The following is a 64212-nucleotide window of genomic DNA, read 5'->3' as shown; positions in this document are numbered from 1 at the left end:
AAAATATTTAAATTCGAAGAATTACATTAAACTTAAAAAAGAAATTTAAGTTAAAAAAAAACTTAAAATTTTGAAAAAAAATTCGGGCGTAGCCGCGGTGTTTGTTAGCTAAAAGGGGAGCTCGAAAGAACGAATTAAAATTTCTGGTTTAATATTTAAAAGCTTGAGTCGGTTCTTTTTCATTTTTCTGCTGCAAGAAATATCATTAAGGCATTTTTTTCAGTAAAGTTACCGGTAAACGTCTGATAGTAAATAAAAAAAAAAATAATGGGAGGAAATTTCGTTTATGTTATTAAAAATATGTATTTGTCAATGAATTGCTTTTAAAATATGCTTCTTGACAGTATTTTGTGTACAATAACAACAATTTGGTTGCTGTTAATTATTTTGGTAATTCAAAATTCACTCTTTTTATGCACTCCTGCTGCTAGAGATCATTTTGTACGAAATTTAAAAGTCTCATTCCCACGACAGCCGAATGGACACGAATTTTTTACACGGTTAAGGACTGTCAACTCGGTTGAATTCTGCCGTTACAACAACAATAACAACATATCTAAAAGTCTTACTCAAAACCACCGATGTTTAAAGATTAAAATAACAAAAGTTTTTCTTTAGATTTAATTTTAGTTTTATATTTTATTAAATAGTTATTCAATGAGTTATAATTTAACTGCAGCTTCATGCTTTAAACAGTCTCAACTTTTCTTTTTTTTTTGTTTTTTTTACTTCTAATTACAATATAATAATAAGAATATCAGAAGAAATTAATACAAATGTTAAAATCATAAATAAACCAAAGTGAAATTAGTGCATTACACAGAATGCATAAACAGGTGCGAGATGTGTCACGTTATACAATTTGTGAGTTTACTAACAAAAAAAAAAAAAAACTTGTTTTAAGAAAACTTTACCTAAAACTTTGCAGAAAAAGTGTCAGTATATGTTTCTATACTAATTAGTTACTTATGTTACGAAGTAATGCTATAGCTAACAATAGTACGAAATATTGTGTTTCAAAATCTTCACATATAATAATATTCGCAGTGCAACTTTTTTCTCCAATGTTAATATTTTTTTTTTTTSTATATGTATTTGCTTTGATGTGTGAACCGCCGCCCAACTTGCATACGCTGCACAATTATACGTCAGTATGTAAAAAATGGCAGTTTCTGCAAGTGGTTGGCCGTCAACACACGCAGTCAATAATACTTCGCCGCGATGCTGCGCACCCCCCTTTCCTTAATTTAGCTTACGCTTGGAACAAAATCCCCCCCCCCAAAACTCGTTATCCTGTTACAGCTGCTAGACGACGAACCTCCTGCTCCTCCTTCTGCTTCTTACTCAAGCTGCTGCTATTCTTCTCAATAAACTCGACTCTAACGCTCAAAATTTTTTATTGTATTGGGTTTATTACGACGCCACGTAGCTCCAACTAAGCTCGCTTTCTTCTTAGGTTTCTGCTTTGTCTCCTTTTCGATTTTTATATATTTTTTAACTTTTTGCTCCTCACTAACGCGTTTGTACTTCTGCTTCTGTTTCTGCTGTTGCGGCTGCTGCACTACTTCTATCTCCTCACTTTGGACCAACACTCAATTCTTGGCGGCACACGTCTTTCGATTGTTATTGGTATTCATAAATTTAGTAACTAATTTGCGTGAATGTCCATTAGGATCAAAGTGATTAGTGTGCTCGCTGGCCTCCTTCTTGCTGCGTTGCTTGCCACTGCGGCCCGAGAAGATGTGCTTGTCGTGATCGAAGTTGTAGTGCTCGTATTCATCGAAATAAGCCTCAGACATTTTGTTTTGACTTTGGTTTTGCAGTAGATAAATTATAAATGAGATCTTGCGGTTGCTTTTTTACAGCTTTTGTTTTTAATTTGATTAACTTCCTTTCAGTTGCTGGTCTCTTTGCTTTAGGATAATACTTGAAACTTTATTTTTGCTTTCTTCTAAACAAGTTGCTTATTCAGCACCTTTGAACGGTATGTCTTCACTGCACGAATTGTGTTATTCAATTAAACTGGATTTTTGCTGCGCACTTTCCTTTATATACCCAGCGGAGAGCCGGTGGAAAAAGCGCCGTTTTCTGATTTGACTCTGCTTTTAGTTTTGTTTTCGTTGCCATTGCCATAGTCGACACGGTGTTTTTCGTATTGTTGTTTTTGCTTTTGCTTGGCGCTCGCTCTCTGCGTAGCTCTCGGTCGCGCAAAATGGGAGACCGGTTGGGGGCTTTATCAGACGTCTTGCCGTCTATTATAATATGTAGTTCCTTTGTTTTTGAAATTTTTTTTTTGAATACTGCGCAGTTTATTTTTATTTTATAACATTTTGCCGTTTACCTTACATTGCTGCCACTTGCTCTTCAAGCATTCATCCATATACATACATATGTAGAGTATATTTCAATGTGGCCTCAACAGCTGAAAGCGCACGTTAGGTAAAATCATAAATAAATAAATATATGTGTAGTTATATGTACAACCAAAACAAAAACAAAAACACATACAAAGTTACCGACATAAAACTATTCCATACTCACCACCACTCAATTCCAGCTGTTGTCGCTCAGCTATAATTTACTTTCCATGCACACAGGGTGCGCGCGTCTGAGTTTCTAGAAAGTTGGAGCACTATCCGGAGTTGTAGGCTATGCTAAGTAGATACATACATAAGTTAGATAAACCACTGTTCCGCATAGCTTCCTGATTACGTATCTGTTGGCACTTCTCGAAAAATTGAGAAATCTCTGGAGCTATTAATTTTGCAGTTTTGTGTATGTACATATGTACATATGTATGTATGACTAACACTTGTGTTCACATTTTCACAACGAAAATCTGACGCAATTTTAAAAAATTATTGTTAACGCGCACAATTTTTTAAATTGAAAACACTACGAACTCGAAAAAATACTAAATTTTTTTCATACATTTTTATGTTTTCTTAAAATATGTAAAAATATGTATGCCCTTAAAATTTTTAAACAATTTATGCAGGAGTTTTTTGTTTTCAAATCACAAAAATCGACTAGTTTTTACTGTTACACTAGGTATTAAGAATTAAAAATCATAATAAAAATCATAGAATTACAGCTACATACACATGTTCTGTATTTTTAAAGAAAAATATACTGGTAAGTACGAATTCGAATAGAAAATATGGCACTACGACTTAAAAACGTAAAAATTAATATATACGAGAGTTCCATATGTATGTATGTAGGTATGTGTTTTTTCGTTGTCAAAGTAATGTAAGTACAGAGTCACAAATTCGTAAAAATGAGAATGCCAGAGTTCAGCATTTACGCTTCGCATCGAGATGTTAGAATTTATCATTTCCGCTTCCCATGGATACGGCAGATTTGAATAAATTGTACATTAATATATACATACATACATATGTATGTATCTGTTCTAGGCTGGAAGCTTTAATCAACGCAAAAATAATCTAAGAAAACACAACTTGAGTACTTGTTAAGTCTTATTGCCCTCATATACATATTTTATATACAGCATTTTATAAACAATTGTGTAAACAGATACATTTCTGATGAAATATAATGGAACCAGCGCAGGCGAAAGAAAATTAATTTTTTATAAACTTTTTATATTCTGACCGTTACTGAGAAAATCAAGAGCCACTTAGCGTAAGTGCAGCACTCATATAAATAAAAATATGCATAAGAAAATACTATAAAAAAGCAATAAGTTAACAAAAACAATAAAATAGAATTTTTCTAAACATAATCCCACGCGCTAATGGACGTATAGACGTTTTGCTAAACAGGCCAACGTGATTGTATGCACACACACAGAAAAATATCCAATGCCAAATGCAGCCACGCAATAAAAAGCCGTGACCGATTTTTGTTTTTGTGTATCTTTGTTTTTATTATCATATTCGCCGGTTTGTTTACTTCTAATCGAATAAATTATATTTTTGTTGTACCAATAAGTGACAGTCTTGTTAACAAATAATCTAACAAGTTGTAGAAGTTTACCTTGTACGCCACTGCTGCTGCTCCGTACCCCTGCACATCAACATATTGTTCTGGAATTTTCTTATCAAAACACTTGTATACACTCTCTTTTTTGAAACACTTAATGATTCACAACACAAAACGCTATTTCATACAGCGTATCACACTAAACACACAAAAAAAGATATTGATGCGCACAACGCAATTGCCGGCTTTTTGCACATTTTTCTTTTAGCTATCACATACTTAACTACATGGCCCGCACATTGCACTTTATTTAATTACACTCAGTTTAGGTAGTTGTATTGATGTACAACTAATAAGAACCAAAAACATGACTTTAATACACTATATTTATTAAATTACGGCACTTCCACGAAATTCTTTTACACGAAACTTTAAAATGGCGGAATAACTGACCGGAGCTGGTTAAACGGTAAATGTTTGGCAGGTCAGTGACGTCAGAGAAAGAAAAGTGCAGGATGTAGCAAAGTTTTAGGTGTTATGTTATAAAAATTCTTATTGGAATGTTTAGTCCTTGTGAAAGCACCGAAATTTGGGGTGGCAATTCACTGATAATGCAAATATCAATAACTTAAGTAGTCCGAATTTAACATAACTTATCATAATAATCATTGTTATAATTAAGTAGATAAGTTACTTATGTTTCAACGCTTATTTTAATTATTAATTGATAAAAAATCATTGCAATCACCCTGTGTCAATTCATAAACTCCCATCTGTCATTCCAGTTGCTGCAAAATTGTCAAGCTACGCGCGCGGAAATGCTTATTGTGTATAAAACTCGTAGTCCGGTGAAAATCTAATTACTTCCGATTAATCCAATTTTAAATTAATAAAATAACAATTCCGTCTAAGCATTAGGCTCAGACGCATAAGCATAATAAATTATCTTCAGCATAAAGCAAAAGTTTGTGATAAATATGATATATTTTGCAAATGCCTATGCAGGGTCCTTTTGCCTGTGCCGCTACCCAGTGGAAGTGGAAGTTAAAATCTGTGATCAAAGTCTCACAATCAGTAATCATGAAAGAAGTGCAGCGATCTGTACACCATCTTTTTTGTAAAATATCATTCGGAGTTTGTATTAGTAAAGTCCTCTCGTCAGTGCTAGTCCTCCAAATGTAGATGTGTGGTTTAAGTGAAAAAAATCTATAATTATTACAAAAATGTAGTCGTATCAATTACAAAATGAGCAAAATTCCATTTATATTCCATATTATGAGTGCAAGTGTGCTTATATTAGCTATATCCTTTAGCCTGCGGGAGCAAGTATGTGGTCGAGTAAAAACTTTGTATAATTATTACAAAAGTGTATTTCATCCATGTCAAAGTGGGCAAAGCCCAATCTTTAAAGCTATTTTCTGCATATTTGCGGATAAGCTTATATTAGTTATGCCATTATCAATACCAATACTCCAAGTGCATGTGGAAATGTGTGATCAGTGTAAAATAGTTATAATTATTAGAAATTATCCCTGGCAAAGTGAGCAAAATTTAAATGCTATATTCTTTCCTTACACCAAACTTCCAAATAAAAAAATGATAGTGAATAGTGTGTTAAAAACATTGTAATAAACAAATTCAAAGCATAATTCCAACCAATATTTACACCAGAGCAGTTACCAGGTAAGTGTCCTTGCCACCATTATAATCAAACACAAAATTGCATTTAATGCGTAAAATTTATTCAACTATTAATATTATTACTTATTATATTTTTAACTGTCGCAACAACTGCATTTGGTTTAGGCGCAATGGATACTTGTCGTTTGTTCTGTGTTAAAATAGTGGCCTTCTTTTTCATGCGAGCTTTTTTTGTCAAATCTTTCGTCTTTACTTTTTCTTTCTTCACATTCAATATCTCGCCTTTATCGATGCCAGTCAACGGTGGCAAATCGAATTCATCACAGACATTATTTTCAAAAGCATTCTCAACTATCTCCGGCAATTCCAATTGCACTTCCCTCTCAGTATGCACACGTTGTACATGTTCCTTCACTTTATCCGAACGATGACTACTAAATGAACACAATTGACATTTATATTTGTGTATTTCATTCGTTGAATGCTTAAGCGCATGTCGTTTCAAATTCTTACTTTGACTAAATTTACAACCACAAACCTCGCATACGAATGGACGCTCTTGTTTATGCGTTTCCATGTGTATACGTAGATTTTCTTTGCGATTTGCATGGTGATTACAGTCAGGATATGGGCATTTAAAGTATTCGCCAGTGTGTTGTAGTTTATGTGATTTTAGTGCTTTCATATGTGTTGTACTATAACCGCAAACATCACAAAGCATTTGCTTCTCTTTATTGTGTATTAACATATGGCTGTTTAAGCCTTGCTTCCACTTGAAACCTTTTCCGCAGTGTTGGCATTGATGCGGTGTTTCGGTTGTGTGTTTGGGCAAATGTATGCTTAGCGCTGCGCGATTGACAAATCGAGCACCGCACTCTAGACAAAAGAACGGTTTCTTCAAATTGCTCAGATGGTGCTGAATATGCGCTTCATACTCGCGCCATGCCAGAAATCCCACTTCACACAGCGAGCAGGTGAGATGAGAGGGTTCACAGCTGCTCATATGTGTGATCATTTCCTGCACGCGATAGCATTTGAAATCACAACCGATGCAATAGTTGATTTTACTGCTGGAACTAGTGGCCCGCGGATTCTTAAGCTTTAAATTCAAAAATAGAAATATAAATCTATTTAATTATTCAGTCATAAATGACATGGTCTACTTACATTGAAAAAGTTGCGCTGATCTTTAAAGATATCTCTATTACCTAAATTAACATCACGCTTTTTCTCTGTGTCTGTTTCTCCCATCTCTTTCTTTACCAGAATCTCAGTCTCATTGACGGCATCACATTCTTGACTTATGACCGCCAGATTATTTCCACTCACTGTAGGCACCAATTCATCTGGCAATTCGAATAAATTCATTAACTCTGTCACTGCTAATATCTTTGCCAATTGCTTGAAATGCGGTTCATGTTCCTTAGATATGGAAACTATATCTTCGTAGAAGAAGTCCATCATGGTATGCAAACACTGCGTACAACTAAAATTATTGATGGTCACCTTTAATGGATTGTGTATGGAAAATTGCAATGATTTTTGTATGAATTGTGGTCCGCCAATGAAGCGACTTTGTGCGCCAACAACACAAAAGTGTCCGAATTCGGCATTTGCATCATCGCCAGCCACATCCAATTCCAATTCAATTATTAAATCACAGTATTGTCCAGAACGACGTTGATTGTTTAGGTAGTTGGAAACTTTGGAGTGCAGCGGTTTATGTAGAGTAGGCACTAATTCAAGAGCTGCATTCATTATCCATTAATTTATTTTCTTCTATACCTCTGAGCTGTTGCAATTTATTTGTTTACCTTAATTTGAAATAAAAAGCGAACAGCTGATTCTGCCACATGGTTGCATTAGATAAGTAAAAAGTGTGGAAGGTATTAGGGATGTAACAAAATTAATTTTTTTTAACTTTGGCAAAGATGAGTTTATATTTTATTATAATTAAGAAAATGTGACCGTAAAAAAATATTTATATATATATATAATAAAAGAATATTTCAATTTTTTTAATAAAATGTAATTATAGCATTTTAAGTATTGTATCTATAAATGTACTAATGTAATTTAAAAAAATGTTTTTTTATATATATTTATTATCATCATATTCCTAAAAGTTCTTATCATCCTCTTCTGTGGTCTTCAAAGACAATAAATTAAAAAACCAAATATTGTTTTTCTGTTTATTCAGAATTCCTAAAATCAGTTCAGTTTTCTAAAGTATGATATTTGGTGAAGTAAGTTATCTACGATATAACTTCAGTTTCGTCAAACTTTCTAATTCCTTAATTTATCAAGTGAATTACGATTTTAGAAAAAACTTCTTAATGGAATAACTATTAGGTCTATAACTATATCCAGGCTGTCCAAGAGATGACATAACTTGATTATTTTTCCAGTTTTCTAATATTCCGAAAACGCGTTGGAAAACAAGTTGAGTTGTGTGTCCTTTTATATATATTTCTTTTCACTCAAATAAGTCGAATTTTGTGCCTGGAAAGTGTTTTTGCAAGGAGTTCTTCCTTATTATTTTAATATGAAGAAAATTTCAACAGGAAATCATCGACTTTTGAGAGAAGTTTAGCTGAGCTGAGAGAAATTTTGGTTTCGAAGATGTTGAAGGTCCTAGGCGGTCAAAAAAATTTGAACATACGGTACTGGAGTCATTACTCGATGAAGAGTTACTCAATCAGCCATCAAAGCTTTTAAAAGCAATCGGATACAAAACAAGGAAATTTATCTCTTACAACAATCCTAAACCCAAAAAATCATATCGGCGGCAAAGCCGAATATATGTATATAATAAGATAATGCCTTGTATTTGGTTTGTTCAGAAGAGCGTCCTCTTCTGATACAATTAATGGAGAAGTTGGCCGATAAAAATTCAGCAAATTACTGCGAGCTTTTGTCGAAAAATGCCCGGAATTCGCGAATAAAAACCAGGCAATAATTTTCCATGATGGCAATATTCGACGTCTTGTTGCAGGACTGGTTAAAAACTATTTGGAAAATAGCGGCTCGGAAGCTTTTGCTCACCTGACTAGTCTAGAAGAGACCCTACGTCCTCACTGGAATACGGTTCACATCAGGGCAGGATATCAATAAAAAGAGCTGAATTCATTCTTGGGCACCAAGCAGGCGCACTTGTATTGGGTTGGAGTCCGAAAATTGGCAGAAAGATGGGAAAATGGTACAGCTTCAGATGCACAGTACTTTGAATACAACTATTATAATATTGTTATACATGTTTTTGTTAAATAAACCGAATATTATTGGTTTCTTATTTGTATTGAAAGTACATGCCTTTCCTTTGCTATTAAACTGGATACCTTCAGACTAAGCTGAACTGCTGTTGTTGATGCTGTAGAAGGATCATATTTCTTTTTTGTTTTGGGAGTTTAAGGCCACGTAAACAACAGGTAGCTTATACAAATGTCCCACTATATCCTCCAAGGCATGAACGATACAAACTTTCTTTAAAGCAACTACAACTCTCTTTATTGTACAGAAATCCACTCTGATCTTGAAACCAAAAAGTGCAAGTGGTTTGCTAAATAATTTTGTGTGGAGCGTATGTCGGTTTGAGTTTAAATTTGAACACAGATTAAATTATGCAAATTACGGCACTACTCTCTTAATAAAAAATACACATTGCGGTAAAATTGAGATAAAAAGTCATAATCAAAAATGGGAATAAAACATAGTAAATCTTATTTATAAGCAACAAAAGCATGAGAGCGCACGTAACTAAAATATTGTACACTTGTAGGTGCGGCGGCAAGTCAAAGATTCCCTGCAATGGTGAGCTTCAGTCGGCGCTTACGACCGCACGTGAAAGGTGGTACTTTAGGAACGATAGTTAGGTGGGTTGCTGGTTACGGGTTGGCCTTTTGTCGTGGAATAAATTTATTGTTTGATTACTGAAATCTGCAGCAGCGTGCAAGAGCACAGCTCGTGTAGCGTAAATATATACGTGGTCAAACATTTGCTTATGAAGAGAACATTAGTGCAGGTGTTATTAGTGTTTATTGAGAGTAAAAGTGCAAATAACGATAAGTAAATAAATAAAAAAGCAACATTATGCATTTAAATACAATTATAATGTGATTACATCAACATTGTAAACAAATCGAAAGAGCGTAAAAAAGTGAGCGCCAACGCGTGTGAAAGCGTATATTTTTTTTTTCATAAATGAAATTTAAATCAAAAGCGGAAATGGCGGAACAATGACTAAAACACTGTGCTTTAAGATGTGAAATTGTTCTAATGATAAAAATGTTAAGCAATAGTTTGATTGTAGGTGTATATCTGAACGTATGTGTTGTACATACAAAAATATCGCCAATTAGAATTTTTTGTACCTAGAAAACTTTTTTTTTGCTTCGTAGCAAAATCTCGTTAACATCTTACTTAAGTTAAGTTAATCGCGAATTTTAACAGACTCTGTGGCCACACTATCTATACCTCCCCAAGTGTATCATATTGTGGGCCCCAGATGATGGCAGCGTAGTCTTGCCAAAGCAGGACAACTGCACCAGAGATGCTCCATTAATTTCCTGCGGCTCTGCTCTAAACATTTCCTGCGGTCTTCTCGATGCGCCAGTCTCATTATGCGTGTGTCGCCACCAGACACTGACCAGTTTGTATTCCCTATATTCCGTACCGTTCTTGGCAACCTTGTCCCCTACATTGCCCTCGATGTTTTTGTGACCTGGCACCTAGTTTTTAAAAATATTTTGCAATGTAGGTTTAGAAAAGGAGACATGGGTTCAAAAGAAAAAGGTCTTTAAAGCTTAGAATTTATCTTGCGATCAGATGAGCACCTTTATTCTTTATAATTATCCCCTTGTAATTACCTTCTTCACCTAACATATTTTGGGTACACTATTTCTCTGAAGCTTCGTAGATAAATGTCTGTTTTTTGGTTTTTATTAAACTAGTTTTCAAACTTTTTATTAAGATTTTGTGATAAATTCTATTTTATAACAAGAATCTACTCAATTTACATTTAGCACCATATATGGCAATTCATCATTAGTATATGTATGTAATTACTTATGGCTAATTATTCTGTGAAACTAATTTAATTGATATTGTTGAGAACAATTCTTCGATATCAAATCGCATGCATCGATTGTTGAAGTAATTGCGATAAAAAAAGTAAGGAAGAGTTAAAAACGCTCAGAAGATTTCAGTTACAGTGCTTCTAGTAATATTAGTAGTAGGCCTAGCTTTATTCGGATTCCGTTATTCTGTGGAAGTGTTCACTTGATATAATATATATTATAACAAGAGCTTCAGTCATTTACCCTTCTTTAAAAATGTGACTGCATTCACCAATAATTTCGATGTTATAATACCCTACTTGCATTCATGCGTTGGGTATAAAATCGAAAAAAGTTCCCGACTTGCCATTTAGTTCTCGCTTAACCTTTTAAATATGTCTATATATGTAAATATGTATTTCTACCGCTACATAGCTCCGATGCAAGGCAGGTGTTGTTTACATACTGAGTCTGATGCTCCGCTATAGCAACATGCTCACTTGCAATTACATTTATGAAGCTCAGCGTAAATATAACTACTCATGTCAAGTTGATGCTTGCTTCAGCGACATCTAGCCAATTGGGGCTTGTAAACAGTATAAGCGTGAAGGTCTTCCGCGATCAGGTCGTGTACTCAATTTGGCGCAGTGTCAGAGTTATTTGCTTATATGGTGTATGATTGTGAAGATATGATATAGATATTTTTATGAATGAAGCCCCGCAGAGAGTTAGAGTAGATAAATATTACTAAAAAAAGAAAAAAGTAATATAGTGATCTGATCTGAACATTTTGTTCGGAGATCAGATTATTGCCTTGGATTATAACCCGTGCCAAATTTCGGCAAGATATCCCGTCAAATAAAAAATCTTTCCACACAAGACTGGGTTTAGATCGATCACTTCTGTATGGCAGATATATCATGGTTGTCCGGTGGATACAACAAATTATCAGTTTGTTGGGAATTTCTCCCCGTGATCGTTATCGAAAAACTAGAGGGACTAGTTTGCGTATATACATACAGACGGATGTAGATATATGAAGGGCCACCTTTCCTTCTGGGTCTTGCAAACTTAATATACTCTGTTCAGGTTATAAAAATGAGACGCAGGCTCGTTGTGGCCAATCTTTAGTGTTGAAAAGAGCACAAAATCTTAAAAGAGAGTTTGTGAAGTTGTGAAGAAACCAAGCACTGTTTTTACTGGATATTTTAAGCCGGTATTTTGGGCGATCCAATATTATCATTGTTTGGAATCATTGAAAACCCGTATACTACATATCTCTGAAACAGAAATGGTAGTAGATTTTTCAGTCTTATATGAAAACTATTTCTATAAACCACCCATTTATGCAGGAAATGACACTGTCAGAACAAAAAACTGGAAGAGTTTGTTATCTTACCACAACAAAAGTTTTGCCTCTGTTTGGTTTGTAAGACCAAATAATGACAAGCTGTTACAATTTTACATCACCAGAGGTAAGATACAATGAAACAGCTTTACATCGTTTGGTGTTACCAAGGAAAGAATGTCTAAATCTAAATGAAACAGTACATTTTTTTTTACCATATCGAGGAAGAGGAAATGATTCTGTCAAATGTCCAAATAAATGACTCTCCTCATTAGTGAATTTCTCAATTTGGGGCATTACCTCAATCCTATGTAATCATTTTAACTGTGTTTAGTTATTTTACAATACTACTGTATTATTTTTCCAACTATTGTCTTAAGTAGTAAGCGTAAATGATATTGTAAACAAATCTAGAACGATTCAAACACTCTAAGTGAACGGTTGAAATTGCACGCGCAGTCCGTTACCAGTCGCAAGTCAGCCAGTTTGAGAGCGATTTATACGAGAACAAAGTGCAAGCGGCCGCGTTGTCACTTAAGTGAATAACGAGCATGTAAAATAAAGCAAGTTTCACACACGACGTCAAGTATTGCAGTTGAAAAATTAAGTGAAAAGATAAACAAACTGAAAAAACGTGAAAAGTGTTTTCAATTAATTAAATTCAAGTGGTCGCGTCACCAGTAAGTGAAAGTGATAAACACAAATAACAGTACAATAGTTATATACATATTTGTATAACATACACAGAGGCGCTACACCCTGTACTGCAGCAGTTACGTTTTGAAAATGTCAGCAATAAAAGTGTGTGAAGCGCTCTTTGCGCTTTACGTTTATGCGCTGTTCAGCCTGAGCACGGTTTCCACGCTGCCTTACAACTACGATGACATACACGATTTGAGCGCCACGCGTCCGGACGCACAACCAAAACAATTGCGGCTTTGGCTGACAATAAGTGCGCGCCATCGTTTTGTGGAGGTCTCTTGGACCAACGCGCCTGCGCACAAGGATGATCACATATTGATTACCATGCAGGCGCCACATAAGTTTGAACGCGTCGAACGCACGACCGGCACGCCGCTAGCCGCATTTGATAACGCCGAAGGTAGCGGCTTTGTGCCAAACGATGGCGTTACCGAACGCAGCACTTCCTCGCCGACGCGCTATCTACTCCAACGTGAAAACAAACACAATTACGTTGCGCGTTCGAATGCGAGCGACACTTTTGAAGGTAGCGGCTTTGTGGACAGTTACAACGCGGCGCCGCCCATAGCATCCATGCCGCCGCGTCTTTATTGGATTTCAAACAATGGCAGCGATGATATAGTCGCTGCATTACAACCAAGCGCCGCCGCACAATGGTTCACCACGGGTGTATATTTTGATTACGCGCACTCACGCAATGTGACCGCCAAAACGGGCTGTTATGGCTTTTGGGCGAGTTATGTGAATGCCAGCGGCGATATATTGGCCACCAGCTGTTTGCGCGCCTATCCACGTTGGATGCGCGAAATGAGCGCACAGGTGGGTGGTATGCGTATGCGCGATCTCTTCATACCTGGCACACACGACTCCGGTTCGTACAGGCCCGATTTCGATCCACTACTACGCGAAACGATCGTCACAAAGTATGCGCTGACACAGGACGATGACGTACGCGGCCAGTTGTTGCACGGCGTGCGTTATTTGGATATACGCGTTGGTTATTATCGCAATACGCCCGAGCGTTTCTACATTAATCATGGCGTTACACGACAGCGTCCTCTAGCGGAAATTATTGAGCAAGTTAAAGAGTTCGTCTTGGAGACAAATGAGATTGTGATATTCGGTTTGAAAGAGTTTCCGGTTGGTAAGTAAATTTCGAAACGCTTGTTTCTAATTATACGCATATTTAAGGGCTTAGTAACTGTTTAACATACCTATATTTAACTGCAGGTTTCGGAAAAGGTCTTGGCGTTCATCGGCTGCTGGTCAGTTTCTTACAGCAGCAATTTGGCGATGTTATCGTGCATCCTTCAGCGTCATGGCGCGCAACATTAAACGATATTTGGTCAAGGCAACAGAACGTCATTTTGGCTTATGACAAGGGCCAAGTAGTGGCTGAATTTCCAAATACACTATTTCGTTCGGTGGAGCAACGTTGGGGCAATGTGCAAACATGGCCAAAGCTGGAGAAGTACTTACGTTCAATTAACAACTTTGATGTTTCGTAAGTGGATCGTATAATATTTGTTTAGGATTGAAGAAATTTAGGACTTAATTTAACATAATCTTAAGGGGTTATATCCGATTTTGAAAGTAAAAAATCTGTTTTGCTTATATATCAGATTGAAATATTCATATTTGACGCTATTATCCGAAAATTGTAAGTTGATCTAGCTGTTAGATTGGGAAATATGAGTGGATTTGTAAAAATTCTTTAACTTAGTGTAATCTGCTTAAAAAAACTTTAAACGCGTTTTTCTCGAAAAGATGTTTACAGAGTCGCTTAGCAAATGTTTTCGAAGCGGCTGCAACGATTGACTTAAAATTTTCACATAACTTTCTTTAATACATATATTTGTCAGGTATTGATCGAACGCATACAATTTTTTGAAAATAATTTTGATTTTTTTAGCCACTCTAAAGTGAAAATTTTTCACAAAAATTACTTTTTTAGGAAACTGCCATTTTGTCAAAAATCTACCATTTATACTCTTCTTTCGATCATTACCTGTGTTAATCTATTAGAATTATAATTCCTCTGAGGATGTTTTAACAATAATTATTCATTCCTTGCAGTCGCCTATCAAGCCGACCCATTGCTGATATGGCAGAACTTACACCTGACACGTGGGGTGTTATACTCGATAAATATGGCGGGCTACGAAAAATGGCCGATCAAGTCAATTGGCGTATTTCTGAACTTTATCGCGACGAATTGGGCGCACATGCGAATATTGTAGCGGTGGATTTCATACGTGGCACCAGCCTAATGGATATCGCTCTCGAATGGAATAAACGTAAAGTCGTGTACTATTAGGCGTTGAAGTGAATTTACATATAAATATCTCTATTTACATATAAATATCTAGTAAACGATAATTTTAAATTCGCCTACTTTTTCTTAGAGAAAAAGTGTATTTCCTTTCCAAAGTTTTTCTTAAAACATAAAAATAAAAAAGAGCCAACAGAAAATATCTCACCAAGATATTTTCTTTTCTTGGTCAGTGGAAGAAAAAATTAATTTTCAAATTCTTGAGAATATTTGTAAAACAAAATTAAGCCAAAGTTTTATATTTAAGAAGTTAGACATATTAATAAGTATGATTGTAAATTTTTACAAACTTTATAATGAATAAAAAATGTAAAAAACTATACAGATCATATAGAATATTATTTTTGTTTTCTGTTTTATTAAGCAATGGCAATTTTTATTTGAAAATGAAAAATGTGTACATTGTTGTATATATTATAAATTAATAAAATTATGTGACAAACCGAATTTTAGATTTAACTGTGTACAATACTTATCAAAGATGAATTAAATAATGTCTAGTTATTTTAATTATTTTTTAGCTATACTTATTCATATTTTATTACATTACACTTTATATTAGACCCCATATCGGTCTTACCTGATATGTACACCTACACAGAAGTCGTTGCTAAACAATTAAAAAAATACTATAACAGTTCCAAATAGAGTGATTTTTGTAACTAGTTGTAACCGAAAATATGAAATATTCCACACTCAGAGAGTGCTCTTTTAATAGAATTGTATTACCTTCAGCTTTCTGCAGTCCCTAATTTGACTTTCGAACATGAAAAAAATGTTAATGACCGCACCTAGAATGGTCTTCACATAGTTATAAAGAAGTTTCTTGTATGAACTTGACTTTCTATTTGTACGGCAGATATGTGGTATAGTGGACCGATCGGGAAATATTCTTCAACTATGATATCTTTGCCTTGGACAATAATCGATGTCAATTTTCGCGAAGATAACTCGTCAAACAAAAAAGTTTTCAGTTTGTGTAAAACGGGATAAAATTCAATACTCATATCCTCAAATAGTGTCTTATTTTATTATCTTATTGATAAAAGCCGGTAAATAGTTTGTTTTCAACGTCTAGGTTCATTCCGATTCTCGTTTTCTAGTTATGTTACCTAATATCCAATAGTTCCAAAGAAGTGGGAGTGGGGGAAGTGGTCCTTGCATCCATTCCCTAAAGCAACGCTTCACGTTCCTAATAAGTCTATGAAGACACTCTTCCCGACAGCGCCTGAGTGAATTAACTCTTGCATTTATATTCTATTATGTATAGCTCATCGGATGACTTTCCGCTGTGAGACTTCGAGAGCTTACGCAACAACAAGAAAGTTAATGAACTTAGTGGGTAAAGCAGAAACCCGCTTGGCTCTATTTTTTTTTTTAGCTACGAGATCATGTTAACAACCTCATACAACGAAGCTTTTTATATACACTACTGGTAATTAGGTTTGGTATTTATTATGTTAATGATGATAGAAATTTGGAAATACGATACAACGATAAAAATCAAGTCAGTTGTGCCATAAAACATGATGGCACCCCCCATAATGACTCCACATTCTCGGGTGTGTTGGCAACTTAAATATAGCTCATCTTTCCGCAAATCGTGATAATAGTATTGAAAGGCATCAGGGTCATCTATATTAAAACGTTTTTCATCAAGACAACTGAGGGCCAATCATTAAGTCCAGTGTCAGATTGAACAACCCACGTCATGTATTCTTCCGCGAGTCGAAGGCGTCTTTTGCGTAGTTCATACAGAGGGAGATTTTTCTTGATTTTTAGACGCTTTATGAGTGCTGCACTTCTGATTGTACAATGAACAGTTATAAAGTTTGCTTTTACTCCTTCTAATTCCTGAATCTTAGCTTTGCCGAATTTGAAGCAATTCTAACAATTTTGCGTACTGAGTGTACAGGTAGGGTTTCCTTTTTTCTTTTAAAGTATTTTCCATATGCCTCTGGATCCTTTAAATATCTATCAACGGTTCTTTAGCTGCGCTTTATCTGTTTGGCAATGTTTCGATTGGATATTCCTCGGGAATGATATACAGCATACCTTTAATTTATTTGAAAAGAACATTGATGCGTCTAACCTAAGGGCAGCAGTGTATATCTGTTTGGACTGCTACGAAATTTCCTAAAGAGATGAAGGACTATCAACTATTTGGTTCATGAAATCACAACATCGTTTGAAATACCGTGTAATCGTTTTTGATCAGTACGGGTTCATACAAATTGCGCAAGCTGAATCATTAAAAAAAAAACCCTAGATTAGTATATTCAGTCATTTGGATAAAATGTTGGCATGTGCTTACTACTGTGATCAAATTGAAAGGTGAACTTTTAATTTGCACTTCGCGTGTTTTTCGCATCGGTAAATTTCTTTTTCTGTAAATTGGTAGTGCTGTGCTCTGCTCAAAATATATTCTTTATTATTTGAGATAGGCGTCGTTTGGTGAGGCTCTAAAAGTATTACGAGTTTTACTATGTCTGAATTTATTGAACAAAGAAGTGCCATAAACCACCATCCCATACTGCATTGGTTATTCGTGATCATTTCGCTACATTTTCAACTAAGATCGTGCCGCCACCACCGCGTCAAAAAAGTCATGACTTTTATTTTTTCAATTTTTATTTCAAAGAATTTTTAAATAATATGTGTGAGCAAATGACTTATCAAATAGTTTAAAAAATACCGCGAATAAAAGATAATTTCATAAAATCAACTCAAATCATAACAGATAGGATGGGATTCTGTTGTTGAGATTTTTTGAACCCGATAAAACTAATTTATAATGATTTGAGGTTAGGAAAACCACATAATTTCTTTATTATAATTTCATGTATTTTACTTATAATAGATTGAGAGTTCGAACTAAGTAAGGAATGTTTAATTATATAATTTCTTGCAGTGTCTTCATGTTATATGTTTTTTTTTCTGTTAACATTCCGCATTTTTTTACGAATTTTATTACTACATTTTACTTTGAACAGAACAATTTTATGTATAAAAATAGTTTTTTATCATTTATAAAAATACAAAATTACTTAGATCGAAATATTCAATGCGTTCTCCGTGTCATATTATATATTCTAATAAACTTATGATAAGTAATATCTGATTTTGATTGAGGCCATCTTTTTCCTGGACATTTGGTTTATCACATCTTGTTTTTGTTGCTAAGTTGTGTAATTTGTGTATAAAAAACTAACTACTTGCTAATATTACTACAACTAATGCCGATCAAGTGCCCATTGATATTATTACAAAAAACATTTGACATTATCATACTATATTATGTCATGATATATCAGTAGTATATACTTAAATTCTATATTGTTCATGTTATTTTAAGTGTAGATTACGATATAGGTATTTATATGTATAGTGAACGTTTCTCGTAAGGCTGAGTGGGACATGCATAGGTCTGCAGAGCGTAAAGAGAGATCGCTTTTTGTCCTAGGAGAGATTCTCGTAGAAAAAATGCTGCGCTAGCACCATTTCGCAGTGCTATGCTCAGATCACTTTACTTTTACACTCAACGTTACAGATTACAATTAGTTAACTGGAGTATTCCATTTATTATTTGTAAATAGTATGTTTTATAACTGTACTTAATATTCTAACGGCATTTTTTAAATACAAAACGGAATAACAGTTTCAGCTGCTAAGCCAAAAATTGTACTTACAACACTATACCGAATTTACAAAACACTTAACTACATTCTATAAAAAAGGCATACAATAGGACGTATAATTTGGTTGCTTCCAAAATGAGTTGTATTACGTATTTATACCCAAGGTATTATTCCTTTACATTGTCACTAATGACACCACAATTTGTGGCTGTTGTTGTGGTGGCAACACTCTCATTTGTCTCTGATTTTGGCACTACCGTTACCGGCTTACCATTCGTACGATCCAATAGTGGTGAACTATCGAGCGTTTTGTTGTTGACAACAACACTAGGTATTGGTCGACTTTTGAGTTCCTCGATACTAGAGAATTTCATTGTTTTCTTGCCATTTTCAACAGTTGTAGGCATAGTTTTGAGATCGACAGAACTCTGACGTGTGCAAAGTATTTCAACGGGATACCAACAGAGCAATATTAGACCAATGCCAAAGCAGACGCAAGCGAATATTTGTCCGCCTATGAGTATTTGCGGTAACATCTTTAAATCGGCGGCTAGTTCGGGTGTTATGCGTACCTTCTGCTCGAACCAGATGAGTGGGAAGAAGACGCGTGGCACTTTCTCGTACAAACTGGAATGGAAGGAAATTATGAAAAAAATGTAATTGAAATGTGTGCTTTCAAAACAGATTTTTAAAGAAATAGTACTAACTGGTATATATATTTTCTTGAAAAATATATACATTATATCCTAATTGCACAAGTACTATCTTATAAAATCTATTTACTTAATATATCCCAGTCCCTTATTTATTTATCTCAAAAAAGTTTCATCAAACGCAGCGAATTCGATTATCCTCTTTCTGCTTTATCAATATATCTACATATACATACATATCTCCTAAAAGCAATGCTCGCAAAATTTTGTATTACAGGGGCCTTTTAAGTCAATAGATTGCTTAGACTAGATTTACTAGTTGGATTCTGCTCGTGACGGTTTCAAACCCATGGCAGTGTCTATTTCGTCTAGTAGAAACCTGTGGCCAATCTTTCTCAGACGAAGGGACTAAACTTAGTAGTTTTTCGGGACTTGTAGCCAGTGAAAGGGTTTATTAGATTTTATTATATATATATCTGATCAATGCTCGCTTTCAGACCATATATGAACGTTTTGATGAACTCCAAATTTTAACTGCATATAGTAGTTATCACTTGCAAATGTGTAAAATATACTCACGTTATGCCATTAATCGGCTCAACAAGCATATTGACTTGAAAACGCGCGGCTACCTCCAAAGCAACACCTGTGCGTGGTTCCAACACCATATAGAATTCATGCTTATCCTGCTCCGGCGTCATGCCATCGACTTGTTCCACATAGTATGGATCAGCATTGTAGAAGTGTGGATATGACATGAATACGGGCGAACCAAAACGACACGAAGAAATATTCATAACCCCCGAAGGAACACATTCACCACCACAGAAACAACTATTCTCGGGATAGAGGGTGCCTGCAAAAGATATTTGCATATAACTTGTCTCAAGTTTGATAGAAGCGCATGTCTATACCGTTATCAATGGAACGCGCGCCACCACTATACTTGAAACCACGAATGCCTTCAATCTCTGCGGTTTCTGTATAATCCAATGGCACTGTACGACACATATCGGGCGTGAAAAGTGCAACGCTACCATTCTCCTTCATATATGGTGGATGGAATTCACCAGCTGAGCCATTAATTAAACCACAAGTTGATTGAAAGAAGCCAGTGTGCTCTTTAAAGTTCCAATGGTGCATTTGACCGATTTTTGAAATGTCATCAGCGCCAGTATAAACATTGAAAACACCGGTTAAATCGGCGCTGCCATTACGCTGTATTAATACCAAGACGAAATATTAGCATAATTATCGTGAAAGTGTATTATTATACCCAACTCACCGTATAAAACCAGCCAAATTTATCGAATGGCACTTCAACATCCTTGCCGAATAGTGGCATGGCACGTGCCATATCCAACATATCATCACTATAGCCCGTGAAGAGCATTTCATCGACTGTGCGAGTTATAGACAGTTCCTGACCATATAATTTCAAACCCACGTCGACTAAATTGCGGCGCACATTGCCCCAACGTTTCGCCTTACCGGCAGCGGACTGTGAAAATTTTTATGAATACCATATATAAATGAAATAAAAATTTAGGCTATGGATAGATTGAATATTCACTCACCAACGCCACAGCATTCAATGTGACTATCGTGTCATCTAAGCTTCCATTGCTACCCTCCTCATCAAAATAGAAATCACTCTTTTTTCTATATGTCACTGAAGCGTTTTCCGGATTCCATTTTATATCGACTTTATCTTGTTTCTCTGTGAATCGATATGGACCCAACTGCACTAAATTCGGTTTCGTAGTGAGATTTTTAAAATCTTCTGGATTTGTCCAATTAAAAAAGTAAACGTCTAAACTTAAAGCCATTGGTGGAGTTTTCCATTTGTCGTAGACCTGTGAGTCGGGTCGTAGGGTCATTTCCTATGAATGGGATAGATTGAAAATGAATGATGTTATTAATATATACAAAAATGTATATGTTATATAATGACAGTTCCACTAAGCTTAAAAAGTTTTAAAGGGTTGGAAGAAGGGACGGGCTTTCTGCAGTGCTCAATTTTGGGACGTTTCTACAACGTCAGCCTCGAATCCATAGCAGAATAACTCTTACCGACCGGCGCCACGAAATATCGTCCCATTCGCTCCCACGTCACTGTGAACAGTCATAATTTGGAAGTTGTAGATAGTTTCGAATATTTTGGAGCCAGCATTAACACCTCGAAATCCAAAGCAGAATAACTCTTGCCAACCAGTACTACTTCGGACTGGTAAGAAATTGAGAAGTGAAGCCCTCTCGACACCGAATAAAAGCCAAATTCTACAAGTCACTTATTATCCTCGTCTTTCTATATGGTGCAGAGGCATGGACGATGACAACATCTGATTAGTCGGCGTTACGTGGGAAGTTTAAGATAGGGACATTGTCAGTGGAGAAGTAGTGTGGTCTATGACAACGTTTTGCCGAAACTAAAGCGGTTTTTAGTAGTAGGAAATTCATTATACAAGGAAAAGTTATTCTTTGTATCAGCGAATAACTTCCAGATGTAGGATTTTAGGTAAATAGTTAATATTTCCAAAACAGCTTTTACAAAAGTCGTTTCACGTATTCAGTTTATTTATATATACTATATTCATACAAACATTCATATGTAACATTTCGATGGCATAATTAAAGCAATAATAGTTACAAATAAACTCAAGGCACAAATGTTGTAAGAGTAATCGCTTTTACAACAAGCTTTTCAAAACGTGCACACGTGTCTCAAAGTCTCGTGCGGCTTTTTGCATGCTTTATATGGGTTAATAATATCAATTGGTTCGATTAAAGGTCAATCACAGCTTAAACTACCAATACAGTCAAGCTTCTCTGTTGTGAACTTTCGTGCAATGAACTTTTCTTTATAAAAAGTTTATTTTTTTTTCAGAGCATTGCCTTTTTATTCGATTTTCAGAAATATTGAGTTCGTTCATTTCCCTCTCATCAATACTCAGTAAAAACGTGCACACGTGTTTCACAGTCTCGTGCGGCTTTATGCATCTTTTATGCGGGTTAATAATATCAATTGGTTTGACTGAAATTTCAATCAAAGATTAGACGGTAGTATTAATTTCTCAAACAAATAAAAAAGAACACGAACGGTTTTTAATCGACTAAATTAAGAGGAAAAGTTATAAGTAATTTGTTATTTATTTATTTATTTTTTTCAAATATATTCACTATAGTTCACATATACATATATATGTACTTAGTATGTGCATACCTCAGTAATATTAAATATAACTTACCTTTTCCATTATGCTGTTGAAAATTTGCTCCCAAAACATGCCACATAACACGCCAAAAATGCCCAAACAGAATCCACAAAGTCCAATAATAACTTTGCGATTACTTTGGCGCCATTTTTTCAAACTACTTGCTTTTTTGGGCATTTTGTAAAAATTTGGTTTAGTAGTGTCTGATATTAGATTGTTTATAAAACGATTTCTAAGATAACGTCGTTAAATGCAATTGCAAATTCTTCGCTTTTTTAGTTTATTCCAATCTTAAAGGGAAGCGGTCTGTTTAGTAGGTAAACCTGCAAGAAAAAGAAGATATATTTATCAATAATTTGAAGAAATAAATATTGCTCGGCTTGACTTAATGATCGATTAAAGTCAAAGAAAATATTTTAATAGTCATATAAATACAGGAATTGTCACCCATGGTTTTGTTCCCTCTCAACATTATATCATACTTTACACTATTAATATACCAAAAATACCTTCAAGAGGCTTTAGTCTTTAGTAATTTCTTCATAAATAAGACTTTTAAATTATGGTCTATGGTCTATGCATTTGGAGAGACACAGATTTCTTTCCGACAACGATATTCAACCTACCATTTATTCTCGAAAGTACTCTTTTATTCCTAGATATTTGTTATATTTCGTTGCCAAGTGTTCTTTTGCGGATTCTATACATTTATTTCCTCTTAAGTCATGTCTTTTGCTAAACATGGCCGACACTGTGAGCTTTGCTCTCTGTAAGTGAAAATCTGACGCTTTTTTCGGGATGACAGATGAATGGAGAGTGAACAAATGAAGACTTTTAAGAGTAAAAAGTCCCTTTGAAAACTTTCTCATATACTTTATAAGCAGATTTTTCTTAAATCATATAAATGAAGGTTATGTAACGAGAACCGTTGGCTAAAAGATATTTCACCCATACAGGAATTTTTCCGGTTCCATAATAAATGAACGGTTAAAAACAGATGACTCCAAGCTTAAGTTAATGAAATATGTAAATATATGAGAACTGTGAGATTACATAGTAACATATGTACAGTATCTTCCGTTCTTATAAACATCTGGCAACTTCTAAAATGTTATTTGAAACTATTACTCATGTAAAACTTCTAATTTCTTTCAGATAAAGCAAACGTTTTTTGTAATTTAATTAATAGTTAACGAACCGCTTGTAGGTTTACGAGCATGTTTCACAGAATTTCAAATGAACCTTATCAGCATTCACCGTACTCTATTATCCCCCCTCCACTCATACATACATACATATGTATACTATATTAGAAAATATAAAAGAATTTTTATCCCCACAAATGTTAGTAACACAATACTTGGGATGCTAATATATTTATACTTATTGCATTGTAAAATGAATCATATGGAAAAAAAACTCACGAATGTAGGTCGCAGGTTTCTACGATTAATTTGACCTAATGCACTGAACTCCTTTAAAAACGCAAGCATTAAGCAATCGCATGTCTTTCAACATATTCGTGAAACTAGCGGCAAGCTTAGATCAATTTTACTCGTAGAAGATTGACATTTCTTTTTCCACAAAATTTGTTGAGTTAACTTAATTAAATATTACATAAACTTCGGTATATAGCACAAATTAATAATGAGTATGTGTGTAAATAATTAAAATCGAAGGCTTGTTTATTTGTTCCATGTATTAATCTACATTATTTCATGCGAAATTCTATGAAAACAAGAAAGAATGCTACCTTCGTTTGCACCACAGCCATAAAAAGAGATTTGTCTTGATTTTGATCGGTTAGTTTGTATATGTATAGCGTTAGCGTAGGTTGGTTCTGAACAATTTCATTGCATTATTGACTTAGGAGAAATGAACGCAAAATTTCTTGAAGATATTTCCGCAAATTACAAAGTTTTCCATGCAATCGCTGGATTTCGATCGTTTAGTTTGTACCATAATATCATAGCTATATGCTATAGTGATCCGATCTAAACAAGTTTTTCGTAAGAAAATTAAAGGTGAAATCTCATAAATAATAATAAAAATAATACTACAAAACAAGAACTTGATAAGTGAATGAAACAAGCTACTGAACTGACACTGACAAAACGAACATAAACAGAGTGTGTTCAAATAGGAAAAGTTAGGTAAGGTCTTCAAAATGAAGCATGGAGACAGCAATATAATGCTTTGAAGTACAATTTTATGGCGTAGCATCGGGCCTATAGCCAATTAACATCTGTAATACACTRCTGATCATTATAGTAAGTAGAACGACGGCATATTTTTGAATGTCATACTACAAGGCCAACTTTAATTTCAAGGTATACGTATACTTATCAATATATTGAGTATGCGAGCAGATTTATGAGATCCAAGCGAAAAGAATTCATTATACTATACATACCTAAGTACATAAATACTCGTAATTTATTATTTATAGTCACATATTTTATTTGCATTGTTAAGAACTTCCAAGACATTTATAAAACGGGTTGCAATAAATTTGAGTTTAAAGTGCATAAAAGCAAATTTCACATTATCGATAGGCGCTTGATAAGGTGATAGATTTGGGTGCTAGTCAATTAAGAGCGATTTTAACAAAAACGAAAAGAAAATTGCACCTAAGCTATAATACCCCCATAAATCAAAAAGTTCTCCACACTAAAACTAGATTTTATAGCAGCTTTAAGCTATAGTGAAACAACTGCCACAAAGAAACATACCAAATTTCTTGAAGATATTAAAAAACAAGCTATACAAACGTGTTGAAAACTTAGGGTATAATAAGTTAAGGCTATTAAAACTAATCGAAATTTTTTTCAAACGCAAATTTTCTATTTGCGTAATATTAGTAGTAATCCCGATAAGCTAAATTTTATACAAAATACCAAATAAGACACCTGTTAGACAAGGGTGCATTAACTTATAACGATTCATTGAACCTAGTAAACATGAGTTTCAATAATTAAATATATGTATATGTATGTAAATATATAATACATTCTTTAAAAAAAAAATGTAGGCAACAAAAAAAATTTGCACTGTGCTGTCTTATCTTATCTAACGAGAACACGCATATCCGCATTTTACATTTAATCGAGACTTGAGTATATTATATTTGTAATACTCATATAATAAATACCATTTAAAGCGACAAATACAATATTTAGTGCAATTGTATTATTATTGGCATTTTTATGGAGATTACTCGAATAATATGTATTTGCTATTGTTAAATCATTAAATTTCCTCCAAATGCAAATAAAATTTAAATATTTAATGTCTCACGATTGCAACATCATAGGCGGCGCGTCATAAGCGCAACGTAAAAAACGCGCATGAGAATCGTAGCCGGTAACTAATGGGCATGGACGCGATACGACACAGCTGCTCGTTTGACATGACGTGATATGCCGATATGTAAAGATGTGGGTAGTTATATATGTATGTATATGAGCAAGTAAATAAGTTGCGTCAATTTGACTAGAATTTGATGTGCTTGAATAGACAGTGGGGGTCAGCAGACTAGAGCGGTTTGTGGAAATAATTTTCAATAAGTTTTCTAACATTTTTCTTCTTATTTTAACAATTTTGGGATATATGAGAAGCATTTCAGATTACAGATTCATTACAGATATATTGTTTGGGGAAAGAAAAGTGAAAAAGCTATTATGTTCTTCATAAGCCCTTTATATTATACTATCGGTTCTATAACGATATTTGTGCAGTTTGCCAGGAGATGCCCCAACTTGATTATTATCCATTGTTCCAATATCCTGCGTTGTAAAACTACTGTCCTTGTGCGTCTTTTTCAGAATATATCATTCCTAAACAACAATAATTTTATTCACTCAAATATGTCAAACTTTGAGTCTGAAAATGAGTTTTTGTGGTGAGTTATTCTTAATCACTGCCTAAAATGGTTTGCAAAAAATTTTTAAAATGAAGATATTTCTTGTTAAACACAAAAAAGCTCACAGAATCTGTGGGAGTCACTGAAGCAGCCAATTCAAAACGTTCAAATGTATAGTATTATGAAGCAAAGAAATTGAGTGTTATAAAAATTTAAGCCAAAAGTAGTTGAAAGGCTATTTTGCAAGTAAGAATTACTGCTTGAACACTACAAAAAGAAGTCGTTTATGAGTCGGATTGAACTGCTGATGAAAAATGGATTCATTACGATGGAATTAGGAGAACGTGCATTATTATCAAATGTAAGCTAGTGACTGTCAAAACACCCGGAATTTACGACGAAACACGCGGCAATAAGTTTCCATCATGTCAACGCTCGGCGATAAAAAGGTATTTTGGAAAACAGCAACTGAGAGGTTTTGCCTTACCAGCCTTATGGACCAGACCCTGTCTCTTCTGACCAACATTTGATCTAGTAAATAGAAGATATCCTCAATAGTATCCGATTCCCATCAAAACAGGGTACCAGAAATTAGTTTGATTAATTCTTGGCTGCCCAAGTTCTTTTAAGATGGAATCCACAAATAGCCACAAATATGGGAAAATATAATATTATATATATTATATTCAGTTGGGCGATACTTGGAATAATGCTATTATATATATTTCTTAATCAAATAAAAATAAAAAAATCATCTAAACTGTCTTCAAACAAAGCGGAACATACAACATCTCGACAGATGGTTCCAAAATGGCCAATTTAATGGGATCTTTTGCTTGAAGCTGGATCTCAGGCGATCTCAAGTCGCTTTACGTCAAAGAATGTTCTTAGAAGCAGGGAAGTAGTATATGTAGAGGCTGCCAGAAAGCAATATTGGGTTCCAGGCCACAAAGAAGTTCCGGGAAATTAAGCTGCTAATGAGATTGCCAAAAGTGCCATCCGTCTGGCTACCGAACAAGTACAGGAAAAACGGAAGTCGCCAAGAACGATATACAAAGAAATTTACGAAAATGCTGACAGTCGGATCATGGTGGGATGAAATGCCTTAAGTATAGAGAACTTTGGAGGGAAATATAAAAGGAATAAACGAGCCGGCCACTATAACCTAACCTAACCTAACCTTTCTTCAAACTCTTAAAGTTTTTACAAATATTTTAATAAAAACTGTAATAGTTTTGTTGTGAGATCGCGATATAACCGTTATACTAAGTAGCTTTTATCGTTAATCTGTAAAATCTTAATATTCTCACCAGTAAAAGAGCACAAAAATTTAACTCACCTAAATGCTCTCAAACCAAATATTTTCTATTTTTTATACCAAAAATTTTGACCACCACTGTAAGTGGGTACGCATGTTGCGCCATAAGCGTACTCATATATCATTTATTATTTCATTCCGCGCGAAATTGAATATATCAATTGACCCCATGAGCTTCTTTTACTCTCTGTGCCACTGCAAATGGTCTTTGACATTTTTTCTCATCTTATTGGATTCGCACGTTATGGTTGTACATACATACATTCCTGTATGTAGCCCATTTTATGCGCTGAACGCACTCACTTATTGGACAGTGTGTAGTCGACATTTAATAAATGATTTAATTAAATATTGAACTTTGGCTCTCCGACTTTAGAGTATTTTATATAGACATATAGTTGATTGAATTTGTTTGAAATTTAGTTTTTTTTTTGTGTATATTATTATGTACAATGAAAATTATATAATTCGGAATCAATACTGAACGCTATAGCTTCCTGAGACCTGACTTATCTATCTTTATAACAGATTTTTTATTTTCTATGATCATAATTCCGGCGATAGCGACGCTCTGTTTTTTGATTGTAGGTTAACCAATCCGCTGGAATCATGGATCCCGTTTGACTACCATTTTCATTCATGGGTTCCACTGTTGCAATAAACCTCGAAATTAACAAAATATTTCTACTTGAAAAAATTCAAAATTACATCTTAAAGTTTTATTAATATAAATGTAGTAAACATTGTAAAGCCCTGTTTCACACGGGATGACTCCCTTAACCACTTTTAAGATAACCTTCACTTTGTTCAAAAATTTTTGTTTTCCCTAAAGGTCTTCCAATAATTTTGATTCTACAAATTAACTTTTCCTTTTAATAATTTCTCTTTACACTCAAATTATTTTGACTCAAGAACTAGAGCGTCAGGAAAACTCTATTTTGTCATTTCTTCCGTAAATTCTTTCACCCACAACACAATATCTATACAAAACAATCTAGAGTAATATCCGCTGTGATAGCTCTAAATGTACACATCTACATTGATTGTATACAGTATACATACTACATGCGTAATCTCCTATAAGCTCGCTTGGCGATTGCATCTTACTCGGAATTAGCAAGTGGGTATCTTTTTACAAAGTCAAAAAAAGAATACGCAAACAGAATTAGCACTGCCTTTTATTCCTACTGCACTTTACTCTATATCACTATCATTTGTACGTAATTTACGCGAAGAGTAGTAGGAAGAACACGGGCGAGACCAAATTACATAAAATACACGATTCTCCAACTGTTCGTCGACATATTTCAAGTCGAGTGCGCTCATATTAAACTTACGTCACATATTTTGTAAGAATTTTCGGGAATATGTTGGATGACAATTATTGTTCAACAAAAACTGAGATTTGTCAAACGCGATCAAATAAAGGGGTTGCCAATAAGAAGGCCTTTATGTTGATAATTTAAGGCAGTTACCATCACTACACTAAGGAAACAACAGAGTGGAACTAAAGTCATAATGGTGAAGAAGTATAAAAATTATAAATATTGGAATATACCCTTACATTGAGTTTAAATAAACCAATTTTGTAGGATATAAATAATTCTGTATTAACAATAAAAACAATTCTTGGATCCCAAAACATAATTGTATAGAGGATTTTATTGTCATAACATTTATTATAAATTAGTGTCGTCTTATCTTTATCTCTTTTCTATATTCAACATTGTCATGATCTCAAGATTCATTAATAACTCAGCTTAATATGCTAATGTAAAAACTGTACTTATTTTCGTCAACTTCAACAAGGATCACAGATTTTGAACACGAGTGTTTTAAAGCATCTATCGATAAATATTTTCCTTTCTTCATAAGTAAAAGTTAGCTAACGCTGCGTTCCAGACTTATAAGCAACCAATTTTAGTCTTACCAATAGAATCAGCCCAATAACAAACATTCCCACGACAGTTGTATCTAACCGGTACGGACCTGAATTTTTAACCGGCCGAGGACTGTCAACTCGGCAGATTTTTGTCGCTACAAGAACAACAACAACAACCAAAAACTAAATGATGATATTACAATTGCACCAAAAAATTCAAAACAATTTTTCGAAAATCGATAATCTGTCAGTATTCCTATCCATGGGTTTACGGGTTTGATTCAAAATTAATTTTTTTTATTGTCTTATTAAATTGTACAACATTTCTAGAATATTGTCCAAAATTTTCATGTTGATCCGAGTAATAATTACGTAGATACAGTCTTGAGAACTTGTGTGCACGAGTCAAGCTGGGCTAAGTGCGCCGTCTTAAACGCTTTTTCTCGAAACTGTGTTTTTTTTATGGGGTGGCAAGATTTCGCGATAACTACTCAACCGATCTTCATGAAATTTTACACACATTTTAAGATACAATTCTTAAAGGCTTGGGCGAAGAAATTTTTCGATTACAACTATTGAATTTTCACTGAAATTTTGATTTTTTTTTTGTAAAAATGTCTGCCAAAAACGCAATTTTTTCCCTTCGTCCAAGTTCTAAGTTAAGGTTTTAATTAAAACACATTTTTTCACTTCAGATAATACGGTAAGAAATTATACTGTCAACGCGGGTGCAACTGTTTTCTGTGATTTCACTGAAAATAGCGTCGCAATGGCCGAGTTTAAAATAATTTTTCCAAAAATTTCAGAATTTCTTTGTTAATATGTATATAGTGTATGAGTGTAACAATAAAAAAATCTAATAAAATATTTAATTTTTTATATGACAAAAAATTTGTGCAAAATGCTGTTTTTTACACTAGCAATCCCAAGTAGCACCTTAAAGAATTACTTATCATCATTTATTAAATATTTTTTTACTACTTAAATACTTTGTCAATATATCGACCCGCCCCAAATGAAACCACCTTTAAAAATTTAGTATCTTGTCAACACAAAGTTCGTTTTCCGGCCGCCCACCTAGTTAGCGACAAAATTTTATTAGTTGCTCAGACAAAAACACGCATTGGCCCTAGTGTGCGCTATAACAACTTAAAAGGCACTTGAAACAGATAAACCTGCAATTGTATATTGAAATTTGTATATATGTATGTGTGTTTAGGAGTCAATAATTGATCGTTGAAGTAATTCGATATTTCCAGCATATTAATTTGCGTACTATTTATTATTTCTTACTCCCATGCATACACCTATACCCAACTGTACGTAAGTTCATATGGAAATGACTTTATAAAATCATAAAATTCAGTTACTAATATGAAAAGTGTATGCCAAACTATTATTTGCATGTTTTCTTAATACTTGTGTAAGATTGCGAAAGTAATACTCGATAATTTCAATAGTTGATAATAAGTGACAATTTGGTATAATTTTATCTTCAACCGGACTTAAACACATAATAATAAGCAAATATATCATTAAGTTAGTAAGCATTAATTAGGGTTTGGCAATAATTTAAATATATATTGGTTGTATTATATAATAAAATTTCGCTCATATGACTTCATCTAATGAATATTAATATTTATTTTAGATAAGCTTTAGTGCTAGTATAATTTGTAATGAAGATGGGTGTAATTCAATTTTGAAAACACAATTTAAAAAAAAAAGTTATATTATTTGCAAGGTATGAACAATTCATTGTGAAGATTTACGACGTTGGCTGAAAAAGGCGTGAATATGTAAATTTTTATTATCAATTACAATATCTATTTTTGTGTAATTTTTTATGATTTTTCAAAATCATAGTTTCAACAATTTGCCAAATTCCACTTTTGTACGGTTCACTACGAAATTTTGAAATCAGTAATTAAGAGCCTATTGTACATTTTTAAATAAAAAAAATTAATAAGATTAGTTCCAAATTAAACGAGAAAATATTTTTTTATAAAAATTTACATTTTCTTTATAAAGAAAAATCAAAAATTCAACGATATCTCATTGGAAATCTGAGAAAAAATAAAAAAAAAATATTTTTCTTCGTATACTCAAATATTTAAAGGTACTTTTTTCGTAGAAATTTTGAAAATTCATAACTCCACAATTTTTCATTTAAGAAAAAAAAGTGTATTTTGCCTCAAAGAATACAAGAAAACTTGTTTTATACGAAAAAAAATTATGTTTAATATAAATTTTGGATGGAATGACCCACATACAAGTGCGGTAATACAGGTGGTTGGGGCGTATACGTAATGGTATTTCAAAAATAACCAAAATGAAGACATTCAAGCACACATAGTTGAACTTCCATAACTCAAACTTCCTTAAATCGAAGTTCTGAACTGAAATTTTGAATTGGCGATAGAAGTCACAATTTAAACAAATTTCCATCCATAAATTGAACGTTTAAATCGACACGTGATTCTCTAAGTCACTTTTTTCGGGAAAATCCGACTTTGTTCACGTAAATGCACGTATATAAAAAATAGTCTTCACATTCAAAGAAAAAGATAGTATTAATAAGATAATGGGATTTGCTCAACCTGATTTATGGCAGATGATATTGCAAAACTGAATATTTCGGACCCAACGACCTGGAAAACAATGAGGATTCTGGAGAAGAAATTATTCTACCGCCCTAAAAGTGATGTGACGCATTTCTTTGCAAATTTTTAATTCCTATTAAAATACAAACATTAATTTAATTGAGTATCACTACAAGGCACTAAACAGATTAGAATCTCTTATCACTAAAATCAATAAGCAAAAAATATATTTTCAGCGAAAAATTACATGTTTTATGTACGTATGTAAGCGAACAGATCAATATGCTTTCGGAATGAAAATCAAGTAAACGAAGACTACGATTAAAATTTGCTTGATGAATAAAAATTACTTCCTGCATAAGTTTCCGGGTTGTGCTGCATGGAAGTTCAACTAATTTCCTTCGATTGCAGTATGATCCCAAAGTTTCACTTCTTTTCATATTATTAAATCTTCGGCTGAGTGATTTGTTGTAAAAGTGTCACCAATTTAGCTTATTTAACAATATTATAGACTCAACATCAAATTCTAAATTGTTACAACCTTTTTTATATTTTTATTGTGTAGTCGAAAAAGTCTTTTCGATTAATTTCTGGTTGAAGGGCAGAAGTGGTATAATTTCACTTTTAAATTCGACTAAGTATATACAAACATCCATATGTAATATATTACAACTAAAATGCAAGAGCCAAAACTATGGCGACCCAATTTCTTTATACCCTTCACCACCAAATTCAAAAATGACTCAATGCCAGTGGTGAAATTGACAATGCCTGCAGCAAGATATTTAAGTCGAAAAAGTCCAAACTGAGTTCCATACAATGTCAAAAATATATAAATGAACACACCCAGAAATATGTTTGCTGTAATATTTATAAATTCCTACGGATGCATGTATGTATTTGTGTATTTGTGTAACCACTTGTGACGTACTAAGATTTAGCTCAAACTTCAAATTTCAGCCAATTCACTTGAAATTCGAAATTTTTCGCCAATGCGAGACTTCCATAGCCACTACACACACATACGTGCATATTTTAGTTAAAAATAAGTGCCACTCAAAATATACGTATGTACATATGCACATTTTTGCAGTTTGCTGTTTCTGACTTTCTATGCACATATAGATTAGCTTGAACATATTTGTGTATGTATGGATTTTTGTATTCACAACAAACCGGCACGTGAATAAAAACAATTATAGCCGGCAAAAAGTTGCATCATTTTGCCAATGACATTTAGTGCAAGTTTTCATGTGTAAATACCCTGTAGAGAAAAAGAGTATTTTCATAAGCGAGATGGTGTTAGGATCATTATGATTATTATTATATTCTCTTATTTTGATCATATTCATTATTTTGGAGTTCTAAGAATTGATTATATGTACATATATGCATACTATATAAATGCCCAAGATGACCACACAAGTTAAATTCCAAGTGACTATCTGTCCGTCCGTCTTTCCGTACAATCAAAAAGTGAAGTAAAAATTAAGATATTGTATGAAAACTTGGTACACGTATTTCTTCGAAGACGCCTGCCACACCCACAAAACGCCATTAAACGAAAACATATAAAGTACTATAACAAGCACTAAATTAAGCTACAAGAAGGAAATTTCGTGCCGTGGGACACCTGTGAGCTAAAAATGTTTAAAAGTGGGAGCGGCCCGGCCCCTTAAATGACTTAATGCGCATACGTATCCTTCCAACCGCTAAATTTATATCAACCAAACTTGCTGAGAAGAAGTCATTTTAACACCTCTTCCAATGGGTAAAATCAGTTAATAACCACGTCCACATCCCATATAACATTTATATATGTATATTACCACTAAAAGTCATTACTCACTGAATAAATGCGTTACAAACAGTCCATTTCTCCAACCATGATGCTTGGGCAGGGCTTTATAGGAGTAGTTTTAAAAATTGGAGAATGGTAGTGAGCTCGAGGCTAGCTAGGCTAAATGAGCCGTCTTTAAACGTATTTTTCTCGAAACTGTGTTTTTAAAGTCGATTAACAAGCTTTCTCGAGCACTACTTAACCGATCTGCATGAAATTTTACACAAGTCTTTGTGATACAATTTTTAAAGACGAAGGACAAGAGGTCACCGGTAATGGCGTCGCAATGGCCGAGTTTAAAATTTTTTTTTCCAAAAATTAAAACAATAAAAAATTCTAATAAAATATTTCACTTTTTATATGAGCATAAAATTAAAAAAATACTGATTTTTACCCTAGGAAACCCACCTAACCCCTTAAGAATAAAAATATGATTCCTTTGCTTGAAAGCGCTTTGTCAGACTGTACTCCTCTTAGATATAAGCCAAATTTAACTTAAATATAATATATTACCTAATTGCACTACTATTTTACTAACCTATTATTTTTTCGTTATTTTCCAGGTATGAAATTGTTGCCATAAACATATTAAATTTATATCCTAGGCGGTAAGTCAAAATTTAAAAATTTCTTTTATACCTTATACCTTATAAAAAATTGTTCATTGGCAACTTTTGAATAATAATTGCTATACATTTTCCTCTAACACTGTATTATTATTTTTGAAATTTTAAGCTTCCTCTTTAAGAGTTTTAATATCTAATATTTATCGAGAATGAAAACTTCACTTTATACAAAAAATGCTGTATTACGATTGAATATATAATATATTAAAATTTTTTTTAACAAAATTTTAACATAGAGTTTTTACTGCAAAGCTATTGGTATTGAACTAATAGACTAACCAAATTCACTGGGTAGAGTATTATTCGAACAATAATATTCTATTTGTAGTATCTGGATCGTAAGCCTTCGACTGTGTGATTAACCGCTCATTTTCGACTGACTGGCTAACAGTTCATTGTAGATTATTCATTATTATATTATTTTTATCTTATTCGTTCTTATTTTTATTGAAAAAAAAGTGAAACATTCAATATCAATTTTTTTTAAATTATTCGTTCATAAGTTCATAGAGACTTTGAAGTACTATTGGAATTTTACAAATTTTAAATAAACAAAAATCAAAAGCTGCCTGAATTTCAAACAATCAAACAAGAGAATCATCTTTGCTTTCCCAGTATACTTCTGAACTATGAATTTGGTGTTAAAAGGGTTAATTTGGAATTACTATAAACCTAAAAGGTTTCCCAATTCAGCGAATATTCATTTCTTCTATTATTTCTCATATACTCGTATATATATCTAAGTACCATATCTGTATATATGTAGGCATATACGTATCTCTGTGGCTTCCCTTGTAAGTCGCTATAGCATAACTGCATTAGATCTATCTTAAGCATTTATTAATTAATTTTTTCTCGCGTGGTAAAACTGCGATCGGCGCCCCGTTTGTTAGCTCGCTGCCGATTTGAAGGTTAATGCTTTGGCGCTCAGCGGCGATCATATATTGTGACTTTGCAGTGAATGAATGCAGTGTGACTTAATTGTTGTTATATTTAATTTGCGCATAAATTCGTGGAAAACTATCAGATGAATGCATTTTACTTATGTATGTAGGAGATTCAGTTCAAACGGACCTATAAACATAATGTACATAGTACACGCATATGTATGTGAATCATAGTTGTTTTTCGCTGTAATATAAGTTGTGAAATAGTGAATAATGTGAAAACCCAATTCACAAAATTATTAACAAATTTGCACTGTTTTCACAATGACACGTCAATTTGTTGCATCTTGATTGCAATGTGAATGACTATTGCTTATTGAGCGATTTTTCATTTGAAAAGCTGCAATACATCATATACCCACATATACCCTTGATATACTCCTACGTGCATATATATATATGCATATGATTGACATATTTCTCAGAAATTTAAAGAAAATTTGGCAGACCTTAAGAGAAACTATTTTTAAATTAAATTGAATATTTGCGCGGTGTTCTTCCTACATGACCTACAAATAACGTATGATCCAAGTAGAGATACTTTTTATCAATATTCCTTTTTTGACAGATCACACGTGAATCCTGTCTAGCTGTCATGTTATTTTTGCTCACTATTGTTTGTTTGGCATTTCATCATGAAAAGACTTACCCCTGAGGAACATAAAAAATTATAAATCGCTCAACTTTATTGCGAAAATGCACGTTCTGTAAAGAATGTTTTTTGTGCGCTTCGCTCAAGTTATGATCAACATAATCGGCCTACTGAGCGTACTATTCACAACATCATCACCCTTCTTGAGAGCCAGCATGCATTATTGGATTATATTCGAACGAATATACCACTCAGTGAAGAAAATGTAGCAGCAGTAGCTGAGAGAGGGTCGATTCGGTGCCGTTCGCAGTAACTCGGTTTGACGTACGAAACGAGTTGGCACATTTACGTCGAGATCTTAAATTAAAAGCGTACAAAATACAGCTAGTGTAAGAACTGAAGCCGGTCGACCTTCCCAAGTGACATTGCTTCGTTATATGAACTCTTGAAAAGTTCCAAAAAGAGCCGACGTTTTCGTGCTAAATTTCGTTCAGCATTGAGGTCCATTTTTAGCTCAATGTGTATGTAAACAAGCTCGTGATCTCCGCGACATTTAGTTTCAACAAGACGGCGTCATTTCCCATACATCGCATTAATCAATGGATTTATTCAGAGGACACTTCGGTGAGCAGATAGTTTCACATTTTGGGCCGGTCGATTGGCCACCCAGATCGTGTGGTACCGTTAGACTTTTTCCTGTGGGGATATGTAAAGTCTAAAGTCTATGAGGACAACTCCGCGTCGATTCAGATCTTGGAGCAAAACATTACGAGGGTCAATCACCAATTACCAGTCAAAATGCTCGAATGAGTAATCGAAAATTGAACTCAACGGATGAGCCACCTGAGATGTAGTCGTGGCCAACATTTAAAAGAGATAATTTTGAAACAATAAATCCCAAAGAATGTTCTTTCGAATGATAATAAACATTCCCTATTAAATTTGAAGTTTCTGTGTTTTTTTTCTTTTTTTTTAAGTAGGGAATTTCGAAATGCATCATCTTATATTATTAAGTCTAAATATGATATAATATTGCTTAAAAATATATTTCTTAACACTCTTTTACTAAAATATGGTCTCACCGACCAAAAACACTGTAAAAGCTTCTTTGTATTTTCTCTTTCTGAATATATTTCGTCTGGTCATTGAACTAGCTAGCAGATTCTAATGTTGTCGAATTCGGCGGGTGTTTGTTAGACTCTTTCTTGAAACGTGACAGCTATTGCTTTATTTTGTCTGCAAACACAGCATTTGAATATTTATGCAAGAATAAATACATATATTCTATATATTGCAACAAATATGGTTTGAACAATTTGATTCCAAATTAGTTTCGTATTCAAATAAACAAAAATTCGAACTAAGCATTTAAATCTAAATATTTACACCGAACAACTATAAATCTCTTCCATCTTCTTTTCTACCTTTGAAAATAACAAATAGGTTGTCCCACTTCTTTCTGCGAAGATTGCGAATTTTAATTTTTAATATTAAATAAAGGAAAAAACGCAAAAAAATGGCGAAACTTTCTTAACGTGTAAAGTCGAGACCGCAGACCAATTAATTAAAAAAAAAACAATCTACTAAAATTTATGTCAGTTTTACTTTTGTACCCGAGCTTGAACATCTGTATATCGTTAGCTAAAATGCAAAATAACCTAACATCACATTTCATAACTTTATAAGTGAAGGAAAAACAATATACTTAATAGAAAACGCTCATAATGAAACAAAAATTTTTTGGTTATAAAATGGTTATATACTGGATATATTGGACAGCGGAAATTTAATAGTTTATGATATATATGTATGTATATATTATTATTATTATTATTTTACTAGGAAAAATATACAAAATATTAAACCTAATAGTAAGAAAGGAGTACAAGCTACTATGGCCCTCGCCTCCGATATAATAGTATAAAATTACAAAGTTTATATTTTATTATAAAAATTACATTCTTTTAGAAAATTACATATATTAGCAATGTTTGCGAAAGATGGTGTACGACTAGAATTAAAGTGTTTTTGCCTAATACTCTCTAGCGCTAGACAGATATTGAATATATGTTTCATGGATGATGTGCTGGGGCAGAATGGGCAGGATGGTGTAGGATTGCCGCCTAGAAGATGTTGGTGAGTGACTTGCGTGTGTCCGATCCTTAATCGAGTGAAAATTGTTGCTTGCTGTCTTGAGATGTTGTTGGGGTAGTGTATCTTTTCGCTTAGTTTGTTTACGATTGCGTATTTGTGTTTAAATTTCTTCCAGTCCGCAACTTTCTTATCATAAAGAGACGATATACTAAACAGTTTAATTTGTTATAGATTATTCTTACTTTTATAACTTTCTGTGTATAAAAACTTCATATCTCGGTTATTTCCATATAACCGTTTGAACGCTTGCAAAATGCTTTCCAAAGTCTTAATTTACGGCCTTTAATTTTCTTATTCGATTTAAAAGCCTATTGAAGAACTAAAAAAACGGAATTAGTTATGCCTGATATTTTTCGCAACTAAGAAATAGTATATAAGAACAATTCAAAATACTGCCTTTATGGATATTCCATAACTATCTATTTTATCGTAAGAAGGAGCATCCATCTCAGAACCACATATTCTACGCGTCAAGTAAAACTGGGGAATTACATTCTCAAGAAGATTATATTATATTCGAGTGGTCTGATAAGTTTTCAAAAAAAATCGCGTTTACAGAAAATTTCTACAGATTATTCCAAACAACTTTCCTAAGAGACTGCGGGTCTAAAATCGTTTTCGAGACAGCAATTTTTAAGGCAAGGTTTAGGAAACTGAATAATATGTTATATGGGAGATATGTGATATAGTTGTCCGATCTGACCGCATCCGACATATGATACAAATTATAGTGTCTAAAAAACTTTGCCTTAAAAATCGTTGGCTCAAACCCGTTTTAGATCTATGAAGCCTTGGCAAAGTTGTTCAGAAAGAACCGTAAAATATTTTCCGCGAACCCGATTTTTTGCTATCATACTATAGTGATTCAATCTGAAAAACTTGTTCCGAGATTGTACAATTATCTTAGACAATAATCCAAGCTAAGTTTCGTGAAGATATCTTGTCAATTAAAATAGTCTTCTTTATAAGAACTTGATTATTATCGGTCACACAACGCAAAAGCTATATTGTATAGTAGTCCGATACCCAGGAAACCATCTTGAGGAGATGGGTGTTCATTTCAATTAATCTTCAACATTGACGAAGTTAAGGGGTTGCATGGATTTCCTCGTGTAAACCTTCAGCCTTCTTCAACAATATTTTTCTCATATAAAAAATGATATATTTTATTAGATTTTTTTATTGTTACAAACATGCACTATTAACAAATAAAGTCTGAAATTTTGCGGAAAAAATATTTTAAACTTGACCATTGCGAAACCATTTTCGGTGACCCCTAGGAAAAAACATGCGACCGCGTTGGCAGAATAACTTCTTACAGGGTCATCTAAAGTGAAAAATACGTGTTTTAGTTAAAACCTCACTTAAACCTTGAACGAAGGAAAAAAACTGAAAATTGAACTTTTGGCAGGCATTTTGTACAAAAATTCTCGAAAACATTTGCCAACTGACTTCAAAAACACAGTTTCGAAGAAAATGCGTTTAAAGACGGCTCACTTAGGCTAGCTAGCATCGAGCGCACAAGTGCTCAAGGCTGTATCTCCGAAACTATTACTCGGATCAACTTGAAAATTTAGGGCAATATTACAATATCCTAGAGGTGTTGTAGAATTTAATAAGATAATAAAAAAACTTCTTTTGGAAGCTTTTTGAAGGAACAAATGGAGACAAAAACTAGAATCAAACCTTAAGTATAAAATATGTACTTGTTTACTTATTTACTTTAATTTTTGTTAGACATCCAGAATGTATTTGCATATTTGCATAATCCTTCATGTTACTCATACGCCAGGTTGCCTCGCATGTAACTATTAACCAAACGCATCTTACTTTATTACTTATTACGCATTAGTATTTCGCAATTTATTAGAAATAATTCGCAATTATGTCTGTGATATTCTTTAAACAAGTATTGTATTCGTAGAATTAATTTTCCGCTTAAAAGTTTATTTTGAAAAGCAATTAAAAATAACCATATGAGCTCATGGTTGCATTGTCTGAACAAATAAGCGCCAAATACAATCGTGCATACAAGTGTGTATAAAAAATTCTAACTTTGCATATGGCAATTTGAAACTTTTTTAAACAAACCAAAAGCTCAAATAGTAGGAATTGCTCTGCGCCCAACATACATATGTTTTTCTGTTGCGATATCAAATGTCGCATAATTTGACGACTGTAAACTATACAGTCTTTGCTGTATGCGTACATTGACATATGTAGCATTCAAAAAAAACTGAAATAGAAAACAAAGAAACTGATAACTCATAAACCGCAAGTTCAACACACCTACATGCAGACCATACATGTAAATTTGTGTGACGTAGCCTTTTAAGGCGCTTTGTTCAAACTGTCGTCTGCTTTGTAATGCTTATAATTATCGTTTTATATTCGCAACAGTAGCACTTATAGCACCAACAACAATGATATCAGATAAATGCATTAGTCAGCCATCTGTTACTGCAAGATTTGTGTTCTAAAAAGCTTTAAAATTTGATTGATCGGTTAAACGGTTTAATTTGATTGCAAATGAGTGCTAAGCAATATAAAAGCGTTCAAATAAGTAATAAAAATACTGAGGGACTTGAGTGAGGGTCTGAAACCAGTTTTATTATGCTCGATTTATTAGTTTTTTTATTTATTGATAGTTTTCATACTAACAAATATCAATGAATAACTGTGTTGTTTTATTGTTTTTTAAAATGATGGGCTTGAGGCACGATCCGAAGTAATGATTTCCCATTATTTGCATTAATTAAAATTAAACATTATATAAATATGAGAAAACAATATGATATGCGTAATTTGTATACAGTAGCGACAAGAAAAAATGCGCTTAAATTAGTAGTAGATACTTTCAAAAGTTCTTGTTGAACTGGAGAATGCAAAATTTTGTATTTTCAGCATTTGAAATAATTATAATTTTTTAGGCGTTTTATATAGGCTAAGTGCGTCGTCTTTAAACGCATTTTCTCGAAACTGTGTTTTTGAAATTTTACACAACTGACATTTTCATTTTCTGTTTTTTAATGTCTGCCAAAAATCCAATTTTTAGCTTTTTCCTTCGTCCCAAGTACTAAGTTAAAGCTTTTACTAAAACATTTATTTTTTTCAATTTAGATGCTCTTATAAGGAGTTATTCTGCCAACGCGGGCGCATCTTTTTTCCGAGGGGTCACCGGAAATAGCATCGCAGTGGCGAATATATTGTTTTCCAAAAGTTTCAGAATTTTTTTGTTAATAGTGTATGTTTGTAACAATAAAAAATTCTAAAAAAATAGTTCCTCTTTAATATGAGAAAAATATTGTTGAATAAAGGCTGTTTTTACCAGAGGAAACTCATTTCTTATTCTTAAAAAATTTCTTCTATCAGAATATTTACGCTCGCTTCCACAGTCACCGACCGAAACTTAGCGTAAAAGTGCAATAAATTGAAAAAAATCTCTTGAAGTCGAAATCACATTAGATTTTCTGATCTTACGTGGTGTCCGAAGGGTTTTAGATGTACAAAATTGTGAAAATATATATTTTTACAACTTCAAAAAAAAAAAATTTTGTGTCTTTGCTTAATTTCATAAATAGTTCTTAAATTTTGAAGAATAATAAAACATGACTCTAGCAACTAGAAAAACATCTGTAACTTTAATATAATTTACATACCAACTCTCGTTATTTTTATTATAAACAAAATATTTTATTCGTAAAAACCAAACACTTTATCTCAGAATATTTGAAGCTGCCGAAAAATCTGCATTTCATTAATATTATTCCAACTGCTCTTATTTTGCACGCCACTGTACATATACGTGGATGCAACAAAAATGCTTTCTCGCATCATTAATGAATCTTTCTGCTTCCATAGCGCTTTAAAAACACAAAATTATTCAACACTGTCACTTTAATTGTGGAGGCAGATTGAATTCGCTTTTGTTTTTGAGGAATTAACTTTTTAAATTCAGATATGTAAACATATATATCTGTCTCTTATACACATCTAGATGTGTATAAGAGACAGATATATATGTATAGATATGCGCATTAAGCCCAAACGCTCGTTACTTGCACTGATTATAATTAATATTTGCCATTGATTATAATGTTGATAGCAATATTTTTGCTGATTATTTTTATTACATGTAGGTTTCCATAGTTATTTATAAATGTATAAATACAGAATCACTTGTATACACAAATAAAATATTTCTTATGTGTGTGACATTCATTACTAGATTGTCTCAATGCATACCCAAGTGTGTGTCTAAACCTATTCAGATGTATTTTAATTGTTTTACATTTTTCCCAAACACTAAAGATAAGGATTAGCACTCAGCCGATAATCGGCGAGTTTTCACAAGTTTGATTGCCATTTATTAGCAATTTCACGCAAAATACTCAGCATGTTTCTAGGTGTTATCAATATGTAGGACAGATGATGGCATTTTATAAGTGTTGACCTATATACATAATATAAAATGTCAAAATAAGCAAAATTATTTTGACAAAAAATATAAGAAAATGCTGAATATATTTTGAGCTGTTGCTGCAACACTTGAACTTGCCTTGTTAAAAAAATATGATACTAAGTTTCAAAAAAATGTATTTTGCTAAGTTGATAGGATTGTCCTTAATTACTATGCCAAATATGGGCGCGATCTGTCTACCAGTTTGCTTAGAGTAGGTGCTTAAATCGGTAAACCTCAGTAGATCGTTGCGTTTTTTACAGTGAATAAAAATATCGAACAAAGAATTTGTCTTAAAAATTGTATTTCTAATCAAATTTTATGAGCGGAATCGCTGCGAATGTCGGCAGGCAAGTGTTAGAGAGATGGCAAGAGAGCTCCACATCCCTCGCGAGTCCGTTCGAATGATTTTAGTGGATATTTTGGATATGAAACGCGTTCTTGCACGAGTCGTTACGATAAAGTTGATTTTTTTTTTTACAAAAAGAGTACCGTAAAAAGGTTTCTTTCATGGAGAACATTATAACTGCGGAAGCAACATGGGATTATGAGTTTGGCATGCAAACATCCGTTGAACGCGGCTGGAACTGTGGAAGAGCAATTCATAGATGATACCGAATTTAGAGTCAAAAACGCCATAAATACCATCGATCAATCACCGTATTTGGCTCCGTATGGTTTTTTCTTGCTACGTGGAACCCATTTTCAGTCGATCGAAGAGATAAAAGAAAATTCACTGAAGGACCTCCCAAAAAGAGCTTATGAAAAATATTTTTTTCTCACCGCCTTTTCCGAAAATAGATTTGTTAATAACAACATATCAAATAGTTTCATGACAATAAACACTAAGCTTGTGTTGTAAATAGTTGATCGCTTGCTATGCAATCTCCAAGTGAATTGTTCGATTCCCCACCCTTCTTGTATTGAAAAATTTGAGCTTTTGTTACTTGGCTAATTTTACGACACTCACTTAAGATGTATGAGTATAAAGCACATACAAATGCTATTTATATATTAACAGTACATACATATACATCTAAAAATATTCAAGTACCTTTTTGAAGAAACCGGAAACCTTTGCGTTATTGGATTAGAAAAATATTGCACGGCAACAATAAAAGAATTTCCATTTCTTATATGTCAAATGTGTATAGAATTATACTTTGAATTCATCCAATTAAACTTGATGCGCACGAAAATATTTCAAGTTCGTATTTCACTGTCAAATATGAAATTTTAATCGAATTAATAACTTTTTGCATTCCTCTGTATATTTAACACTTGTTGCTCACACTCAACCTTAGAAGACACTGAAATTTTATTATGATCGAAACTATAAAGTTACGCTTAAATTTAAATTTCAAGTAAGCAAATTTACATACATACATATGTGTAATTAAGTACATTCACCAACCTGCAATCTAATTACATAAATCCATATGTGTAGTATATATGGTATTCCAGAATAGTAATTCACATCATATTTTTGAAAATAGTGAAATTTATGGTTGATTTGGCGCAATTAAATAGCAGTTAAATAGCATTTAAATCTGAACTTTAGCGCTTATTATGGCAATTTTTACAATTATAAGATGAAAAAAGAGGAAATGCTCATACATAAGAGTGATGTAATCTAAAAGCTACAAATATTTATTTTCCTAAATATACATGTGTACATATGTATGTACCCAATTTCATATTCGGCCTAAGCCTAGCGCCTTCTATATTTTGTTTCTAATTATTCAAAGGCTTATGTCAAAGAATTACTGATCTCAAAACCCCTTCGTAAATATTAAGAAATTTTAGAACCTTTCATCGGGGCACACATGATAAATAGTGTGGTAAAGTCTACAAGCATGTAAATTTCCATAAATTACTTTAAATTATGTAGACGTTTTATCCTTCATTTGTCAAATTACGGCTTACGGCGGATGGCCAGATTTAGAGAGAAGATGACTAAGATCAATAAATCACATTCTAAAAACAAGAAAAAAGGTTAACTTCGGTTGCACCGAAGCTAAATACCCTTCACAGGTGCATTTCTGTTAGTAAGTTTGTATTCAATTTGTATGGAAGCTATATGCTATAGTAATTCGTTCTGAGCAATTTTTTTGGAGATTATATTGTTACCCTAAGCAGTAATCCATGCCAAATTTCGTGAATATATCTTGTCAAATGTGAAAGTTTTCCATACAAGAACTTTATTCCGATTGTCCAGTTTGTATGGCAGCTATATGTTATAGTGTGCCGATCTGAACAATTTCTTCGGAGATTACATTATTGCTTTAAAAAATAACCTGTGCCAACTTTTGTGTAAATACATTGTGAAATGTGAAAGTTTTCCATACAACAACTTGATTCCGACCTTTCAGTTTGTATGGCAGCTATATGTTATAGTGGTCCGATATAGGCAGTTCCGACAAATGAGCAGCTTCTTGTAGAGAAAATGACGTTTGCGAACTTCAAAACGATATCTTAAAAACTAAGGGACTGGTTCGTAAATATACAGACAGACATACAGACGGAAATGGCTAAATCGACTCAGCTCGACATACTGATAAATTATATATATTTATATAGATCCGCTTACCACAAAAATTCATTTTACATCTTTGGTGAGGCCTATATTAGAGTATGCTTCCGTGGTATGGAAACCTTGTTATTAAGTTCATTCTGAGAAAATAGAATCCGTTCAAAAACAATTTTTACTTTTTGCCTTAACCCATATGCATTGGGATTCCAATTTAAATCTTCCCCCTTTCACTAACCGTTTAAAGCTTATAAATCTCCCTACACTTGCTAGTAGTAGGGTAATGTTTGGTGTAATATTTCTTGTAAAACTCATCAATGGGTCAGTCTGTAGCCCATCTCTCTTGTCTGATATTAATTTTAACATTCCCGCTCGCTCTACCAGGCAGTTTAGTCCTTTACTTTTAAAATTTTCTAGAACAAATTTCGAGTTAAACGAAGCATTCCCCCGTATATGTCACGATTTCAATTCTCATTCCAACACATCTGATTCAGATTCACTCTTTACCATTAAAAATATTATTTTATCTACTCTTAACAAGTAACATTTAAAAATTATAAACTTTAATCTAATTCTTAGTTTTGGCTGTTGAAATTTTTGTTTCTCTAGCTGAGCAGCTTAAGATCGCAATGCTTAAAACTCCCTTGCCTTTTATGACTCGGCGAATTCCGCTCGTTCGCGGATTGCGCGCCTCGCGTCGGTTGGGTGGGAGGAGGGTAATCGTTGGGTATTATTATTATATACTTTATAGGGTCTCCGACCCTTCCTTCGGGTGTTACAAACTTCGTGACAAACTTAATATACCCTGTTCAGGGTCTAAGTAACCTCTCAGGTCGACATAAGTATTTCWTTTATACGTTGTCAACTCAAGTTCAGTGAATTCAATATTTCTCACCAAAACTTCAGCCTTCGAGTTTTTTCTTATATTTGTGCAATATACATACATATACGAAATCGGTTCGAATAAGTGTATATATTTATATTTAAATGCTTGTATTTAAATAATTTAAGAAATAATAGCATATAATAATATAATATAACAAATATCCTGAATTCATGATTTATATGCAAACATTTGACTTTTATATTTTATTATCAAAAAAAATTTAAATGTTTTTTTTCTAAAACTCGAAAATTAGTTTTATTAGTTTTATCAAGAACGTTTACTTTAAAACTACAGTACAGTTTTTTGTGTTCACTAATTAAAAATGCTCGAAATATAACTCATGTAATTAAAATTAGATAATTATTATTATACTACTTGGTAACACCAAAACAAATGTTGAAAGTTTAACGGTGTCAAAGGCGATGAAAGTGTACATATAATTAGAAGATGTCTTCACCCAAAACAAAATAAATCATCCATTCCTAATGTGATAATAAAAAAATAATTACAAAAACCTGCATTGCGTTGTTTTTGCCATTTTGACATCGCACTGAAACTATTAATAAAAATAAAAAGACAATAAATTAATTATAATTGAAGTTCTTTAAACTACTAACCGGTTGAAGAGTGTAAAAATAACTCAAAGTCTTCAAACTTCTAAATGCTAATAGAAATAACGTCAAATTAGAAGAAACCCTAAATTTAATGAATTATAGAAATTAGATTTTCAACGATTAAAAATTTAAGAAATGTGAATTTATATCGGTAGTGACATCAATCGTGGGCAAAGAAGTTTCTTCTCGCTGGTTGTATTATATGTATTCCTTTTTACCACTGTAGTCTTTTCGCCACAAGGGCTTCATACCACTACGTATTTTTTAGATTTTTGGATATGTGTAGATGAGAGTATAGAATGTAAAAAGTTGCTACCAGTTTGAATATCTGTAATCAAAATAATTTATAAGGCACACTAAATACTAAAAAATTTCCGATAAGTTAAAATTAAAAAAGTCAAATGAAGTCAAAGCAGGAGTTAAAGTTAAAGCAAAAAAATGTAGAAGGTTGCCATCTGTTTGAATATCATTAATCGAAACCATTTATAAGATGCTATTTAGTGCATAAAAAGGTTTTAGAGAGCTTCAAATTAAAAAAAATTTTTAAAGTTATCACCTGTTTGAAAATATATTTCGAGAGCTTAAAAATAAAAATAAAATTATTTACAAGCTTGCCACATAACATTTTTAATTAAAAAAAAAAATTTAAAAACACGAAATATTGCAATACACAAAAGTTTTTAAGTAAATTTATAGTTGCAATTATTATTATTAAAATTCTTTATACACTTAAATCGAAGTATATATTAAGAAAAATATTAAAAATTATACAAAGTGTTTACGAAAACTTAAAAATAGTCCCAAAGAATTAGTTTAAATATCGATCGATGCGTTAAGAGGACTAAATAGTATTACGAAAGTAGTGCCAAATATAATATATTTATAAATACTTACATACCTTCTCTTCTCGTGTATTGCGCAACGCATATGTATACAAAGTCCGACAACCTAGAGGTGCGCGTAAACGTTTTTACTTGCTTTAATTTAATTTAATTTTTTTGCGATTTTAGTGAATGGACTTGAGCGTCGCAGAGAAAATAGTGCTATTGACTACATGTGTGTGTATATTTAATGTTACTAAGAATTGAGAAAGATCTAAATCAATTTAAATCAAACAAAAATAGAAGCTCGCATTTTTCTTAATTGACACTTTAATAGATTTAGAGATTTAGCAATGTCTTATTGAGTTGAGTTATTTGAAAAATTAAATGTGGGGAATGGCCCCGAAGTTAGAATTACATATTACACCTAAAATGCAAAATAACGTATCATCAAGAAAAATATTGAAAATCGTTGTCAAATATACCCAATATATAATTATTTTATAACTAAAACTCAAATTTTGTTTCTATGAGTGGTTTCTATTATACCGTTTTTCATTCTTCTATTAACTTTTGAAAAGTGATGTTACGTTATTTTACATTTTAGGAGCCAATATATTGTATAACTTCACAAACGACATGAAATTTGTTATGAAAGATTTGCTATGAAAGATTATTATGCTAATAATGTAATAATTACTTAATTACAATTAACAATGTGTTTTGTAAAACGGTTGTTATTCGATTTCATGCCCCATCATTGATAAAACCAAAACAAAATGTAAACTTGTACCCTTTATAACCGAATCCCAACAGGTTTTTTATGCCATAAATCGGTTTTCTCTTAAAATTTTTGACCCTGGAATCGAAGTATTTACTCTAATTCCTCTCAAAAATTTTAAATAGAAAATATATTACTATTATTTTGGCATCGAATCACTAATTTACCACAACGCCTGGTTAGGCTGTGAACTAATTTTTGCTATTTTTTTATGAGTTTTTGGTAAAAAATAGTATTTTTATTAAATAAATATTAGTAAACGGTTTTTTCTACACTTAATCCTTTTTATTTATAGGGAAACATTCGCTTTCAGAAATAATTACAATTGTCCTGGTCGTCAATAGCTATAAAAATGGTACAAACAGCTTTCTCTTCGTCTTTTATCCCAGCTATCGTTCTCTGCTGCCAAATTGTATCGTTAAAAACATTTTTCCACCAGAAACTTGACTAAGCAGTGACATTAAAAAGTATAGAAACAAATCTTGCATTGAATGTTTATAGTTTTCTACTATCTTTTGAAATCTTTCTTTGAAGATAGTAGATTTTTTTTTTTGCAAAAATAGAAGGCTTTACTACTCCAACAGTTTGTTTTTCTACACTTATTTTTTTTTTTTTTCTTTTTTTTTTTTTTTTTTTTTTTTTTTTTTGTGCTAGTCTATACAATTTATACTAATTGTATGTTCGATTCGCCAATCTCTAACCAACATTTTTTTCGATAAATTTTTGACATTTTCACTGTTATTTCATAATACTCACTCGCCCCTATTTGCAGAAAAGCTAGTCTGGACTATGAACCTCTTGCACAAGAATATCCCAAACAAGCTCCGGGCGTTTCAAGTAAGACACTATCTTTGTGTGCGGCCTGGCGTGTTCTTGATGGAACACAATGCCTCTCTTATTAACCAAATCAGGACGCCCTTCAGTTATTCAAAATGTGGACAGTGCACATCCGAATGAAGGAGTTTGGCCGTATGTGAGCCGCTCATAGTAGATGAGTTCCAGCCAATCTTACCAAACAAGTAGCAAAACATTTTTAACCATTAATCATGGGCTGAACACCGCTAGCGTCGTTTTATCACGACTGTTTGTTCTTGTCACAAGTGACCCACTTTTAATCTACACTTGTAGTGTCTACCGGCAACCAATGCGATGATTTCAGTTTATTTCTTTAATTCTTGGCGTATGAGTCTACTACTGTATGTTTACAGACATATGTATCCACATATAATTATTTATATTTTTATGCATCTATATATTAATATAAGTAGTTGTTTTACTATCGCAAAAGCTTGTCATTTTATCACTGCATTTACTAGAAGCTATCGGTAATCAGCCACACTACATGTATGACGTTTAATAGCCTAATGTTGACAGCAACAAATATGCATGTATTCACCTTTGCTAAGTTGTTGTCAATATGTACACTATATATTTACTCATAAACGGCTTCAAATAATGCATAAGTAGTAATGTACACAAATATACGAGCACGAATGTGTGCAAAGCACTTTTATAACCAGTTGGAAGCGTGTCTCTAGTTTACCTAACGATTAAAATTGTTTTGATTTATCAATAATTAGTGGCGAATTAAAACAAATAACAGCTGACACCTATAAATTTGAGCGTCGAAAGTAGCGTTTTGTAACAACAACGAGTGTCAGAGAGAGCAAAACTATTGACGCTTTCTAATTATTTGCAAAGAAAGATTGAAATTAGAAAATTAAAAGTACATGAGTTTCCTCATTTTTCAGCTTTCATTTCTCATATAAAAAATGAAATATTTTATTAGAATTTATGGCAAACATTTTTACAAAAATATGAAAATTTCACGATTTTTCTTCAAATAGTTGTAATCGAAAAAAAATCCTTCGGCATGTTTTTAGGAATTGTATCTCAAAAAAAAAATTCATGAAAATCGGTTTCGAGAAAAACGCGTTTAAAGACGGCGCACTTAGCCTACCTAGCCTCGAGCGCACAAATTCTCAAAGCTGTATTTCCGAAACTATAATAAGACACTAAAAAAATCGAATTTTTGAAACCCGTTCTTTTCTTCTTTCTTCTCTATATCCAATTAATTAATCAAAATAAAGTTGGAGCGTCTTGTCAACATTCTGTTAAAATTATTTTAAAATTCATCATATTCGGTATGCTTTATAAAAAATTGTGTCGTCATGCGATCTTTTGGTAATTCTCTGGCGCTGGTCATGACTGCTGGGACTAATCACAATTTTTAAAGCGACGCCCATGAAAAAAAATATATAATTAATATTTTTAATAGTTTTAATTTTATTATTGCTCTTTTCTACCTCTTTTCTACTATTTAAACGAATTTTAAAACAGTAAATTACTAACCCGCACAATAACTACCATTTTTATACAATAAAGTGTTGGGTAAAATTCAATTTAATTACAAGTTTTGCATGCTAACTTGGAAATAATAAATAATATTATACTATTTGCATTAAATATGCACTGTTGACTAACCCTCACCTAATGAAAACGCCGTATAATATGATGTCGGCTTTGTAGCCATTCACACGACATACAATCCGCTAGATTGACACTGTCTCATTAAGCTGTTTTGCTTAGAATTTTATCAATTAATCTTCTACACAATTTGCATTCAAAATAAGGCGATTTACAATTAGACACAAGTTAAAGATACACAGGAAACGCAATATCCATTAAGCACATATTGATATATTGAATGGCAGAAGTTCACACCAGGAGGATACGGTGAAATACTTAGCCAACTCGAGATGATTTGCAAATTAATACACACTTGTCATAGCAGTTCAATATAAATTTATATGAAAATTGTCTTATTTTCCTTTATTTGACCTAAATATCTCTGATTCACTCTAATTATGCTAAATATAGCCAGCGATTTAAAGAAAATGTTATTGACTAGACTTTATGTCCAATTAATGAGTAATTTTTTGACGTTTGGGGGCAAAATCTGGCTGAATTAAGCTAAAAAAAATGTTTCAACAAAAAATCGTCACCTAAAATGAGAAATAACGTATTATGAAAGAAATCTAATTTGAGTTCTTTGTTGCTTACGATTCACTACATAATGTTACATATTTATATGTATGCATACAATATTTAGCTTCCTCTGTCAGACATAACCAATATATAACCACTTTATAACCAATATATAACCACTTTATAACTCATATATAACCATTTCATAACCAAAACTCAAATTTTGTTTCAATATGAGTGGTTTCTATTACATCGTTTTTCCTTCGCCTGTCAACCTATGAAAAGTGGTGTTACGTCATTTTGCATTTTAGGTGACGATTTTGTATGTAGAAAAAGTCTGCTCTACAAATTTTTGACAAGTATTCAAATTGCAATATTTTTTTATTATGGTCTTAATGTACTTCTTTTAGCAACTACTAATTATGTAGCCACTACCGTAATAGTTTTCCACTTTTTTTATTTGTTCAATATTAATTTCTCACTGGGTCTCCATCTGCATCGACAGCTTAAAGAGGCGGCAACGTAATACACTTACTCCCAAAAATAATTGCATTCCAAATAAACAGACGCGTAAGATTAACAAATGACTGTAGTTCCCGTCGACAAATGAAACAATAAAAAACAACAAATAATACACATGTGCCTACACTTGTTTGAATTTATTTACATTTTCCGATTTATTTGCGAAAATGCTTCTTTCTTTCTTTTTTTTTATCGGCGGTGTAAGTTGCTAAAATAAACGCCTGGAATCAAATTCTGTTTCTGTTTGTTTTCTTGACTGTTTTTTTTATTTTTATTTTGCCTGTTTGTGAATCATACAAAACTATTACAAATGCAAAGTAAACAAAGTGTGTTTAAATGCCTCATCATATTTAATACTATAGATACAAGTGTCCACTCAGATGCATATGTAGCTTTTAGAGTGCCTTTCAAAAAACTATCTGCCGTTTTATTTCATTGCTATTGTTATTTATTTACTTAGTATTTACACTCTTATTAAAGGGCGGCAATTATTGTTCTAAGCAATGAAGTCTAAAGAAAGTAACCTAAGAGTGAAATTAGAAGCTTATGTCAACAAAGATTGTCATTTATGACTTATAACCCTTATAGTCATTTGTGCTATGATTAGTTTACAATTAGAACTGTCATCAGCTAATGGCTCAGAATGTCGACAGGAAAGCTATTTTTCTACATCACAATTTGAAATTGTGAAGAGATTTATCGTATAAAATTTACCATTTTATACTGGCGCAACATGTTGCAAGGTGTGTAATAGCTTGGTTCACAAAACGGTTATGTGTAACACCTCAAACTATGCATTAAGGGTATACCATACATACATTATAACAATTAGCTTTGCTAGACAAGTAGATTTTGGAATGTATTAGAATTTTTTCTGTGGATATATGTAAAGTCTAAAGTCTACGCGAACAATCTCGCTTCGATTCAGGTCTTGTAGCAAAAGATCTCGTGTGTCATTCGCCAGTTACCAGTCGAAATACTCGACTGAATCATCGAAAAATGTGATCAGCTGATGGACAATCTGAGACGTAGCCAATCTTCAAGAAATAAACGCCAAAGAATGTTCTTTCAACTGATTATAAACATTCACCATTAAATTTGAAGTTTCTGTGTTTTTTCTTTAACAAGGTAGGGAACCTCAAAATGGATCACACTTCATATGGAATAATGTGCGAATAACTGACTAAAATAATTCTAGTCAATCCTTCCCTTAGTACTATTATAATGAATATACTTATTTCTATTAATGGAATTGGCTTCAAATAGATTTGAATATTCAGCTGAATCTCTGGTGGTGAGAGAATCAAATGAAATCAGTTAAAATATCTTTCAGGAACAAATATTGAATTTGTAAATAGGCATGTGTCAGCCTTTTAATAAAGTTTTACCGATCCCCAAAATATTACAAGCGTTTAAATACCTTTAAATTGCGATATTATACTATATAGTAGTGGGTTCCACCCGAACTAAGCCTCTCCTTTTTTATTCTATAACTCATTTATATTTGATAAATTACACACCTCCGAGCTTTAGTAAAACAAACTATTTGATTTCTGCCGGCTGACGAGCCGATAGACGCGTTATGTAAATATTATTAATTATCGGTACAATGTATTTTCAATATATAATATAACTATAAAATCAGGAATGCGGAAATGCAAAGAGCGCGGGTGCACAAGTGTGGGTAAACAAGTTATTATTTTACAATCAGCTTTAAACTTTTGTGAAGAATCACCCAGCGAGTGGCCTATGTTTTTCACATCGGAGGGGTATACAAAAAAAATAAGTTGCCAACATTGAAAATGGGTTAATGAAGCTCGTAACTTCTTTAACTGAACAAAATAATGTCGGCTATTTACTCCCAAAAGCCTTTCTCTCATGGATAAGATAAATAGATGAGGATTGCAGCACTGCCTAAATTGAATATTGTGCCCTTATACAGGCTATTTACTAAATTTTTTCAGAATCGGCTCAGAAAAAAATTTATGATTCGTCTGTTATGTATTATATTTATATATTTTTTGTAAAATTTTAGAAATAACTATTTCCAACTTTAAGTTTTCTCTTGGTATATATAGGCTATTAGATAAAAAAAAAAAACAACGGTTAACTGCGGAAGCTAGAATATCCCTCACAAATTAAAAAGTTTTCAAACGAGAGCAAAAACATAGTGGTCCGATCTGAAAAAACTATTCGCCGATAATAGCTTTCTCTTGGATAATATACTATACCATATTTTGCGATTTGTATCGTTCAATTTGTATAGCAACTTATGCTATAGTGGTCCGATTTTACGGTTCCGACAAATGAGCACCTTCTTGGCGATAAAAATACGTGTCCAAAGTTTTATAACGATAGCTCACAAACTGATGCACTATTTCAAGTACTATATACATACGGAGGGTCAAACGAACATGTCTAAATCGACTCTTGTATTTATTTTATAGGATCTTCTAGGTGCTACAAACTTCGTGGAAAACTTAAGATACATTATTAAAGTTATAAAAATTATTCAAGTCTTTCAAAACAAAGTTCTTGGCACAACACTAAGTGCAACTTTCCATGTGAGAAACAACGTTGCCTTCGAGACTTAAAGGAGCTCACAGTGAGAAGGAAACTTTTGAAGAGTTCAGTAGTCGAATTTAGTAGTACCTCTGGCTTTGTCTTTTCTCTGCCTCGAGATCTATGACAATGTACCCGCAATCTAACCGATGGATACTAGTCAAAAGCGTAGAAGACTAAAAGGACTCACCCATTAAACCTCCTCATTTGATTCAATTGAAGTCAGGCTTTGAAAATTACTCTACTAGACCTCTTTTTTATGTAAAATTACTATCTAAAAGAAATTTAATAATGAATAAAATATTCTAAGAAATTAGAATAAAGTTCATGGCTTAAAATGACTTTACAAATTGTCCAGTTTTTGGCACCGGCAATTATTTTGCTATATTTTTTTTAAGAAATGTTATTAATAACCAATTATGGGGACCGAAATTGGCGATTTCGATAATATACCGAAGAGTACTTTTATTTTCCTTGAAATCTATTTTTCCGATATGAGAAGAATCAATCAAGCCAAAAATTTATTAAGACTAGTGTAAGCCCAGTAGTAGTGAGCGCTAAATTAGTAAAGTATGACCCTCAGTACAGTTTGTGATGCTGTCACAGTCAAACTTAAAACCATGCACCTCAAATAACAGTGTATTAGCACTATTTTGTGTATTATTTTAGCCGGGTTTCAAACCCTTAAACCACCAAATGGCTGTTAGTCAATAAAAAGGATAAAAGCAGTCAGCAAAACCCGCTTATTCTTTGAACTAGGAACAGCATAACCCCTTAAAAATAACCCGGGATATACTATACTTGTATACCATGTTATTTATAAACGCAAAGCTTACTCAACCACTTTATTGTCTTTATACTAATAAATTAAATTGTTCGTAATCTTCCAAATCATTAATGCACAATACAATTACATTAAAAACAATTTCGATCGTGGCTTAATTATGAAAAATTACAAATCACATAACCACTAGTACTCACAGTGATTTCTTCAATTCTTCAAAATTCACGCAAGGAAACCCAAAACAGACGCGAATTGTAGAACGAGATCCAATCTATATGTAGATATAACTATATAACGCAGACAATAACAGATGTTTTGTTTTTAAAATTCGTACACACTTTTCATTCAAAACACTTTTTAAAATATACAGCGCACTTATTTATCTACACATATAATATATACAGAAGCAACGGTAAATTTCATAAACGCGAAAATTTATTTCAAATATTTATAATGAAACAGTTTTCTGAACAACGAACTTTGGCTTTCTTATCAATGGCAGTTGATAGCGGGAAGATCTTCCAGGCGCGTCGTCACGATTATCGCGGCGCCCAAGTCAAAGCAAATACACTAATACAATGACAGCATGCACTGAAGTCCCGAAACGCGTCCTAATTTTCAGAATAATTTTCCAAAATACAAACTAAAATTTCACGAACGAATTGTACGGGACTTTTCACTTCCGTAACTTATAAGTGTGTGTGTTTGATATTTTCACAATTTCGAAAATCTTCGCCGTATTAACGAAACATGTGTTCTTTACGCGTTAAACGCTTGATAACGACTGTCACGGCTGCCTGTTGCTTTGCCTTTGTGTTTACTCTGGGCACTAGCGTACGGGAGCGTTTGCAGTGGCTTTTGTCATTGTTGTCGTTGTTGCCGTTGTCGCCATAGCCGCCGCCGCCGTTGCTAGAGTCATCGTTGCTGCGACTACATATCATCATTACGACGGCAATCGGAATCGAATTCTGAATTATTGTAGTACGAATTGGAAAATATATTTGTATGTTTGTAAGTGCCTACAACGGCATGCGTTCGTATTAATAGTTATAGTTGCATAGTGTAACCGTATTTAAATTATTCTTTGCGATAGCGCTTTTTGAGTACGCTTTTAGTAGTGGGCATAACCCAATGTACCATTTTTGCTGGTGACATTTTTAAATGTAATTACATTTTGAAGGGTTTGCCATGAAGTAGTGCCATGTAGCACAGGAGAAAACACATTAGAGACCCTACAAAGTATATAGCATGAAGCCGCATGATTTTTCTAAGCGACATCGCTTCGTTCTACGGGCTTTTGAAAAGTTCCAACAAGATCCGACGTTTTCGAGCCAAATTTTGTTCAGCGATGAGGCTCATTCCGGGCTCGATGGGTATGTAAAAATTCGAAATTGCCGCATTTGGAAAGAAGAGCAACCTGGATAGATTCAAGAGCTGCCATGTCATCCAGAAAAAACTACAATTTGATGTGGTTAATGAGCCGGTGGAATCATCGTTCCATACTTCTTCAAAAATGATATCGTTGAGAATGTCACCGTCACTGCCGACCCTTATCGCGCCATGATAACTGACTATTTGATACCTGAAATTGAAGCATGAACAATCCCGCTTTGATTCAGTCCTGGAACCAAAACAGTTGCTAGTCGAAATGCTTGAACAAGTTATCGATAATTGTACTCAACGGGTGGAATATTTGAGACGGAGCCACGGCCAATATTTGAAAGAGATAATATTCAAAAAATAAATGCCAAAGAACGTTATTTCGAATGATAATAAAAATTCCCCATTAAATTTGATTTTGTGTTTTTTCTTTAAAAATGTAGGAAACCTCGTTATGGATCACCCATTATATAAACGATTAGTGTACCGAGTTAGTCGATTTGACTTTGTCCGTCTGTCAGGCGGTGTGTACGTGAAGTCATTTTTTTAAACATCGATCTAAAATCACATTTACCCTCAAAAAATCTCCTAATTTTTCGGACCACTACAGCATATATCTGCCCAAAAACTGAACATTCAGAATTAAATCCTTGTATGTAATTATAAATATTCAACTTCATCATGTTTTTTATTCTAATTATATTATAAACCTCGTTCTCATTATATAATTTACTTCGTTAAAAAAGCAAAATTCAAAAAAAAATCTTAAAAAGTGGGGTTATAATCTTTTTCCTCAGCTATGAATGTTTACAATGACATCACTTACAAAGTTTGTAGCAATATTTTTTTTTATTTTTTTTTTTATTTTATAAAAGCTTACATAATAATACAATTATTATACAAACTAAGAAAATACGCAGCACTAGCATCATGGGGTAGCAATATTTATTTCACACTAAGATTTGAAAGAAATTCCACTTTTGCAAAAAATAGCGTCATGTTTGTTATGTCATGTTTATCAAACGAAATTTCAAAGTTCTATTATATAAAGCAAATAGTATTCATGGCTCCGAAGCTGATAGTTCGTTTCGAAATTCAAAACTTTTCTATCAAATTTGGCCAACAATTTTATTTGTGACTCAAGTTTTATATTCAGTTGAGCGAACCGAACTCCTTTGATCTTTGTCTATATTTTATCGGGATTGAGAACTAAACGAAGATTATAAACCAAATTAATAAGCACGTTCATATGACACTATTTTCTCTAATGTGTAATCTCAGGAGTCTACTTTTTGCTCACGTGTTTTTTCATGATTCAAGAAATATGTACAAATATATGGAATTTACTTAAAATTGACCGTGATTCTCATCCCTTTTGATGGCGGGTGTCTACAAATATCGGAAAAACAGAGGAGATATAGTTTGTGGGAAATAGACTCGAATGCTCGACTTCAGCTTTTGATATTGTTCGGCAGCAGAGCTGGGACCTTGGTCTTGCTGAGTGTTTCTAACCCAAAAAATTTTGGAAAATGCTAGGGATTATCAACTGACTAGAACTGTACTCTTTCGGTTAAGTAGAATCGACTATCAACAGCGAATGTTGGATATCGTGTTCATGACGAAATCTTTGAAAAACGACCGCATTTTAAGAAAAACGTGATGATTCAATAAGATAATGCACCGTGTGCCAAGTCAGTGAAAACGATGGCAAAAATCCAAGAATACGCATCCACCGTATACCTCAAATCTGGCCACCAGCGATTATTTCCTTTTCTCAGATCCCAAATAAATGCTCGCTACGAAGAAATTTTGGTTGAATGAAGTGGTGTTCGCCGAAACTGAGGCCTATTTTAAAGCACATGACAAATCGTGCTATAAAAATGGTTTCAAAAAGTTGGATGGTCGCTATAATTAGTGTATCATCCCTGAAGGGAACTATGTTCAATAAAAATAACGGATTTTGCAAAAAATTATATATTTTACTATGGTAGACTGGGGACTTTTTAATTGGCATATTAGAATAATGTATTCTTTAACCCTCTGATTTACCAACTAAACTCATAACTTTATGGTGGTTCAACGATTTGACTCAGTTATAATATTACAAAAACTATAATTTAGAAAAAACAGAAAAATCGGTATTACTTTTTTGTTTATAGTCCCACTAAAAAATATGTTGTTTGATTTTTGTTGACAAGCACCACAATTGCTAGATCAACGAAACTTTGTAATGAATATGACAGACAGCTTTAGTTATATTTTAAATAAAATTTGCGCACAACTTATTCCAATAATATATTTATATGTAAATAAACTTTGTGATCAATTTTTTTCTAATATAATTACATATAGTATTGTTATAACGATAATGTAGCTGTCGAATTGCCAGATGTTATAAAAAAATTTAAATGTGTGGTTAGGAAGATATAAACATTGAATAGTTTAAGTTCGTCTGTTCAAACGGTATTATAATTAATTAAAGCAAAAACTTTGGTATCAATTCTAAACATCTGTTCCAAGGTTGTATATTAATTGTGCCAATATTTTCTGATTCCCATTAAATATTTACATTAGCGCCAGCTTGTTGCCTAAATCTGACAGATATTAAAAAAAAGTTGTTTATTAGTCAAAATAAAATATTCACAGCATTATAATATTTATATTCTGCTGAACAAACTAGTTTGTATATTTGTAAGTATATGAGAGCGGGTCGATTGACAAAGAGCCAAAAAAACGGAAAAATCGCGTATGCGTACATATTATATTCTATGGATTATTGTGAACAACTTTACTATGCGTCTAAAACCGATTTCGAGACAGCGATTTTTAAGTCGAAGTTTTAGGAATTATAAAAATTTGTTCGTCAGTTTTTGATATACATATATACGAATAAAATTTAATGCGTAGGTAAATTTTTAAATTCTATTAATCATTTATTGCAATCGCCTAGTTCGGACAGCTATATCACATACATATCTCTCATACCACCGATTATTCAGGTTTTTTAAACGTCGCCTTAAAAATCGCTGTCTCAAAACCGGCTTTAGACCCGTAATTGCTTAGGCAAAGTTGTACAGAATGATCCGTAGTACATATCTGGTGTACGCGATTTTATAGAAGAAAGTCGACCCGCTCTAATATATGGTTTGTTATGATTGTTGACTCTTCGTACGAATTTGTAAACTTTCTATAAACATTTCTAATTTCAAATAAGCGGCAGTTCTCGACTGATATATCTCCCGAGTATACTATATAAGGTTATGTATAAATAAATATGAAATATGTATGTAGTGTACATGTGTGTTGTATCATACATCATACATACATACTACATGCAAATCTAATATAATATGTTAGACGCTCTGGAGGCAAATGATAAGCGCAGTTGAAACGCTCACACACATACATACATATAAGCGATAAGGACCAAACATCAAACCGGATATGTACGATTTGTGAACTTCTTGATACATAGATTTAAATTCAAAAATTTTTAACATTTGAAAATTGTATTATTTTTTATATGGAACTCTGTTTGTAATAACACAGGTCTATAGTGGTTTAGGTTAGAATTGGTTAGACGGCTTATTAAAGATTGCACATGGACTAGTATATGTAGACCTTTGTGAAGCCATAGAGAAGCAGAACTCCTGTATTTGGACTTATAGATTAGCAAAACGCTTAGTAGTCAAATACAAAATTGCATAGGCGTTCAACTCCCGACAGGTCGGTAGGATGAATGAAGGTATGCGCTCCCAAGTAATTAAGTCTTGACCTCCTAAATGCGAGGCATTCATGAAGGAAGTGTTGAGTTGTTTCCACCTCATCTTCTTCCATACAGCTTCCAGCTTCTGCAAACGACGTCTGGTAAGATTCAGCATGGACACCAATAGGGCCAAAGGCTCTTGCGACAGCGCAAGTACCGATGGTTACGCGTTCTTTTAAGAAGAGTAGTGGTTTTGTTGCCTCAGATATAGGATCGATTTTGGATATATTTGTGTACACAATTCAGACACTTTCAATAATTGTGTAAGATTTGCTTTTGTTTATTTTCATTATGTTATGTATATCTCAATGAAGCGCCTTTTATGAACATTTTCTTTATAACTTTCTAGTTGACCATATCTGTTTAAGAATTATCTGTAATCTGTCAATTCCGATGATCCCATCAATCTTAATACATTCCTTTTAATCACTTTTAGATCCCAGAGAAACCAATCTCTTTCTGTTTATGACTCCAACGTCTTAATTTATCCGAAAATTTATTCAGCCAATTACGGACATAGCCTTAATTATTACTCATACTTGCTTTTGGCGCCGTTCTCTTAATGCCTGATAACAGCCATCTGTCAGTTAAGTTCTGGTTGAAAAAAATTTCTACCGAAGTCTTGCTTGAGACATGAGAAAACGACCCTTAGAATCTTAAAGTTGATCAGCACATTTTGATCAATTTCTTCGTAATTTGGTGCTTTATGGTTAGCTAGGAGATGTTCGACTATCAACACAAAAATTTTCCAAGCTTCACTTTCCGAAACAATCATAACTTTGATAAGATCTGTATCTGTATTTGAGTACCCACAAATAGTTAATAACAATTTTTTTAAACAAGTGTAAAAATTTCATTTTATGATCTTAGGATGCGTTTAGACCAGTTGTGAGACCCCTAAATATAACTTGTTAAGGTTATAAAAAAACTTACTGACTTCACTTAATCCAAAACTACAACATAAGTATATGTATTATGGTCAACTTTTCGTCAACACATTCCTACACAAACATATGATTATACACATATTTCAGTAAATAGTGAGTGCATGTGTACTTAAACATAATAGAGGTAATCTATTTTTGATGTTTGTTAGAAGGCGAAAGCTTAATGGTGCGTAATTTTTTGGCTTATCAGTGGATTTTTCGTCATTAATCAGTATTATTAATCATATGTATTTACATACGTATGTATGTAGCACTCATTTACAGTTCGTCCTGATAATTACATGCTTATCAGTGAAACGAAATGAGTGCAGCTTCTTGGGGCAAAGGTGTGTGTTCTTTATCATGGGAACTCGAGATGTTTCATTTTTGTTTTTAGTATTATTTTGTTATTATATTTTTTCCATAAAAATTCGGGTTTAAATTTTTTCTGGGATGTACATGTGGATGTATACTATCCATTAGGGTTTTTTTTCTACTAAAATATTATGGATTAAAAATTCAACTTTCTATTTTTAAACATAAAATATTCAATTTTAAATCCTAAACTGGAATTAAAATTTTGCATTTTAATTAAAAAAATCATTTTATTAAAAGTGAGCTTTGCTTTGCAAAAGATAACCAAAACAGCAAAATAGTACGCTATAGTCGGGAAATAAGCTCATATTTTTAGTTTTTAATTAAAATTTTGTTTAGTTTTTAATTATGAATATTACTCAAAATTCTTAAATTTTTTTGTTTTAATCCGGTTTTTGTAATTATTATTTTTTAATATGTTTTTTTATTTTAATCCGGTTTCTGAGATTAGAAATTTGAAAATTATTTTTAATTCAGTTTTTCGGAATTGCAAAATTAAAAAAAAAATATATTTAAACGTCAACTCAATTATTTTTTTATGCATTATTTTTATCAACGATTTAAGTCAACGATTTTTCAGATCGTCACAATTTATATAATATGCATAATGTTTTATAACCTTAAATGAGCTGTGCATAACTCTACTACTGTACTTATTTGGACCAGTGCATCTGTTGGTTGAGAGGTTAAATATATGTATGTACATACATACACATGTATATCAAATATTTTTTTTTTTATTAATTCATTCTGAAATTCTATTTTCATACATACTATACCAAAAGTTGCTCAAAAACGCACGCACACTTCAATCAAACTCATTTCACGCCCACAGCGAACCAACCGAGTAACGAATTTCTCGGCGATAAACATTTTATTTTACAAAATAACAAAACAAAATCGCCACAAAAGACACTTGGCATAAAGTGTAAAGCAAATCAATTGCTAAAACGTAATTATTTACTCTACCGTTAGTAGGTAACGTTCAACATTAGTGTTAATCTGCCGTTGTTATTGGATTATTTGCAGATTAGCGGTGACAAGCTGAAGTTCTTTTCGCTACTGTCAAGGGAAGAAAAAAACTGAGTTGTCGTGTGCTTTTAAATGTAACAGCGGGTTATTTACTTACATATATGCACATAAATGTGTGTGTGAATGTAAATAATTAGGCGAAATGCGTTTTCAAATTCACTTGATTTCACTTTTCTCATATCTTATTACAAAACCACGTCATGTTGGCAACGTGGCAATGTTTACTTGTGGAAGTCGTTCTTTATATTTAAATAAAGTTATGCCAAAAAAGATGCTTCGTAAAGTTACAGGTGGAGCGCCATGATGATTATTAAAAAAAAAATTATATAGAAAAATCTTAACTACCGATTAAATCTTTTTAATTGTTTTTATTTCTTTTTTTTTTTTTTTTTTTTTTTTTTTTTTTTTTTTTTTTTTTTTTTTTTTTTTTTTTTTTTTAATTTTTTTTTTTTTTTTTTTTATATAAACTTCTGTATTGAATATTTTTCATAACCGTTTAAAAAATAGTATCCGTCAAACTTACATTTTATATTATGGCAATAGATGACGCTGCGCTGATTTAACCAGAAAGTGGCAGCGCTGTGATTGTTTAATGCGATTTCTGTTTTTAATTATATAAATATACTTATTAACATATTTTTATTCATTGTTGTTTACAATTATTGTTATTGATACGATTTTACGCGCTTTATTGCCTATATTTCTGATCAAAAACGAATTATTTTCATACTCAATCTTTAGCTCATCGAATAAAATGGCAATGACAAAAACAGCTGTTTTGATGAAATGCATTTCTAAATGCAAATAAAACAAATTTATTAAAATTGCGTTTATTTTGCTTAAGAAAACAGAATATCAAAATTTAAATAAGTGATAAAGAACAAGTGCAGTTTAACTAAAAAATATAAAAAATAATAATTAAATTACATATTAAAGCGTATCTACAATGGATACCGAAATCCTGTCTCAAGCTGTTGATAAATCGCAAATGCCACCATTGCATCAAAAACGCGTTTTGGCATTTATTAATCATTTTATAATAAATTCATGCAATTTCCTCAATGACTTCGCCCTGAAGTGCGAAAGTAAATTTGTGGACTTGGAAAGAAAAATGCAAAAAGTTGAAGCAGCATTAACAATAATAGAAGCAAAGGTATGTTAACATAAAAAAACCGCTCTACAAACATAAATAATAATCGCAATGCAGTTAGCATCTGTGCCGGATGTAACGGACCCCACATCAACGCCCACTGCCAGCAATACTGCAACAGAAAAAGTTACAATTGATGCCGCAGAAAAGACTGAAACTAAACCAAGCGGCGGAGAGACGACTACCACTGATAATGCTTCGGATGTGCCTGAGTCAACAGAAGATGCAACGCCGGAACCTGCAGGTGTGCGCGCTTATGAAGATGTGCGCTTTAAAAAGTT

The 64212-nt window shown here is 32.9% G+C and overlaps 5 protein-coding genes across 10 annotated transcripts in view; 2 read left to right on the top strand and 3 right to left on the bottom strand.

Moving 5' to 3' along the window:
• Positions 1–1073: 1073 nt before the first annotated feature.
• On the bottom strand, positions 1074–2034 carry LOC108972290 (nuclear protein 1). Its single transcript, XM_018938842.1, has one exon. It carries the CDS (start codon positions 1797–1799, stop codon positions 1593–1595), a length of 207 nt encoding a protein of 68 aa, XP_018794387.1. The 5' UTR covers positions 1800–2034; the 3' UTR covers positions 1074–1592.
• Positions 2035–5555: 3521 nt separating this feature from the next.
• On the bottom strand, positions 5556–7396 carry LOC108972242 (zinc finger and BTB domain-containing protein 24). The gene is made up of 2 exons (XM_018938775.1): positions 6757–7396; positions 5556–6688 (listed from the first exon to the last, which is right to left on the bottom strand). The coding sequence occupies exons 1-2, from the start codon at positions 7345–7347 to the stop codon at positions 5693–5695; spliced, it is 1587 nt and encodes a 528-aa protein (XP_018794320.1). The 5' UTR covers positions 7348–7396; the 3' UTR covers positions 5556–5692.
• A 2024-nt stretch (positions 7397–9420) lies between these two features.
• LOC108972243 (PI-PLC X domain-containing protein 1) lies at positions 9421–15213 on the top strand. 5 transcript variants are annotated; one of them, XM_018938776.1, is made up of 4 exons: positions 9421–9461; positions 12375–13837; positions 13924–14197; positions 14770–15213. In XM_018938776.1, exons 2-4 carry the CDS (start codon positions 12778–12780, stop codon positions 15008–15010), a joined length of 1575 nt encoding a protein of 524 aa, XP_018794321.1. In that variant the 5' UTR covers positions 9421–9461; positions 12375–12777; the 3' UTR covers positions 15011–15213. The 5 variants fall into 5 exon arrangements, with proteins under 5 accessions (XP_018794321.1, XP_018794324.1, XP_018794325.1 ...); XM_018938779.1 differs by having other exon boundaries at positions 9422–9461; positions 12406–13837; XM_018938780.1 differs by having other exon boundaries at positions 9430–9461; positions 12560–13837.
• A 2634-nt stretch (positions 15214–17847) lies between these two features.
• Positions 17848–56110, bottom strand: LOC108972241 (protein croquemort-like). 2 transcript variants are annotated; one of them, XM_018938773.1, is made up of 7 exons: positions 55500–56110; positions 22565–22854; positions 20894–21199; positions 20602–20817; positions 20231–20534; positions 19896–20172; positions 18831–19290 (listed from the first exon to the last, which is right to left on the bottom strand). In XM_018938773.1, exons 2-7 carry the CDS (start codon positions 22706–22708, stop codon positions 18831–18833), a joined length of 1707 nt encoding a protein of 568 aa, XP_018794318.1. In that variant the 5' UTR covers positions 22709–22854; positions 55500–56110. The 2 variants fall into 2 exon arrangements, with proteins under 2 accessions (XP_018794319.1, XP_018794318.1); XM_018938774.1 differs by lacking the exon at positions 55500–56110 and having other exon boundaries at positions 17848–19290; positions 22565–22708.
• A 7533-nt stretch (positions 56111–63643) lies between these two features.
• The window catches only part of LOC108972249 (WASH complex subunit CCDC53 homolog), a 925-nt gene continuing 356 nt past the window's right edge, over positions 63644–64212 (top strand). Inside the window, exons 1-2 of the mRNA XM_018938789.1 lie at positions 63644–63934; positions 63989–64212. The exon at positions 63989–64212 is cut by the window's right edge and continues 84 nt beyond it. Coding sequence (XP_018794334.1) covers positions 63728–63934; positions 63989–64212 — 431 coding nt within the window. The 5' untranslated portion in view covers positions 63644–63727. The remainder of the gene's footprint in view (positions 63935–63988) is intronic.

Source organism: Bactrocera latifrons, unplaced genomic scaffold (genome assembly GCF_001853355.1).
Source record: "Bactrocera latifrons isolate USDA-ARS-PBARC rearing strain unplaced genomic scaffold, ASM185335v1 scaffold_39, whole genome shotgun sequence".
Lineage (NCBI taxonomy): Eukaryota > Metazoa > Arthropoda > Insecta > Diptera > Tephritidae > Bactrocera > Bactrocera latifrons.
The sequence above is the reverse complement of the archived record's forward strand: the minus strand, read 5'-3'. Positions and strand labels throughout refer to the sequence as shown.

Bases quoted from the DNA above. Each gene is read 5' to 3' on its own strand.
- LOC108972243 (XM_018938776.1), top strand. From the start codon at position 12,778: ATGTCAGCAATAAAAGTGTGTGAAGCGCTCTTTGCGCTTTACGTTTAT. The intron at 13,838-13,923 runs GTAAGTAAATTT...ATTTAACTGCAG, and splicing joins TTTGAAAGAGTTTCCGGTTG to GTTTCGGAAAAGGTCTTGGC. The intron at 14,198-14,769 runs GTAAGTGGATCG...CATTCCTTGCAG, and splicing joins ATTAACAACTTTGATGTTTC to TCGCCTATCAAGCCGACCCA.
- LOC108972241 (XM_018938773.1), bottom strand. From the start codon at position 22,708: ATGCCCAAAAAAGCAAGTAGTTTGAAAAAATGGCGCCAAAGTAATCGC. The intron at 21,200-22,564 runs GTAAGTTATATT...TCCCATTCATAG, and splicing joins TCAACAGCATAATGGAAAAG to GAAATGACCCTACGACCCGA. The intron at 20,818-20,893 runs GTGAGTGAATAT...AAATTTTCACAG, and splicing joins CATTGAATGCTGTGGCGTTG to TCCGCTGCCGGTAAGGCGAA.
- LOC108972242 (XM_018938775.1), bottom strand. From the start codon at position 7,347: ATGAATGCAGCTCTTGAATTAGTGCCTACTCTACATAAACCGCTGCAC. The intron at 6,689-6,756 runs GTAAGTAGACCA...TTGAATTTAAAG, and splicing joins ATCAGCGCAACTTTTTCAAT to CTTAAGAATCCGCGGGCCAC.
- LOC108972290 (XM_018938842.1), bottom strand. From the start codon at position 1,799: ATGTCTGAGGCTTATTTCGATGAATACGAGCACTACAACTTCGATCAC.